Raw genomic sequence first — 72,089 nt, 5'->3', positions numbered from 1 at the left:
AATATGGCCTACAATGTTGTTCCGTCTCCTTATCAAGGTTTTCGTGAGGCTTCTCTTCTCTGTTACTCTTCTTAGGACTTATTACTAACTTGGGTCATGCCAATTAAAATATTTTAATTGAACCTAAAAGAGTTTCATTCTTTTATTTTCCATAATGGAAAGGTTTCTCAAAGTCATGCCGGAAATTATCACTTTTCTTCATGTTTCTGTTTTTTTTTCTACTTCGATTCTTCGAAAGAAGTGGATGTAGCGTTACTGAGGAAATAGTGTAGTTTTTGTTACAATTTTAAATCGTGGGTTTTGTTTCTTCCTGGGGTTGAAAGTGTATGAAATAGAATGTCTGGGGGGTCTTCCCGTTTGCATGTGGGGTTACCCCTGAAGTTCAGTACACCGCCCACTCAATCGCCCGTCGTGCTCTGCTATCTCGGTACCCGTATCTCGTCATGAATCTCCCCTTCCAACCATCGGAGGACTTCTCTCCCCCCACTATCGCTACTTCTTTGGTAATCCGATAGAAAACGACCCCTTGACTTCCTTTTCCTCCACTATCCATCCATATTGAGGAATTTCATCGCCTACCAAGATAATGGTTCGAAGGGGTTAGTGAATATATTTTGTGTCTATAAAGCTTGTTTTAACTTTATTTTTTTCATATTCGGTTTCTTACATCGTAGTACTAAAATCAGGGCCGGAACTATGAGTTTTGGCTCTTGCGGTAAAGATCAGTTTTAAAATTCCCTTGAGATTTCAATAACACACGATGCTAAATTAACCTCCTAAATGCGATTATTATTATTATCATCCTAACAATCTCAATAACACGATTTTTTTTCCGATTCACAACGTTACTAATAACCTCTATAAAAACTCGTTTTCAGAGGTCATCCTTGAGAAAGCAAATCACGAATATATTGCGAAAGAGGATCCTCAAGTCGCCCTCTAAATCCCACCACCGCGCATTCAAATAGGTTTACAAAAGTCGTAACTCGCTTCGCTGACGGACAAATTGATCCGAGTTTCACGGAGAAATAAGGTAATATAGGGGTTAGAACGTAGGGGTTAGAACGAAATTGTTGTCTACAAACAAGCTGACGCGGAAGGAAACCCGGAAGAAATGCAGAGATCAATATAGGGGTATTAACCGAAATATACATGATGATGTGATCTATCAAAGTCGTACATTTTTAATGCTATTCCTCGCATTTTCTAACATCATGCCAGAAAATATTGGAAAAAAGTGGATCGCATTGTACTCAACACCACGCCGCGGACATTTTTGAAGACCGATTAAATTTCGACCGAAGTGGCAACAGAAAGCAACCTTCTACGGGACGGAATTGGTCCTCATCTATGCAGTTCCCTTGACATGAAACCTGGGTTTACTACCCCCCCCCCCCTTTTCCCTGATGCCCTCAACATTCCCTTTAACCGAAATACAAGACCTCTAAGACCTCTCTAAGTTATTTTTTGAAGTGCGGAAGTTGTAATTAAACACCGCATGTATGCTATTCATAAGTTTTATTCATGAAAAACACTTGTTAATTAGTCTGATATGAATACAATTATCCATATGTATACATAAATTATGTTTATAACGAAATAAACGTATATTAATACACTAAAATTATTAAAATTTAGTTTTTATTTAATATTTTTTTAATTTTAACAGTTAAAATTAAAAAATATTCTCTTCATTATGAGACACAATAAAAGAATTAACGTTACTCACTGATCTGAAGTAAGTGTTTTACTGTCATTTCCATAACTGTTATGAATTAGTTGCCTTAGCGTTCGGTAGCGGGGTTGGGAGAACGAAAACAGAGGTATACAGCGTTAGTGTGTTAAAGTTGATGAAATGTGCAACAAAATCAAATAAAATCTAACAATTTTTGAAAATAATTTGTAAAAATTGATAATTTTAGAATGAAATTTACAGAAATATTAAATATATATTAACTTTGGCCCCACTAAGTCTCTTGGTCTTGTCATTAAAAGGTTTTCATGACATGATAAATAAAAATGTTTTCATAGGCAATCGCTTGAGCTATTCTTAAGTACTGTGAATTATTATCATATTGATTATGGCATTATAATTTTGAAAAATTAAATAACTTTTAAAAATAAACTTTTAAAATTTTGCCGCCCCCTGATATCTGCCGCCGAGGGCACGTGCCCCTCTGCTCCGCTCTAGTTTCGGGCCTGACTTAAATCCTAAGGTTGATTTGATGCAGCCCTTGAATTCTCCCTTTTTCATGAGAGTTACTGTAGTTCCATCACATTATTCTTCCCTATAAATTTCTCTACCTTCCCCATGCATAGTCACTTTCAAAAGTTTTAGGACAAAGTTTGTGACGCTTTAATTGGAAATTAAGTTTCCCTTACTCTTGTTTGTTGTCCTTGGTTACGCAACGGTGACCAGTCCCCATAAACTTTTTATACATAGTACTTGTGGTATGAGTTATCCTCTAGGCCACCATGACTGCTTGCGATAATGAGAGTCTTATAATATCTATATAATATAAACCAACAGTGAAAACTGGGGCAGGTACGCAGTAAATTCAGAGGAAATAATCGTTAAATTCAGCATAAATCGACATTGAATGATAAATTTGCGATATTCAACTAACTTATCCCTTTGAGTGCATATATATTCACTCAAAAACGAAGTATTTGCGGTGCGCGACCAAGCACAACATAGAGAGTAAGGGAAACTAAATTTCCTTGATAAGCAGAAGTGGCCTCACGAACTTTGTCCTAAAGCTCTTGAAAGTGTCTCTACTTGTCTTGATCTTCATCGGGAGATATTTTCTAAAATTCTCTCCTCCATTAAGTTTATTCTGTTATTGATTTGTTTTCTGATATGTCACCTCTACTGAGTTCTTCTCTGGGGTAAAGTGCTCCACAGTACCCTTACTTATCCTTACCTTGTTAAACCTCCTATTTTATCAGCCTGATTTTTCATTTTCTCTTCAGCACCACGTCTCGAAGACCTCTATTATTTTCTGATCTGCCTTGGGGATTTCATAAGAGAAATTCAAGGAGTGCGCGATGGTCCATGAAGAGTAATAGTCCCGCATCCCCACACTAATGCGTGGATTACACATACACAAGCTTGTGACTTTGTCCGGGGTTAGTTTCCCATCTATTTGAATAGGGGTCAGATTGAATCTTTGAGTGAAAAAGATATTTTATATAAGAAGAAGAGAGTTTGTAATTTTTACTCCTACAAAATTGTATGCAATAAAGCGCGTGGTTAAAACGATTCTATACTATACCTGTGCGCGCCGATTCTGCAGTTCTGCAAACGGAACCAGTATCTCGGAATACGCTAGAATAGTTTAAGGATTTGTATTCTGTGGTTGAGGTAATCGAAATGAAATTTCACTTAATTAAAAAAACTATATTCGTGGTATTACGGTACAAGTTCACAAAGCAACACAACGAAAGTGTCTTGAACATGTGACCAGATCGACGCCTTCTCCTTCGGAGTAGTCGAGGCCACATGTCTCTCGCTCCGGACAACCTTATACACGGAGCGAACGTAAGCGAGTGAGAGCTGGTCAGTCAGTCTGCCCTCGAGCAGCATGTGACGTTGCCCGAGGACAGTTACGCAGCGATATTCGAACAAAACCTCTGTTGTCTTGTTATGTGGATTTCATGTTGGAAATAAGTTGGTGAATATAATAATGCAAAACTAAAATTAATAGCAATTGTGATGCACATGGAATTTATAGCGCTAGTTACGCAAGCCATAGGCTCTTCAAAATCCATATCTTATAAAACAAAAATAAGAAAATTCAAAACAATAGTCTGCCCAACAGAGATATATGGGTCAGAGGCGTGGATATTGAACAAGAAAGAGGAGGAATCATCGATAGTTTTCGAAAATAACGTTTTTCGCAAGATTTATGGACCCACTTACGAAAAAGGGAGGTGGAGAAGAAAATTCAATGACGAGATCAGAGAACTATACAAGGGTAAAGATTTTATTGGAGGAATTAGGGGCGGAAGAAGAAGTTGGTTTGGCCTTGTGCTGAGAGAATAAGACGGAAGTAAGATGAAGGAGGTTCTAAAAGCAAATCCAGATGGACGAATGCCGAGAAAGAGATGGCGAAAACAACTAAAATCTGATTTGGAGAAGGTTGGAGCTTCAGAACAGGAGCAAAGAAAAGAAAGATATGGAGGGAAATAGTTGGTGCGGCTAAATGTCAACTAGGAAATAAGTGTCCCTGGGAGTGTGTGAGTGTGATACATAAAAATGGTGTTGCGACCGTCTCCGGCTCTGTGATTATTATCTTCACGTATCAAATTATTCTATCCGATAAGTGCTTTACTTCTAAGAATTGGTTCCTTCTTAAACTCTCAAATTCTTTTTTACTATTTCTAAAAATTCCATTCTCTCTATTCTAAAAATTCCATTTCCATTCTCTCCTCTTGATTCCTTCCAAACTCCCAGGTTACTGCGTTATTTCTATCAAACTCATGGATATTTTTTGTACCTCAAGCGATGCAGACCGTTGCAAATTCAGAGTCTCATAAAGGCTTCGCACTCTTTCGCACTCTCATATCTGCGTCTCTTCGCACTGCATTTGATCCTTAATCCTCGCAGTATGAGATTCCTCAAAAATGAGTCGCGTGAATTATACATTCCTCGTCCTTTTTCAGAAAAAAAACAGAAGACATCCGCTCCACGTGGAATTGCGCACTCTCATGCGTGCATTTTCGCTCTATTATTGCGTCAGCACTTCGTTTGAATATGCGTTTTCTGTCCTCTCTCATTGTCTGTACGCCTCCTCACTCCTCTTAGTTTTCCTCTGCTTATGAGTACGAGATGAGTACTGGAAATTCTCGTGTATGATGAACTGAAAAACTCATGGCTATGAAAGTGCGTGATGATGAACTGAAAAATATTTGAGCTTCAGTTCTTTGCCTAACTGAACTGCGTGAATATCAGCGTCTATTTACGTGAATACATTTGGGTTTACAATAACTGCAGAAAACCTTTATTTCAATAAAATTGTCCTGAATTAGTGCCATATGTATGAAATATTTTGAATCCTTGTCATATCCGCATTATTGTATGATTTATGGAGCAAAAAGTACTCATAAGGAAGGCTCCACGAACGTAAAATGGCCATTTTTATTTTCGGAAGCTGAACATTGCTATGAAACAAGCACCACGTAGAAGTCAACGACATTCATTTTTTCCGGTGCTTATTCACTACCGTACCATTTCGCACCAAGTATCCACTCTGTAATGGCACTCTAATGAAGAGGAAATCCGTTAACCATCAAAATAAGTTTTTATATTCTTATCATTAACGTAGAGGATCCCTTGAACATAGATAGTTTCGAGGGGTCCAACCGTATATATCTTGGATTTTCGTTCCAAGTTGACTGTTGACTTCGTAACTGCTCGTATGTGTAGACAGTAACTGCGAAGCACTACAAAGGGAGCGCTAATAGATTGAGGTCTTGATTCGATCTATTAGCGACGTTGAAGCAGTTGTTTTTATTATTAATTTGCCCCGAAAACAGCAAAGATGTGGCCTTTTATTATTGTGGCTATTCAACAATTAACAACGAACGATCCGAATACCCATGTCCTGGATAGGAACTACCTACCTAGGCGGGACATGAACCCACGACCTTTGGTCTGGCAGGCGAAAACTCTAACCCGCCACCACTGGGGCCAACAACAACGTTTTTCTTTGATTGCAATCTGAATCGATGGCAATGGATGCATCGCGAGAGGTAATTGTTCATTAATTACGCAGACAAAGAACATTTTGATAGATTGCTTATATTCAATTATTTATTTGTTATTAGGATCCAAGTGTACACCGATCATCGATTTAATTATCTCATAATGAAGAGGAGATGAAACTATATTTTTTTCCCTGAGGCCACTTCTATTGATTTTCTAAATTTGCTATCACGAAGCTCATTGGATTACTCACTTCTGTGTAGATAATACTTGCAACATGTCATTCTTGAGCCACTGATGAGGCAGTCTGTTAAGAATTATAAAACTGGAGATATCATCAACGTACCGGATCTCTTAAATCAAGGCTTTAGTTTCGAGAAGTCGAACCGTCTGTGAGGAAGTGGACAGTCTTGATATTGGCACTGTCAGTTGATTGTAGATAATAGTTGCGACGTGTCGTTTTTGACCAATAATATAGCAGTCTGCTTCGGCGCGTATACCTGGCGCTATCATCAGCGTAGAGGATCTCTTGATCATCGATGATAGTTCGGAGAATTCGAGTTGGCTTTATCACCATCGTAGAGGATCTCTTGATCATCGGCGATAGTTCGGAGAATTGGAATCGTCCGTGGAGGAGTGTACTTTGAGGACCACCGCGTCAAATTCCTAGTATTACGAGCTCATTCATTAAAAGCTATCGACAATGCGGCGGAAACTCGAAAGTGGAGCAGCAACCCTCGAGAGAGTCGAGAGCTATTCAGGGGAACACACAACTCAACCCGCACACACACTCACAGTTATATGCTTCGATCAGCTATTTCCTTGATTGCGTTTCGATCTGTTGGAGGCAGCGAGCCAAAAAAGAAAAGATGTAACGAAGAGCGAGAGCGATTAAGAAAAAAGTGGAATATTGGTGCCTTTACTTTCTTTCTACGAAATGAACAGTTTCATTCAACCTTTCGGCATCTATAGTCTACGCGAGAGAGTGAATATGAGTGTGTAAGGCTACAGTTCCTTTTTTATATCACTCTCTCATTTTTCTCATGCAGAGTCGGCTTCGCATCCCTTTTGATAACGCCGTGAATAGATGGGAAATGAGGAATCGCTGGAAGTGTGGTGATAGGATGTTTGTCTGATGTGTGGGGCGGCGGGCTTGGATGGATGGCGTTCCTAGCAATTCATAGGGAGATAGTAGGAATAGGGTGGCAGAGATTTTTCAGAGGTTACCCGATACCTGCTTGAGTGCCTTGAGGAGGCCACTTCAAATTCAGCACTCCGTGCGTCGGATAGGAAAATAAGCCGTGGTCCCCTTGGCTCCTTACGTAAGGAGCAGGCTATTGTTGATGCCGAGTTTCTCACTCGTCGAGCGACCAAAGAAACATACAGTGACATGTATGAGTTTAAAACATTTTTTACTATTTAAATATTAGTTTTATGACAAAAAAATGGAGTGGAAAAATACAAAAAATAATGAAACTGTAAGTAATTCTTTTTTCATTTAAACCATGCTCAAAACGGCTCCATTTTTTATGATAATCCTTTTTATGATCATAGTATTGGAATTTGTGACATAGAGATATATCAACGTTTTATTGCCCACGTTTTATTAATGCCTGGGTAAAATTTAGTCATATTAACGAAGAGCATAGAACTTATTTTGGCGAACCAATCGATCATGATCGAGAGCATGCATATTACAATGGTAATTAATTTATTAATTAGGCATGTAAAAAAAAATTTCAAACGACAAATTCGGGAAAGAAAAAAATTTCAAACTCTAAGTAATTCTGTTTTCATTTGAATCATGTTCAAAATTGTTCTATTCTTTTATGATAACCATGTATTACATTCTTTCAATCGATTTTAAGCATTTTCCCATTTGCAATACATGGGTGTCGTCCTCATTCACCAAGCGCGGACGGGCTCTATCCTAGACTTCAACTGATCCCGCGCGGTGCTAAGGGACCAGTATTCCATTTTTTAATTCCGTGATTTCGTTCATGCAACGAATTTTTAACTTGCGACAATCTATTGCAAAAATCGAGATTCGAGGGCTGTCGACGGTCGAAAACATTTAATTATCGAAGACTTCATTTTTTTAATAGCAAGGGTCTCCAAATATTTTAGCTCGAGGGCCTCATTAACTATGAAATAGTAGTTAAGGGGGTTCTACATTCCCCGGGTCCAATTAAAAATCAAAACATGAGTATGTACCTATTGTTTTTAGCTATTCATTTTATAATTTTTATTTAAATAGCAATTGAGGACGTGTGCGTTGGGTGGATCTGCAGGATAGACGTATATTTCTGAAATTTTGTTTTGGACGGAAAAATGGGGAGTCGCGCATGTAAAGTAATACACGCATACGGAATTTGATGGAAAAAATGCGTGTTTGACCAATTTATTTTATTTTTCATGTGCAACACGAATATGTACCACATACTTCTTCATGCTTTGCCTCGGTACTGTAGCAATTTCAACAACGATTTCTTTCTCCGAGTTATTCGATGCATTCCGTTACCCAGATGAGCATTTCGAACACCCCCAGGCAATGCAAGGCTTCCGATGTTCCCAAATATCGGTGTTGGTGTCGAATAATCGAACCATGGAACAAGCACACCTCAATCAAGACAAAGGGGTTGTGGAAGAGGGGGAGATTCTGCGGTCTATGGAGCCACCGCCTCCCCTCCCCCTCCACCGCCCCCGCGACCTCCCCTCCGCCCCCAACCACCCCTCCCTCCCTCCTTTCCCCGGACGAAGAGGGGCGTGTGTGTTGTAGTGTTGGATTTTGCCGCAGTGGTCGGGGTGGAGGAGGAATTCGGGGGGTTGGAGATCTGAAAGGGGTGTGGTTGGAGTCCCCGGGAAGAGGGAGGGGGAGAAAGAGAGGGGCAAATAGGGGTGGGAGATTAAGGGGGGGCTAGAGTCAGATGAGGACGTGTTAGCATGCTTAGCGGCAGGAAGAGGCAGGGGATATGTTTTGAGGGGGGCCGAATCGCAGGATACTGTGTTATGGCAGATGGCAGAATGGTGTCGATGAGGGATGGATAGATAGGTATCTTTTTTTACACAAGTTACTCTGATTTAAGAGATATTCTTGTAGAACAGCATGTGTTTGAAATAAAAAAATACACTTCGTAATTACTAAAGTAAGTGATTGCACTTTTTGGCATAAGTAACTGTCCCTGAAAGACGACGCTATCGTTTTAATATGTAACTTTCAAACTCAAGCCTGTTTGACATCAGCTAGCCAACCTGACCTTGGTAAGTTTTTTAAAATAATGTCTGCAATCCATCATATAAATAGGGAGACTACAACGATACAAAGAAATGCCATGAGCATTTTAACTTATTCTCTATACATTCAAAAATATATTTATTGAGCAAAGTTTTATTTGAATGCTTGAGAATAGTAGAACATTGGAACAACGGAAGAGTAACAAATTTTAATTTGTACAGGAGGAATCTGCAATACTTAAGAGGTGGCGGGGGAGAAAATTTTTGGCATTTTTTCCATACAATTGGGATTACAACCGCTTAGTTAGCGCAAATATTTTTTGATGCACTTTGCAGTGGCCATGGAAACGTACCGCCTAGTTGTGTGCTTATCGTATTTCATTGAGGAGTTGATTTTTTAATGGTTTAAAGTAAACTAAACCGTTTTCTTTTAAAGAAAATTAGGATTGAGTTTAGAGTTGGCGTATTTTATTTCCTTATTTATTTATTTCTAATCAAATTCTACTCAAATAGGAGATTCACTATTACAGAATAACTTATTATCTCATACTTATTAGCTAATCTTAATTTATTATTTACTAGCTTTGTCTTTAAACTTCATTTTACTGGTGCAAATAGCAAATAAGCAAATTTTTATTAGCAAATAGTCCAATGTTTTCTATTCATATCTCAATCACATATTGGGAGACTTTTTCGATCCAGTTTCCTGGTGCTCGTTGTCATATTTTTTTTTGTATTCGGTGGTTTCTAGTTTGCCATTGTTGAATTATTGTTTGCAATAAACGTTGACTCTTAAATTTAACGTATGTGCGTGCCTTTTGAATCGTTTTTTTGTCATGAAGTTGGTATATTTCTACAACGAATTAATAAACTCGCTTTGTTGTTTGTAGTCTTGTCTGGGTAAAATCTTGCAATTCAATTTTAACCCAATATCCGTTTAGATATCAATCTGAAATTTAGAGGAGAACTCAGAACAAGATAGCAATTCAATATTCAAGCACTTTCACTATTTTTGACACTGTATCTCGAATTTCAGTCAGACATTCTTAATAACCTGTTCTGTGCAAGCCCGTGCTGAGCCGCCGGGACACCGGGACGTATCCCCGTGCGCTCTTCAGCCTGGAAATCTTTGGCGCCCTCCTGTTCCGAAACTGACAAATTTTACAGTTAGAATACCAACATTGAGCAGTTAGCTTCATTTCAATGATGTCTCATTAAACAGCATAATTAACACCGTTTTGAGTAAACAAAATGATATTCAATTCAAAAAGTCAATTCAATCTCAAGAGGGTAAGGATTAAAATTTCAAAATTTATTTATTGTATTCCACATTTCCAGACCCTTCGGTAGTCGTCCCCCTGCATACTGCTGGCGCCCTCTGGCCATGGCCGTCCACCGTAGTAAGAAATAGGTCCAGTACGTGCCTCGTTCTATGTAACTTATTCTTGGCCTTACATTACCTTTCTTCCCATCCACTGTTCCTTCAGCGATTGTCTTTTCAAAATTTCTAATTTGCACATTCGTATCGGGCTATCATGCCGCATGATATGGCCAATCCAAAGGTCTCTTCTTCTTCCTAAGGTATTTAGAAGGCTTCTTTTTCTCACATTCTTCGAAGGACTTTCGCATTGCTCACTTGGTCGGTCCATGTTATCGTCATCATTCTTCCAACGTGCCACATTTCAAATTCTTCCACTCTCGACATTTCTGTTGCTCTCAACTTTCATGCCTCGCTTAAATAAAAAAATTCACCTGCTCCATGCGTGGTATCTGATGAATTGTGTCCTTCCTCAACGACGTCAAACAAATCTACCAAAACCAAAGGACATGAATCTGTCAACATTTGCATGGCCGACAACAAATCGAGCCGAAACTAATCCCTTCCGAATAAAATTGCTAAATTGAAATGAGTTTTATTTCACTTTTGTATTCAAGTTTGTATTCAGAAGAACGATGAGGTCCATTTTGAAAGACTTTTCCATGTTAGCCTAGTAAGTCGTTGTCAAGTTTATCATTTTTGCTGTCGTAATTGTACGTATAGTCATATCATTCAATGTGCCCCGCTGCTGTTGCTTTAATTGCTCGGCGATTTTAGTTTAGGGGAAATTTCTCCCCTTCAGTGTCACGGTATTATTTGAGTTAAACGTTTTAGTCGATACCTTGTGGAAATCGAAAATCGAAAATCGATATCGTGAGAAAGATAAATCAGTTATTTTTTAATCCCAGATTTGGACACCAACAAATCTGTGCGAATAAAACAACTGTTTTATCTTTATGATTTTATGATATTATTTCACAATTGTTCTTAGTGTTTAAAACGTGGTATACTGCATGATTAATTCGTGCTTATAAGTAGATTCTTCGCTTAGTAGAATAAACGCGTCGCCTATGCTACTCTACTGACTATTTTTTTCTTATGGAAAATGAAAAAATAAACTTCATAAGATTCACTAATGCATTTGAAGCACGACCCCGGTTTCATAACATGGTTACATCGACAGGTGACCGTGTTATGACACCCCGGTCGTGCTTTTTCAAATGTATTAATGAACCTAACGAAGTTTGTTATTTCATATTTCCATAACGGAAAGGTTTCACAAGTTAAGCCTGAAATCATCAGTTATATCTTTCTTTTTTACTTTGTCCATCTCTGGTAACTTAAATAAATAACCAAGGAAAGGGGTAGCTATTCCAAAGATAGTTCCAAAATACTAAACAAAGCCCACCCTCTTCTTCCTCCCCTTCAGTTATATTTCATTTTTGATACTTCCATTGCCGATAACTCAAAGAAATAACCAAGGAAAGGGGTAATTATTCCAAAGATAGCTCCAAAATACTAAACAAATCCCACCCTCTTCTTCCTCATCTTTTAGTTACATTTAGTTTTTGATTCGTCCATCGCTGATAACTCAAATAAATTACCAAAGAAAAGGGTAAATACTGTATAAATGGGGGTCCAAAAATACTAAACAAATCCCACCCACCTCGCACTCCCCTCTTTATCTTCCCCTCCATTTACACCCTCCCCTACCTCTCTCGTTCGAGATATCGATCGACGGAGGAGGCGCCAGGCGCTTCCCACACACCCCTCCCACTATTTCATCCCCCCCCACCCCCCCCTTTCCACCCTCCCGAAAAAAAAGGAAAACCACCCCCCCAACGAAGTCAACCCATCGTCCAATGACGCAACTTGGTGGTGCTGCCGCTTGCCTCGCGGCCGGGGATGGTGAGCGGCTCGCTTTTATGGCGCGGGGGTGGGTAGGGGAAAGGGGGTGGTTTTGCCTGGGCGCCGGCGGTTCCCTCTATTGGGCGAAACGGGCGCCACCTCTTAACCCTCCCCCTTCCGGTCGCTCCGCGGCACTCATTGGAGGGGTTCTTCACCCCCACCTTCCTCCACCTCCCCTAACTCCCCCACCCCTCCATGCCTCCCCTACGACCATATTCCCGGTTGTTATACCCTTTCCATATCTTCTCTCTCTGCCAGCATCCCTTGCTGTACCGAGCGTACTCGAGTCTGTACGTTTGTAGTCAATTTATTTCCGACATGCCAGCACAAGAAAGGTATCTAAAGAATCAGTTATGAAGGCATTCTTTAATCATCCGAAGTCATTTTGCGCCCCACTTAAGAAATGCATCTTAATTCCGAATATCAAATTACTATTACGTGTAAGTTAATTTTTTTCCTATTATTTTGACATGTCAGTTTTCAATCAATTAATTCAAAAGTTATTTTTAAAGAATCGTTTTCCTCTGTGCTGGCCATTATAAAATAAATAAATATGTATAAAGGGTAATGAATCTCGCTGGATGGCCACCTTTGACTCAAGTTATTCTCTTGTGGAAAAAGGTGTAACTAGCGCTGTAATTATGATTATCATCACTTTTGAAAGTTGGCCAAATTACGTATGTAAAGTTTAATATTTGAAACATCATATCAGAAAAAAACATAACTGTGAGTAATTAATTTAAACCATTTTCAAAACCGCACCATTATTTTATAGCCCTTTAGTTTGGGCTCGATATTATTTCTTCCGAAAATGAGATATAAAGTGCAACACTTTGCACTTTCCACATAAAAATTTATTAAAATACAGCCGAAATGTTTCGCTGCACTGCAGCATTATCAAGACTGAACCAGTCGTACATGTCAACTGTAGGTTAATAAATTTTTATGTGCGAAGTGTACAGTGTTTCACTTCATATCTCATAATGGATCTCCACAAAGTATCTGCCTCATCCATTCAATTTATCTTCCGAAAATGTTGACGGATTCATGTCGTTTAATTTCCAAAACTCTGTTTTAGGTTATTCGTATCGATTCGGCATAGTGAAAATCGCGGGTTCATGTAGCTTGAGAAAAATACTCAGCAGTGTGCTTCTATGAATATATTTTCTTCCCTTAGGATTTACACGAAGCTCGTATCCTTTCCAAACGCTCCTCTTCATCTCTCTCTCCGTCCGTCTCGAAAGCAAAAGAGCAGAGATTTGCGAATCCGTCGTCGAGAAAGTTCTAGTGCAATCGTTAATTTACTTCTCCGACTTCATTCCCCTCCCCTTTCTCGTTTAAATGGTCGGAACGTTGAGGTCTATCACTCAATTGCCCTCTAGAGTGTGCACATATGAGGAAAAAAAGGATGCGCTCCGCGTTTTTCAGTTGTTCCCGATTTGCGGGTGAGGATTGGGGAATGATCTATCGGTGCTCGATTTGCTCGTACAAATGTTGCTGAAATGAGACGGAATTTATATTTTTTTCCTACCGGGCCTTCTATTTTCCAAATATTTGAATATAATGACCGGGTGATCATCCATCTGTGCATGGGTAATAAGAAATATTGAAGTATGTAAACCTGATTAATAAATTGAGCGTCGTGATTTTTTAAAATAAGCATAGAAAAAACCGAGTTCTTTTTTTGATGCTATACGGTCGATCATGATTTATATCTACTGATAGCAGAGGTCAAATTAATCAATTATAGGTAATCTATGATAAATTTTTTCTTCACCGGAAAAGTCTGAAACTATATTTGACTTCATTATTTGATGCCATTTTTATAGTATATGCTTCACTAAGTGTGTGCACTGCTGCTCTACTTGTGGGGGTAGCAAAATAAGGTAATGTACAATTCTTTTCCATTTTCTATTGATTATGAGAATTAATGGTTGAATTCTGCAATCCTATGGCAATAAATGAAATTGATGCTGCTTTGCTGTGAATAATGAATTTTTTTTGCCAATCCCTTATCATAGTGTCCAGCATTTTTTCAAAGGGCATTTAAAGTTATTGTTGAATATTTTATGTAATTTTTTTAATCTAAAGTATTCCAATCATGCTTAATATAATCACGTTATTTGCATATTCTTTCTTATTTAATACAGAATCTTATGAATTTGCATTCAGGGTAAGTTCTTCTATTCCGTTCTTATAGTTACTGGTAGACTTTACCTTCCAAATGAACTGCCGAATACCTTTTTGCTTAATGGGTACCAAGTTAAAGTATGTTTTCTTTTGGTGTAGGAAGTAATTATAAGTGATAGTACTCCTTTTAATATTTATATGTAAAGGTGTGCAAATGTTTATTTTTAAACGCACTTCTGTATTGGCACTCCCGTTTTAATGCTTTTCACCCTCTCTTTATACCGAAGTAATTAAATTACTCATATTTCTGGTAACTAAGGTTATAAGTTAATTAATTAATTATGGTCATGGTTTATATACTCCGTGTCTGAATAAGAAAGCCTAACCTCAGAAATTTTTAGCCATTCTGCAATTTTGCGTCGCGTAATATCCATATCAAACCACGAATTAGAATATAGTTCCCATAAAACACGCTAAAATAGGGGGGGAAATTTAAACTACACCAACATATTCCAGGAAAGCTTTATTTCAACTGGAAAAATGGAGAGATAAAGGGTGAGAGAGTCGCTAGTTATTTTCCGACATGACACGGCTCTCAATGGGGATGTTATGTATTTCGGTTGACGAATCGTTGGATGTATTCCTAGCGGTTTTCGTATTATAGAATTATTTGAAATCACTAGATAAGAGCGTGTATAGTGTATACCCCACTGGATTTTGTTTCTTGTATTTGTTCTGTTGTAGCATCTCTCTATCTAGTCTCTATTTAGCCTCTATATATCATAATTTGAAACTATTACCATTGGAACGTATCTAATCTCGTTACTTATTTGATCTCGATATTCGAATCCATAGTTGATTTCGATGCTCGAATCCTTTTTAATTCCTTTAATCAATAGCTATATCGCGTTAAAAATGTAAAGTCATATGTTATTCACTGTATTAAATATAAATTGGAAGGTATAACGTGGTAAAGGGCTGCATATTCAATATAAATAGCTCCAAATAGTAATAAAAAGACTACATACACAATTGTATTTGAAGATGGCTTGACAGCCAAAACCGGTCGTTCTGTGTTAAATTAACTGAAGTCACGAAGTTTCTTCTTTGCCATTCCACAATATTTTGATTTATCTCGATCGCTGTATGCGTTATTTCGAGTAAAGTGTGTAAATTGTAATTTGGGCATGGGTGTTTTTATGGCTCTAAAATAATACTTACCGAGCAAAAGATTTTTCGTGCCCGAGCAACGACACTCTCAAATATCATTATTTTCTCCGCTAGTGGATTGATGAAGGGTTATAGAATGTCAAGTTACTTCTCGCGTTAGGTATTAGCACGTCATGGCCGTGCCTATGTCTTATCCTGGCAGCCTATTACCTAAACCTGGTACCTAATCCTGGCAGCTCTCCGTTAGGTGTGTGACGCGCTGCTGTAACTTGCGGAAAAGTATTTTATTCCTGGAAAACTGATGAGTGGACGTAAAAATGGAGCGAGTTTCGTCTCTGAAGACCTGCAAAAATGTGCGTCACCCCTTAAATTGATGTTGTTATACTCTAATCGGGGAAAATGGAATTTTAATTCATTCACGCTCTTTGCGCGACCTCTTAATGTTAAACAATCGGGCTGAATTTTTCAGGATATCCATTCTGAAACCCATATCATATTTTAAAAGTTAGAAATAAAAACGTAGAGAAAAGTTATATTTGAACAACACACTACACGGCCTATGACTTTGTTTTTGTGTTTTTTCCCGGTCGTAAGATGGATTTTTCCTACGGAAAGGGAGTTGGAGGGGGTTAGTGCCGCAAGAGGAACCAGATGGGGAATCTCCCGGATTTACCAAAACGCTTCGCTGAACTTGACCAATTTTGCGGGATAGACAGGGAGCGTGGAACGGATAGGAAAAAAGAGAGATGCTCCTGGACGAAGGAAAAGGGAAGAAGATCATCGGAAGACTTCTCGGAAGATTGGATATCCCAGCAACATCGGAGGGAGGTATGGGGGAGTTATTATTTCAGTGGATTAAGGGTAGATTGGAATAAAACAAGCAAGGAGAAGAGGATTTAAGGGACTGGTTGGGAGGAATCATCCATCTAAGTGAGGAAGGAATTTATCTTGTCCCGCAAGGAAGCAAACCGCGAGAGGTCGCCGTTAAGGATGCGGAAGGAAATTTAATTGGCTTCGGCAGCGGGATGCCGTACGGTCGATTATCTCCGTATTCCGTGAGGAACTTCTTTTTATCCCCGAGACGTCAGAAGCATAAAAAATGTATATCCGTGCATTGATGATATTCTATCCGTGGATGATGTTACCGCATGAATGGATGTTTTGACTCCGTCAGGAATCATCTCCAATAATATTGCCTTTCCTAATCCCTATGTATCCACTCAGCAAGGTCCGTACTTAAGTTTTTGTATTTAAATTACCCCCATATCCGCCCACCATATGGCTACATCCTACCATTCTGAGCGTATGTGGCTCTTAAAGAAAATCCGCACTCCTTTTCGATGACGAATTGTCACAAATATGTTGTTGGACCTTGCAAAAGCTCAATCCACTCATTGCTTGATGTTCGATTATGTTGATGAAAAGGGAATGTTCGAAATTGAAATTCATTATGAACGCCAACGGTCTGTAAATCACTTGCAAGTAACATAAAAGTAAAGTCGAAATGGCATTGTATAGATTATTTTAACTTTCCGTCATCCAAAAATATGCTTGCGCTGAGGATTCATCCTTTCTATTTAGGCCACTCGTAGAATTTGAACAAAATTAGATTCTGACCTCGTTACCTCCCAGTGTAGCAAAATGGCTATGAGACATTCTGAAGAAACGAGTTGATATATCATCAGAATATTTCACTGGATTATTAAAGGAGACAGTGGGAGAAACGTGTCTAAATATCTTAACAATCGAAATGAGAAAGTTTACTGGGTGGAAATAGGTTAATCCCCCGTCATGCTATGACATTCTGATGGCTTTAATCAATGCATCTAAAGCCCAAACCAATGGTGAATTTTTAAATACGTTACCGTATGGATGGATGGAAATATTTGGACTCCGTCAGGAATCATCTCCAATAATATTGACTTACTTAATGTATGTCTGTACCCTAAGTATCCACTCATCATGGTGTGTGCTGCCTTAAATGTTTCAGTATAAATTATTGTGTCACCCTGCTATGGCATACGGATAGAAATTATCAATGTTCCTCAGGCCAAAACCAAAGGTAAATTTGTGAATGAATTAATTTTGTCGACAACGTCTTTTCATTATTTTCAAATGAGGAATATATTCATCAAAAATTGATAATTTTTTCGGGCCAAATTTCCAGTTAATTTGTCCCCTATCAACTGAAAATAGGATCTCTAGTCGTTACAATAAATATTAGAAACCTTTTTAAAAATTTTACTATGCGCTCCCTGTTATTATCATTAATTTTAATAAAACACTTGGCGCTATTCGAAAGGTGACATACGTTATTCTTCTCTCCAAGCCAATGGCCCTCAAGAATTTAAGTATCGGTTTTAATTATTCAAAATATTTATATGTAAAAATCCATTAAGTACTTCCATACTGATTGTTATGATTTTTAACAACCAATTTTAATATCTATATCCACCCGTATTCTGAAGAAAATAATCAGGCGAAATGCAAGGCAACAGTAACACTCATTAAATATGTTTTTCGATTGACCAGGTCAACCATATTCCGGGAGGAGAAATTGATCCCGAGGTCAACCGAAAATCCGGTTTTTAATGATTTATTCCCTTTTAAAGATGGCTCTACGTCCGGGAATATTCATTCGAAGCCAATTTGCAGCTGTCCTCGCTTCATTTAATTGTATTTGGAGAATATCCTCTAGTTAGCTCGCAACATCGCATCTTTACTTGCTTGAGCCGAATGTTATTGTTTCTTCCTCTTCTGTATAATATTATAGTATATCCCAGTGATATATCGCCGAGAAATTCGTCCGTTTATGGTGAATCAAATCGATTCTATTTTATGTGCTCGGGGAAAGTGGTTTGACTGAGGGAAAATGTAGTGGATGTCGAAGGGTAGGTTGGGTTGGGGGGTAGAAAATGGGTAAGATGGTCATTTAAGAAAATAGGGTACGAAAGGCGAGGGATAGGTGGGGGCGATGAATGGGCAGAGACTGAGGGGTTCTCAGTAGGGGTAAGGGTAAAGTAGGAGCCATGAAATGGGGAATGCAGGAAAGTGGACATGAAATATTATTGTAATGGAAATCCTAGTCGGGAACGACCAGTTACTCGAAGGTTAAAAGCAACGCAAATTAGCAGTCTCATATCTCACTCTCTCTCTCTCTCTTAGCAATCCAATCCGAAGGCTGGTTTGGATTGGTGAGGGTAGAGCTCGCCCTGGTCTTTTAAATATCGTTACTTAAGTTCTAACAATACGTATCTCAAAATTTGGCTGGTTTGAGACTGGTATCTTAAACAAAGTGTGATGAAATTAAAAAAATTAAATTCAAGCAAAAATCAACTCTTTGTTTGCTGATATATACTTATTTTTCAGTTTTATGAATTTTTGGTTTTAAATTGCAGTGTACAATTAAAAATACAAATAGTTTCTTTTGCTCTCCTGAAAACTTGCTATTTTTGAGATAAATGTTGTTAGAACTTAGCCATCGATGCGTGCGTTCGTTGCGCAATTCAGGATTCGATTAACCTACTGTCGCTACCAAAAGTGTAGACTCGAGTTTGAACGTTTAATAAAAACCATGCACTATGAGCTATTTTCATTATATTGATAGCATTACTTTTCTTGTTATATTGCAGTAGACATCCATCTTCAGAAGGAGAACTTGATTCTCAGGTCAGCCTAAAAACCTGTTTGGGAAAATGTGTTCCCTGTCAACATTTTGGCATCATTTTACCTCTTTTCAAATCCGGAAAGAAATCTTCTGTAGAATCTTACCATCCTATTTCAATTTGTCAATATTACCAACTATGGGAGAGCACATCATTCATCATGCTATCTTTCTCTCCTCCTTTCATATCTGACGGACATCATCGTTTCTTTCCCGGATCATTTACACTAACCAATCCGTACGTTTTTTGTACTCAGTGATGTAACCCGAGGGTATGTGAATAGGCGACGGTAGCGCTCACCCCCATCAAACCCTTGAGCGTGTGATTCCACCAATTAAGGATAGAGGGACCAGAGAGACCAGCTCTCCAAGAATTCGTATGTGGCGGGAATCCGAAGGTTTCACCCGTTACCCTCGTAACAGGAGCACAACGTTCAACCCATTGCGCCAGCATATTTTTTTATTTATTAATTCCCACACCACCGAAGAGAGCACATATTGACCTTTTAAATCTGGGTTTTTAACGTATTTAATAATTACAAGTGAACGTACAAGCATCACTGGATCGGAGTAATCTACTCAGGCGGTACTCGAACCCGCGGCCTCTTCCTTCAGATTTTTATTCAGAGGTCTCATAAGGTTTCTTCTTGGGTTTGAACGGTGAACACTCCAGTCAGTTGGTAGATAAACTCGATTGTTTCTGGCTTTACTTTGTGAAAATCCATTCTGAACAATAAAAGTTATGGTACTTTTTCACAGGATTTATTCAATACGACTGGTTTCGTAGCAGAGGCGACATCATCAGGTATTATAACGATTTCTGTACCTGATGATGTCGCCTCTGCGATGAAGCCGGTCGTATTGAATAAATCCTGTTGAAAAGTACCATAACTTTTATTGTTCAGTGGGTAGATACATACTCTACCCGCTAGGCTAACTTGCTCCCGCAGTTCTGCCCCAAGAAATCGCGCATGGGTGCCACAGCAGCCGGTATATGTAGACAAGCCTTCGATTATGGTAGAGCGAGGTCAAAAGGGAAACAGTAGGATATTTAAGGATATATGGCGTCCAGTCCATTCCGATTTTCTCTATGAACTGTAAAGCCAATATTATCGAGGTTTTTTTTCTCTCTTGACCTCGATATCTAATATTGATTCAGAATCTTGGAGTATAGGTCTTGACGAATTTCAAATTTAATTTTATGTCAACATTTCGGTATGCAACTTCATTAGGGCCTGGAATGAAAGTGGGTTCATAATTTTGGTGAATAAACGGCATAAAAGGTTAGGCAATGTTTTTTTACAATAAAAAATTAAAAAGAAAAATAAATAAGTTGTTGCAATAAAAAACCAAGCATCGACAATTTAATTATAAATTATTAACGTTTATTTAATAAAAATTGATAGGTAACTATAAACTGTATTCTTTCAGTTACCATTAATAAACACATTCAAAACATCGTGAAAAGGTCAGTCAAAATTCTATTATCTTCTCTATAATTAATTTAAAAATTAATTTTTTTCTTTATTGTAGTAAGAAATATTTTTATAACCTTTTACGCTGTTTATGTAACAAATTAATGTACTTCTTTTCATTCCAAGCGCTGATGAAGGTGTATAAATCTACCGAAACTTTGGAAATAAATTGCATTTCAAAAATGCTCACGACCTATATACCTACCTTTCTTTTAGATTTTTATTTAGGGGTCTCATAAGGTTTCTCCTCGGGTTTGAACAGTGAAGCTGCTCATGTCAGTATGCTACGAGAAACTGAACCAATATGATAATATTATCGTAAATTTTACATTAAATTTATTGCTATTTTCTATAAACCGTCCGTAACTCTACTCGGCGACTCTTATCAGTTGCCAAAAAGGACCCTTTATAGGGAAACGCAACCGTTTTAAGGCAAATTACCTTTAAACTGGTCAATAATGATAATCAAATTTAAAAAATTACGCTCTGCTTTAGAAATAAGATAAAACTACGGCTTTAACGACTTGCGGCTTGTTTCTGTACCAGTAGTGTTAACGACGCAACAACTTTTTGCAGCGTGGTAGCCTAGTGGGCAGAGCGCTTGGCTGCTGATCGAGGGCTCCCGGGCTCAAAACATTGAATTCCTGCTCGCAGCAGCCACAAATTAGATTTTTTCATTTTTTTAGAGTGGAACTTTACTTGTTTTATGTACTCTCTTCATCCATAGAATTGATTTATCTTTCAAAGCTTTCGGCTACGGCAATTCGTGATTAGTAGTCGGCGCTGAGCCGGACTCATCCCGAGCGTAATATTTACTTGCCTATTTTTTCCTTTGTGGAGGAGAGCCATGGCACTTTTTCTATATTCCCTCCGTAGTTTCAGGATATGGCAGGATCTAAATTGAATTTTTTCATTTGGATCCCGAAAATCATTCTCCCTGATTGTCAATATTTTTTCAGAGGTTAAAAATTATAAAAGATACAGTGTCCGGCGTGATGCGGTGGAAATCTTTGATATTCAGCTTATTAAAACAAATTGGCTTTTTCCACACTCTTTTATTTTCACCGACCTTTTCGCCTTGACAAAGGCACAAGTTGCCGAAACCATGGTCGGTGAAAATAAAAGAGTATGGAAAAAGACAAGTTGTTTTAATAAGCAGAATTAAAACTTATAGATTGAGATGGAGGGAAATGTTGAAAAGGGTCAACTCTATTTACCCTGACAATGCCAACATGATAGCTTTAGATCTAAACGAGTGACTCTTGATTTAAAAGATAAAAAAGCGCGTGGTTGAGCGGGATTGATGCAAACACTATTGTAATCCATTTTCGGGTGTCCCGCCGCGTGGAATGAAGTTAGCGTCTCAATTTTATTGGTCTTACTCTATGATGCTGGAACCTTATAATCGATGGACCAAACGACACATCGATGAAGAATGTACAAGGTCTATCTGTTTGCGCATGTTGTCGAAGCACCGGACGATAGCCAGCCACTCCAATGGACCTTGGGTATTCCAGATGCGGGAGGACCAGGAGTTGAACACATGTGTGTTTCCAGCAAACCTTCCCCCTATATGTAAATTGGCGCATCGCGTTATGCACCATAAATAGTAGGCAAAATCCCATATCGTATTCGCATCAAATATCATATTTTTAGACCATAAAACTGTATACAGCAATAAATTGAATTTCGTCATTGAATGGTGGTACTTCGTGAAAAATATCAGAAATCGAATTCATGGCTAACCCCACGTCAGATATCTTTCATGGCTCCTACTGCGATACCAGCGTCGTTCTAGGACCATTTGTTTCAAATTGTATTTGTTTCCCTCCCCTATCAATGAGAAGGGGTCAACCTCCCTTGGGGCACACTACAACTGGCTTAAAGCTCCTTACTACCAAAATTCTCGTGGTTATATTGCTTACTTTCTTGGATTTAACGGGCGTCAAGTAACCATTTTTAACATCTCTGTAATATCTGCTCACTGATTTGTTTGGCCCTCCCGCTTGATTTTACTATCCGTTATCTATGCTAAGTATGGTATTTTATCTTAAATTAATACACATACACACTGCGCCAAACGACATGATTATAAAGCAAAAAATACGCACAATGTAGGGTCCAAAATTTCAACGTTCAACTTTGCAGGTAAAAATGATGGAATGAGTTCTGACTCAGAGGCAATATTTGAAATGCAAAATCTCTACAAAACCAATATTCAAAATCCGTCCCTAAAAATGTAAATTGGTTAAATTTTCATTATATTAATATATTTTTTGCTCTGTGACTTTGCATTGGTATTTGCTTGTAACTTGTAGTTTCTGTTGATGGCATCTCCAAAACTGAAGCCCTGCGGAAGCTTTAGCGGACACAGCTACCCCGTATTTTGTCATATAGCGTTGTCTAAACGCGATTAGCGATAGAAAAATCGATTTCGATTAAAATAGAGTGTTTAGAGTAAAAAATCGAGGAAATCAAGATCGACCCATGATCTTCGAGCTTCGGTTTGAACTCGATTTTTCAATTTCGATCTTGACCGGTTCGTTTTCATTTCAGCAACACGAAGTACATAGCCACGCGACTAACGCGCACTGGGCGCAGGCGAAAACACCTAAATCAGTTGAACTTTCTTAAATATTTTAGTGTATCCGAAATTTTCCAACTGGTATTCCCCAAACTTTAATTTGCGTCCATTTGTAAACTTTATTATTATTTCAAGCATTTTTTCGAGTACATATATTTGTTTTTTTCTAACCCTCAAAGGTGTAATAAGAGGGATTATCGAATGATAAAATAAACCTTTTTTTGTACCAACTGTATTTTATTTAATTAAGAACCTTCGAGTGTATAGATTAATTGATCTTTTCGTTCAAATTTCGATTTTTGTTGATAATTTGTGTTTTCAATTTCGATTGAAAATAGATTGCTCTTAAAATCAATTTCGACAACATATTTCCTCCACTAAACGCAATATAGCGGTGATACTGGGATATATTCTCTTTCAGGTGTATTTCCATAGTCAATCGTCATAGTAAACATGTTTTTTGTGCGAACTGTATTTCATTCGATTAAGAACCTTCGATATTTTCTATTAATCGATGTTTTGGTTAAAATTTCGATTTTTGTTGAAAATTCGAGCTTTTCATTCCGATTAAAAATATATTGCTATGAAAATCAATTTTGACGGACGATTTTCCATCACTAAACCCGATCTGGTGGTACCCTGGAGTACCTTCCCTCGTCGGCGTATTTCCGTATCCAATTTATGTAATAAATATCTTTTTGTACTAATTGTATTGAATTCGTTGTAGAATCGTCGACTTTATCGATTAATCATTATTTAGGCTCAAATTTCGATTTTTGTCGAAGAGAGGAGTTTTTATCCTCTTCAATGGACTTCTACATTTTTTTGCCTTATACAGAATTCATTTATTTACTGTAGATATTATTTATCTTAGTTCCCAAATTGTTTCCAATCCATAAAAAAGTCTCATAAGCAATTTTACGTCAAAAGTATCGGATTTTTTAAAGACTAAATTTAAGGTTAATTCAATGCACATTTAGGCAGCATACTACGTACCTTTACCTTTCATAATGAATTTCATTTGATGGAAAAGTCGAGATGAACCTTAAGGATGAAATTGAAGTTTTCCGCCAGAAAAGTAATATAATTGTAAAAAATAGTAAGTAGTAAAGCTCATACAAATTTTTCTTACGTTAAATAATGCCTATTAATCATGGAGAAACTAGCGATAATTACACTTGCTCCTTAGTCTTTCATTCCATTTAGAAAAAAAATTAAAAAATCGATTTTGACAAACATTTTTCCATCACCAAACACAATCTGGTGGTGACATTGGTGTTCATACCTTTCCTCGACCGTGTATTTCCATAACCAATGGTCAAACAACGCTGTAGGTTAATTCGATGGATTCGGAGACGATCGGAAAGATTCATTCCTTTTCCTTGCGGGAAACACCCCCGCCTCGAAGTTTGTCCGTTCTCTTGGCAAGAGGACCCTCCCCGGAAGCTCCAGGGGGTGGACAGCGGAAGCTCAAGGGGTGCCGTGGCGAGTGGGGAGGAAAAAAACTCTTCGGATTCAACGCTGCCGAACCCTCCGGAATTAATCGCATCCCCGTAAATCTTTTAACTTCCCCGATTTCCTCCCACCTGCCAAATGGTGAGCATACTGGGGACGCGACCCTTCCTCAAGCCGCTTCCTGGTCCGAGAGCCCGGAAGCTCCGAATGCTCCCCGAAGAACCCCTTGTTCTTTCTCATGCCCCACCACACCAGTGACATGTTCGATTTCGATTTTGTCCTTCTCGTTTGGATTTCTTAAGCTCGGTTTGCGTGTAGAAGTCGCTGAACTCACAGCAATGGAATTTTGGTCGCTACGTAACGCGCGCGGGAGTAATAGAAGCCGGGATGAAGCTCGTCTGGGCCCTCCGAATATTAACCACTCCCATGTCGATACCTCCACTGCATAAGCGCTCAACAATCTCCCACTGAATTAAAACCGCTCATCTAGTATTATAGAGCTATAAGGAATTTGATTCGGTGGGCGATTGTTGAGCGTTTATGCGGTGGATGTATCGATGTATTTCAAATGGGAAAATGCGTAAATTTCGATTACATTAATAGTACATTTTGGAGTGGAAAAATTTTATTATGAGATATTTGTAACTTAAATTCTAGGTCGCAATCTCCTCCGAAGTAGAAAGCGGTGGACTAAGAAAAAACTTCAAGTATGCGCGATTTTCCAAATATTTCGATGTATCGAGATTCTAGTGGTCCTTCTCAGGATGGCTACTTGCGCAATTTCTTTGCTTTATTGGGGGAGGTATTAGAATTCCATCTTTTAGCGTCCAGTGATATCCGTGACATGTTCGATTTAGGTTTGGATTACTTCAGCTCCTTTTACGTGTCGAAATTGACTGCTGTATCAGTCGACTATTTATTATTATATATGTTGTCAGACGTTAAAACAGCGATGCCGTGGGACAATTCCCTATTCCGGAAGGTGTACTCTCTTTCTGATCATTATACCTGAGAGCTTGTTAGTGATCGGGAAAAAGTAATAAAAAAATAACTTACTTCTTACGTAAGAGCTTTCAGTTTCCTGTGCTGGTGGGGTAAAGGCGTAACCCCGAGTAGCCTGCGTCTCGCATATTGCTCTTCAGCTGTTTATCAGTCTCCTATTGTCGAGAGAGGCCGAGATATGAGAAGTTAAGGGTGGTCTTGGGGATGATCTGGGTGACAATATGACGAGGGGTTCCCAGGGAGTGGGAATGTGTTGGAGAGCTGAATGGAGACGATCGCTACCCACCCTCCCCCATTTTTTTTATGATTTCCACCGTTCCCCCTCCGAATCGCGCTAATCAAACAGAATAAGTCTCTCTGTGGCTCAAATATCCCTTATATCCCTCCCCCTCATTTTTCTCTTTCTCGATCACATCGCGTGGTGAGATCCCCGTGACGCAAATGATTTCGCTTCGTTTCGAGTCTTGGAATGACTGACTTCTTTTGGAGTGGTCGTATTCGACATATGCCGTGTTGGTCATATGTTGTATAGAGTGAAAAGTGCACTATTGTTTTAGTATTCTTCCGATTAAGGTAGGTTTCCATTGAGTACTAAAGAAGCATTCTGGGAGCCTTTCCTTCCAGCACTGCCCTCTTCAATTACTCTGCGAGGCCTACTCCCTTTCAATCTATCTAAAAATCCTATTCTTTCCCCTCCCTCGTTTAGCCATTAACATTCTACCCTCTAACACTGTTTTCAACATTAAGTACCCCGCTAAGTACTCCCTCCGTCCATACCTTCTCTGTCCTCCGTATCCCATATAAAATCTGCCTCTCCTCACCACAGCAATTCTTCGTTCCTCCTCATCTCCGTCCATTTCACCTTCTCCATTCTTCTCTCGACCCGGAGGGAAACGAAAATACGAGGCCTAGGTTTAGTTTCGTCCCTGCACGAAATTAAAATCACCTAGGAGTTTAGTTTCGACCCGGGACGAAACTTTACTCCCGGAAAAGAAAATGAATTAATCGGAATCCCAGAGTTGAGTGGAGGGGAATAAGAGGGAATAGTTTCGACCCATTTCATGACCGAATGTAGAGAGGTTAAAACGTCGAGCTTAAAAATTGAATGGCCTGTTTGCGTTCACCGTTCCCCTGCTAGTTGTAAAAATATTAGTGGTAAAAATATAATGCATCTAATGGCGGCAGGTCGAACCTCTACTTCATTCAACCATCCTTCGTGCTCGTTGTATGTTCGAAACTAAGCTGTTCGAAGGTGAAGCGCGTGGTCACTCCTTTGCGAAACATTGTATAAGTTTCGTTTCGTCCCAAAGATTTTCTTTTAGTTTCGACCCGAAGTAGTTTTGACTCCGATTTCGTTTCGACCCTGCGTTTTGCTCCGCGGGTTTAAATCCATTTCGTTTCGTTTTTACATTTCGCTTCTGGGAACGAAACTATTGAAATTTTACTGGTTTTGACTTTCGTTTAGCTCCTATTGCCATCCCTGCTTAAAAGGTGAGTACCGATCCTCTGAAATACTCTCATTATTTTCGCTTAACATTCCCACCCATGCCTTTCGTGATAACCACTAACTATACTAACCTAAAATCCGTCTTTCTTCCTCCTAGAGATCACTTTTTACAGATTTCCTACCTTGTTCAACACCATTTCATCTACCTACCCTTCCCTGGTTCTCTAAGCGCTCTTTCAAGTGGCGGCTTCGAAAAGCCATTTTCTCCTGAATCTTTATGTTCCTTTTTTTTAGTTTTTAAAAAATAGTTTATGTTTGGTAAAGCTGTAGATTATAAATCTTTATATTTTATTCTTTTTTATAGTCTATAATTGCTAAAGATGCTCATTGTAAGTTTTATATTCAATTTAAATGCCATATCGCTTTTTTTTGGCAACACAGTTCCCTTGAAATTGCTTGGGCTATTTGTCCCTTCAGTGCGTTTTACCGCGCAGTCATTCGCGCTGAAAAGTTGGTATTTCACACACCAGCAGCAGAAATATTCTACTCACCGGCACAAGTCCAGCTTCCGGATTAAGAATACTACCTCTTCAGCGCGAATGATTGTGCGGTTAAATGGACTGAGGGGACAAATAGCATACGCAAGTGCAAGGACCAGTGTTACCGAAAAAAGGAAAAATGTCATTTACATTGAATATAAAATTTACAATCAGTATCTTTCGAAATTATAAACTATAAAAAAGAATAAAATATAGAGATTCAGAAGAATATGGCATTTCGAAGCTTCCTCTCGTATGATCCATAAGACGATGAGAGTTCCAGCGAAGTGTAGGTAGACGAAATGGTGTTGCATAAGGTAGAAGATCTGTAAAAAAAGTGATCACTGGGAGAGGAAGGAGTGAATTAAAACGCACTAAGGGGACAACTGATACAATAAAAGGTGTGAGAGACCACTGTGCAAATACCGGGCCAAATATTGTGGATCGTCAACGTCGACCTGCGGTAGAGGGTCTGGTGCAAAGATGGGAGCTTGTTGGTAATGTGGAGGCATGACCTTTAGGGCTTGGGAGGCACTGTAAGCTAGCGGTGAACGCATCAACTTCTTTGCCTGATTCTTTAGTAAGCCTGCAGGAGCGGTGACAGTCAACTCATCGTTTATTGTCTGTGAAATACATGTTCCAATTTTCTCTTCACTCGTAAAACTTTTGCGGTAAGTTTTTAGGTTTAATTTAATCGAATAGTCCACCAAGCTATTTCTTAGTGCTATATAAGTTTTTGTTAAGCATAAAACATGCAACAATCTGGTGTAATTAAGTAATGTAGTAGCTGGAAAATGTAGCATAGTTTTAGCTTCATAGTTCAATATTCCGATGCTGGTAATATAGAAGCACAACACTGGGGTAAATGTTGAAACGTTTGCACATTTTCGTCACCAAATTATGTTCTGTCTTTTACATCACGTTTTCGCCAGTTTCAGAAGCCGATGAAGATTATTGGCCGAAAGCCCAAGAGTAAATGGGAAAATTGGGATGTCCAATCTATGATAAAAGCGATTGTTTTCGTGAGAGAAAAGAAGAACATACTTTGTGCTCCAGTTGTGAAAATGAGAACTAAATTTGTGACCCTTGCAAGTGAACATTTTATTGAAAATTGCTATTTTTAAGCCTTCGCGTTGATTTTTCAATGAATAATAAGTAGATGATCTGATATTTTACTTTTTTACAGTATTATAGCCAGAATACAAACGTTTCCACATTACCAGCGCATTTTGGAAATCTAATCAAAGTGTCTATTTATAATTTACTATAATTTTTACCAAGTAAACGATAAATTTAGCATAAAACCAAAAGCGGTTATAAAGGGTAGTATCTTTGTGAGTTTTATTTTCATGAACTTAGTAAATTTCCATTGGAAATCAAGATAGGTATAACATAATTTAAAACAGGGTTTCCACTTTTGCACCACTTCCTCTACTATTTATGGTTATTTATGGAAGGAGTGCAGGAAGGGGTGAGGGGCGTGGTGTAAGAGCAAAGCAAAGAGGCTGGAGGTAGAAAGAGATAGAGAGAGAGAGAATGAAGGATGTCATATCGAGCGGAGAGAAGACTGGAGGCGAGGATTATGGAGGGATGAGAGCAGCTTTTTGAGTGGCTGCGGAGGTTCCTCCCGTAGGCGGACCATCCAGGGTTACCGGGGGGGAGAAGAGAAAGGCTTCCTCCCGCGAAGGGGGTTTAAGGGAGTATAAGGGTTCTCGGGGCGTGGTGGGGGAAAGGATATGATGGATATAAAAAAAATTATATCCACCCCGCAGGCACTGCGGTCTGTTGGGAGAATGGGGTTGAGAAAAAAAAAGTCCCCTGGAGAGGATGTAGTAGACCCTTGAAGGATTGTTACCGCTAGGGATGGGGGTAAAATGAAATTAAATGGGTAGAAATATGTGCTTCCTCGCGGTAAAGGAGGAGGGGTTGGTATGAGAAAAAGGCTTGTAGAGAGAGAGTGTGGATGTGTTCCCGTGGACTTGGGCCAAAAAGTGGGAAGCGGTTATCTCATTAGGAGATAATAATCGACCGTCCTTGGTCGGGAAAGAACAATCCAGGGTACGGAGGAGGATGAGAAAAGGAAGGTGGCTTGCGCTTTTTTTCTCCTCTCTCTCTCTCTCTCTCTCTCGCTGCGAATCGAAGGGGGGACTTTATAAAAGGGCCATCGTTCTATCGTTTTGCGCCGGATCTTTTGAGCGTTTATAATGGACTGCGTTCTGTTTTTATCGTCGGATGCTCCGAAGGACCCGTTACCTTCCTTTGATTTGATTTCGTGGGTTTTTTTTCTCCGGTTGATCAAGGGCGACCTTAAATCTTTGCACGTGCCGTAAAAAAATGGTTGGGAGAACTATGTGAAGGTTTTCCATGATGGAAGATGAAATTACTTTGCAAAATTTACTTTCGAAATCACATTGACCAGCCAAATTCAATATTTAATGGTATTTTCAGGTCATGAAATGTATTGAGTTGAGAATGGTAAATTTTTTTCCCTTTCATCATATCACGTTGCGTTCTGTCTTTATTTTAAACGTGGTTAAAAAGATGATGTTTAAAATTTTACTTTACCTAACCAAACAATACGATACGTCCATCCATAATAAGTGTTGAGCGACAAATGAAAATGTAAAAGTTCAGGCAAAAATAGCATCTATTTCACTGGTGTGGGTGAGTTAGTTTAGCACTAATGAAACTATGCTGCTTATTATGCATACGTCTTTACACGCTGAGTTCCGAGATGTTTAAAAATAGAAGAACGACTTACCTGGGTAGAGATGTTGATATTGAAAATATGTGCCAATTTGGGCGATCTGCCTTTGGTTAAAACATTATTAAAAAGATGATTTTTAAAATACTACTTTACCTAATTAAATAATACGACTGGTCGATTCATAATAAATAATGAACAACAACTGTAAAAGCACTTCCAAGTACCGATAACATGCTTTAAACTTGTTTAAGTTGGTGCGCCAAAATGACGAGATATTTCGCCATTCCTTACGCAACGTTTTAAGTCTCATTTAATATTGAATGTGATTTGATTATCTGAAAAGTTGACTAAACCTTTACTGTTGCGCTTAAGATTAACAGACAAGCCAAGGAGAAAGGCAGTGAAGCCCTTTTCGAGCTCCATTTCGACAAAAAATACATAATTTTTCACCTTTGATACTTTTATTTTTTGGCCAGCATTTTTTGGCTTTGGTTAATTTTAGGTTGCAGATTGTTGTCTCAGTATTTTTTTAGTTTCATTGCTATTATTACCTTCGGGCCGTCATGTTTATTTCGCACTTATAATTTTTTAATCAAAATGGGGTAATGTTTCTGCTTTTTTTTCTAAAATGCCCTCTTCAAAAATTAAATGCTACTATTTTTTGTGCCAATAATGTTGCGTGTTCCTTTATAGTCATTAGAGCGTAGAAATCTTAGGGGTGCCTGATTATTAATTTAAGAGTAACGCATAATAATTATCTCACATTAAATTATTTTGAGTACACCATATTGCCATCAATGATTTACAATGAAATGCAAAATGAATTTGGAACTACACCACTGTACCCAAATACAAGAAATTGCATTAGATGCGAATGTGCTGTTGTTGTTCTTGTTTTATTGCGTTATTCACCATTGTGTATTTTCAACTTCCAATGGTAAAGCAGAATCGTTCGTTAAAAAAGTTCTTTCGAGGATTTTATTTGCGTATTGTACCACCTGAATGAAAAAAATTATGTCATTAATAGTAATGATATGAATACCTTATTTCATTAATTTTCCCCCTCATGGTGGGGATTGCGATTCCTCTGTCCATTTCCAGCGAATCCTAACGAGGTGTTAAAAATCCTGGGCCTCATGTGATATTCTAAGCCTCTCAGGAGTCTTTAGTACAACGATACATACTGAAGGTATAGATATGTCACCAAGTTTTTACGTTGCGCCATACGCTTGAAAATATTATGATTTTTCCAAAGATATCAATGAATGTATTATAAAGTTGTTTGCATACATTTCATCAGAAAACAATATTGGGTTCTTTTACCAGCTTCGAACAACGATTTTCTTCTCCTTAATAATGTACAATATTTACCACTTGAAGAACGCGTGGATTGCCTTAACCGTGGTCGTTTTGTATTAAATATGAGGGAAAGAAGCATTATCAATCTTGCCCGAGTCACATCTTTTATTTCCTCTGGGAGAAACCGAAAAATTGCCCATCATATTTAAATAGCTTTTTATCCGTCATTAAGTATTTAATTTTCTGCTACCACTAAAAACACACTACCCATACAACACAAAATTATGCGCAGAATAATTATTTTATTGCTAACTGGCTGGTTGTGGTAAACGTGATTCACCGGTACAGCGGTAATGCGCCCGCGGAGCGATAAAAAATTAGAGTCTGATATAAAAACGTACCTACCTAAAGCCAAGGGTGGATTTAGGAGGGGGTCGCAGGGATAATGACCCTCCAAAATTAAAAAAAAAACTTTTAATTTATATAATTTAAATAGTTTTTATCCTTAAATTCCTTAAATTGTTCAATGTAATCTGTTGTTAGGAACAAATATGAAATTGTAGGCTCCAAAATGCGTACAAAATAGGTATTTTAAGTACATTTTACACGGGAGAACGCCCTTGTCTCCCGAGGGGGTATACCATTTCTCCCCGGACCCAGATCATTACCCTCCTCCCCCCCCCCCAAAAGTTGATGCTGAATACACCCCTGCCTGCAGGATCAAAAAATTCAGGAGTTGATACTATCACATCAATTAAAAGGGATCGTGGTTTTTTCATCGTTTGGATGCGTTAGACGAGCGGTGCGAGGAGTATGGGATGAGGATTAATCACAAGAAGACTAAGGTATTGCAGTTTTGTAAAGTATCGCGAGCGAGGAATGTGAGACTCAAGATAAAAGTAGGTGGGGAAAAACTTGAACAGGTAGAGCAGTTTAACTATTTGGGCAGCACATTAGAGGAAAACGGACACAGTAGCAAGGACATCAGGAAGCGAATTGCACTAGCAAAGGAGGCGTTCATGAACAGGAAGGAACTTCTGAGAGGATTGTTATGTAAGAGTTTAAAGAGGAGGTTAGTGAAGAGTTTGATTTGGAGTGTGGCTCTCAGCGTGGACATTGAGGAAAGAAGACGAGAGAAGATTGGAGGCATTCGAGATGTGGATATGGAGAAGAATGGAGAGGGTGAAATGGACGGAGAGGAAAAGGAACGACGAAGTGCTGGACATGGTGGGTGAGGAGAGGCAGCTTTTAGATGAGATACTGAGGAGACAGAAGGTACGGATGGAGTTTGTGCTTAGCGGGGAGGGGATGTTGAAAAAGGTGTTAGAGGGTAGAATGTTAGGGAAACGAGGGAGGGGAAGGAAAAGAATAGGATTTTTAGATAGATTGGAAGGGATTAGGCCTTACAGTGAATTAAAGAAGTCAGTGCTGGAAGGAAAGGGAGGCTTCCAGATCACTTCTTGAACTCCCCATGGAAACCTACCTTAATCGGTAGAATACTATAATAATACCACCCGTTAGAAAGAAGGTACGAAACGATCACCTAAGCGCGCAGACAAAGGTTTTACGTCGATGCCCTGGCTTGAACTTGGTAACGGCATTTAACCTAGTTATGGCGAAGGCTCTCGCTTTCTCTCTTCTTACATTTTTGCTATATTTATTTTTATTCTGGAAAGGATCCACGGGGGTGAAATTGAATTCGCTTTCAGCCCCTCCTCACTTCTTTGGTTTTGCGGCGAGAGTCCCGTGTTGATGTTTTTTTTTTGTCCTGTTCCGCAGTTCCTTCGCCATAATCAATCTCCTTGGGGGAAGATAGAAACCAATCTCTTGGAAACCACCCTTTATTTCCTCCCAGTAATATTTAGGTATGATTAAATTCATATTATTGTTTTAAATCATTAGATCAATTACAAAGAAGTTTTTCGTTTCCGATTACTCACGCGTCAGCTGCTGTGGCGATAACAAAAGTTCCACTGTTAAACGCACGCTTTCTTGCTTTAATTTAAATTTAATTGACTTTTTATTCTCGGCTGGTGTACCGTTTTTATAAAGTAATTTCCATAACCGTTTTTATAAAGTAATTTCCTATTAATATTTCGCGTCTATTGAGGCAACATGTCGGGCAGTGGGTACCTAGCATGTACGTGTGGATGAAGATGTTCTCATCATGGCGGTATTCAAAATGTTTATTCGGAAATTAGAAAGATTCTCCATTATTTTGCCATCATCAACAAAGGTCGGCAGTTCCAGAACTTTATCGAATATTCTCGTCATTTAGGCGAGTCAAATTTAACAATTTTTTTGCATGCTTTAAGTATTTGGTAATTCGTTTTCAGGTGTTGTTCTTTGCTTATTATGAATGGAGCTGTCGTATCATTTCATTAGGCAAAGTTTTATTTTAAACGTTAGCTTTTTAACCATGTTTAATCCAAAGGCAGTTCGCCCAAATTGGCAAATATTTTCAACATCAACACCTCTATATAGGTGCGTCTTTCTATATTTAAATACCTCGGCATGCAACGTGTTAAGACTTATGCATATAATGAGCATTAAAGTTTCAATAATACTAAACTGACTCACCCACGCATGTGAAACAATGATGTCCTATCTGCTAATCTTTTCACTTATGCCCATGCCTTCTCTTTTACATCAATGATAGCTGGTCCTTAATATGTAACTCATTAGAAGCATTCCTTTCTGTTGTTCACGTCCTTATATCCTTCGACGCACGTCTTCATCAGCCGGCCATGCTGATCACTTCTTTATCTACATCTACATAGATGCATCATTAGTGGTAACATGATGTTGAATGATTATTTATATCTATTGTTCTTTATTCTCCTGGAATCATTAAAATCTGGTATTCCGCTCGGATAACATTCCTTGCAGCTTTCCTTATTTTATCTAATTCAACAGAAGAGCGGGCTAGTGTGTATGCACGTCTAACAATAAGCGCTGGTCATCCGTATTCAATCAGTACTTGTCAAATATCGTTAATTATCCAATTATACTATGCCTTTTTTGCATTATTTTGCCAATTAGACAGTTTTATGTTTGTATGTTGGGCAGTTTTATGTAAGTATTCCTGCATGGAGAGAAATAACCCATTAACATTCCGTCATATTTGTTTTCTGTGGCAAAATATATGAGTCAACATTGGCCACTAATTATATTTACTCAATCTCGTCAGTAATTGAGTAGTCTCTCTCGTCTATCGAGTCAACAACTTGTATGCAGTAAAAACTCGAAACTCACTTTCATAATTTAGTTGTTACAGTTTTTTTCGTTTCTTTAAGCTGAAGGGCTAAAAACCTTAAAAAGTCATCGTTATTTCAATTCGTTATGTCTAATGTTTTTATCGTAATATGAATTAAATCTACTTTGGCTAACCCGAGTTGAAACTATCTATATCAAAGGACCTGGTAATATGTGGTATATTTGAAACCTGCCGCCTGAATGGCAATGACATTCACATAAGTTGCCATGCGGAAAAAATCCCTCTGGACCAGGAATCGAACCACGGACCTATCGCTTCCCGGGCCACTGCACAGACCTGTGCGCCCTCCAAGTTCTTCAATTCCCAAGGAAATTTTATCAACGCTCACGATGCCGGAAGCTCGGCCCTCTTGGTCTATTTATACGTAGTATTTTTTTATAATTTCTCATTCCTCTTCTGCATTATTTAGTTGAAACTCAACTTTCTGTCACTAAAAATATTCGGAATTTACCTTGGCGCTCGTTATCTATCTTTAATATTGATTTTAAATTGGCTGGTTCATATATTTAACAATTATAATGTCTCCTCTTGAAAAAGTGACTCATATATTTTACGTTGTTTTCCTGCATTGTTATCAAAATGAATAGATTAATCAGCGAGAGGTTTTATTTCAACTAATTATTCTCAGAATCCCTTGCGTAGGGGCTTTCAGGTTAGCAGCCTTAGGGTCGAATCCTTTAGCCCTAATTAATTGGACCCTGTCTCCCCAATTAATTATCCCATCGTGTATCGCCTGTCTGTATGGCCTTAAATACCTCCTTTTCGCGCGCCTAACCGTTCCCTCAACTCTCACCCTCTCCTGCTCTCTATTTAGGGGAGTTTCTCGGTTATCTCAACCCCGTACTTTTCCCCCTGTCTTCCCTCTTCGAAAATCTCGGGCATCGGACGAGAATATCCACGGCCTCAACAGTATCGAAACATACACTGGGTGTTTCAAGAGGGAATCAGCAATTCTTTAGGAGGTGGCAGGGTAGACAATTTTTAAACATTTTTATGTTCATAAACATGGGGTCGCAACTCCTTAGTTACTGCCTCATGACAACGTAAACATTTTTTTGGATGCACTTTTCAGTTACCATGAAAACGGTTTTTCTTGGGTATCCAGCCTTTTCGACATTATATTTTAATGTTCTGGATTTTTCAAAAGATTTAATTATTAACTTTTGGATGAAAATGTGGGATTATAATTGCCTGAAACAATTAATCTTCGAGTAATTACGGGAGAGCTTTGAGCGAGTATAAAAAAATGCGATTGCTCAATCTCACCCATTTTAAGATTAACTATTTCAGATAGTTTTAATCACTCATTTTCGTAAATACCTATCTATCCATGAATTCATAGTTTGAAATCTTCATGAAGAAATTAGCAATGCAATCGTTTTTACTGTATAAAATGTTGAATTTGTCGAAAATATGGCGTCAAAATTAGTAGGTGTCTAAATAGGTAGGGCAAATATTTGCTGTAAAAATTTATTTTGAAAATCCTTTCCACATGCAGTGATCAAAAAACAAAATTATCTGAAGGATCGCTTGATTAAAGTGACATTAATAAGGTCTTCTAGCAGTTATTAACGTTGATACTTGAGTCTACGAAATTTTTTACCCCTATGATTTTCAATTATTTTTGTGCCGACTTGAATCCAATGCACTCTGGAATCTTCCCTTTTATGCTGTTTTTTTGCTCACCATTCAAATGTAGCTGAATTGATCTGGGTTAACTTTGCAAAACGACGTGGGTGTATTGTATGGTGTATGTAATTTTAAAATATATCTTAGTGAGGTTTGGGAGTTTGATGCTTCAGAGAATCGCTGGACCAATGTTCGTTGCATATTGGTGTTGAGCAGAGGGAAACAAGGGTGAGGGTTTGGAGTTGTTGAGAAGGGTTACCTTACGTAGCGAAATCTCTCGACCGTGACGGGAACTAATAATTTCTCAATAACCGACTATGACCCGGATCAAGGGTATACATCTTCATCAGCATAATGCCCTGCGAATCACCTCAAGGGTGTGAGTGGCTGCCAAAATGTAATACACTTGGTACCTACTTACAGTCTTTATGGTCCTGAAAAATGCATTCTATACCACGTGTGCAAGTAAATACATGCAGGTGATGTGAGATCCCAGCAATCTCATAATGAACCTTGCTGCAGTAAAATTTAAAAAATTGTGGAATTCCTAAATGCCATTACAAGGTTAATAATAATTATTAAGTTATCCACGTAAGTAAGAAATTAATGACAACCTATAGAAGAGTAGTAAATACTGAGAATACAAAAATGTGAGATATTTTTGATGAGTTGAAAACATAACATCAATCGTTTTAGAGAGGAAAATCATTTGTCATTGATTAACGCTACTGTTACTGTCCTACATGGTTCTACGAAATTACCTACTTTTAAAAACACCTACACTCTGCAGTCTAGGTATTTCTTTAACTTTCACTGAGCTCTTAAAACCAATTAATCCTCTGTCGCGACAACTAATCCCTTACAGGATTTTGTCACGTCATATTGGCTTCCCCGTATTCATTCATATTTTGCCTTCGCAACTCTATGCATAGCAGTATGTTTATGGATTTATGCAATATATGTTCCCATTGCCCGCTTTAACGCGAAGGATTGACCTAAAATGGCCTAGACTTCACTGAAGAGAGAGCTGAACGATTAAAATAGAAATGGAATGGTTTTTCTGTAGGGTCTGAAACCGCTGCGTACGTTGGTTAGTGAGCAAAATGATCACTTGAATGCGGGAGACTAACCTTATTACAAATTTCATATTTGTATTTTCCCAAAATTTTGCCCGAAAAGGAAACGAAATTTTGAAAGTTTGCATAATTTCTTCACTTAATCTACTTTTCCTAAAAAATTATCCGTATTTTGATAATGTAGCCCAACGTAAAGATGGAATAGAGTCGAGTGGATTGACACAGTTCTAAACCAAATTAAGTCGTATTGCATGTTGTCTTAAATTTACCGGAAAAGGTAATAAAATTGATAATTATTTATCATCTTAAAACAACACTACCTGCTCCTATGACAAAATATATACCGTTCGTTAATTTCAAATAGATTCATGTCTCCATATTCGTTCTTGTAGGGCCTGCCGTGAAATTTCAATACCATTCGTCAACCGTTGGCACCATGACAGTGGGTTTGGGTGAATTGCTATTAGTCAGCTTCTCTGACTCGTTGTTATGTCTATGGCTTAAACATATTTGTGGAATACCTCAAAGATCTTGCATACCTGCAATCGTAAGCAAAAAACTAGTCTCGAACTTTTCGAAAGCAAAGATAATGATGTGTTTTTCATCTCATGATTCCTTATCGTTGACGATAAGCAGATGTTTCAATGAGTCATGGTGAGGATATTCTGACCCGCTTGCTTCTTATGAGGAAGTAACTTCACATGCAAAATTGTTCTAGGATTGTTTACGATCATTTTACTCTCTTGGAATGCTGAAAAATTAGATTAAACATTTCTAGGATAAATAGTGTGTCTTTGTTGTTGAGGAATGATTCTGTTCCGAATTCTTATATGATTGAATGCTCCAGACACTTCAATCTGATAAACATTAGATGAGAAGAGTATTGCTGCTCAGAGGATCCATAAATAAATACATTTGATCACCAACCAACAAACATCTGAAAATTACAAATAGCATAGGCCAACTAACTATACTCTTCCTATTAACTCTATACCTCCACACCTCTAACTTAGTCCTTGATGTATCTAAATTTTTCACTTCTTGGGCCAGAATGTAAAATACTATCTTCCTTTCCTAGCTAAAATTCTATCAATCTCTTAAAATTATTCATGCACTCCTCCTCACCTCCGTTTTCCTACCTCTTCTTATTAGGAAACTAACTTCACTCCCTATTTACTGCTCTTAAAACTGAATTAGAAGCTGCGTTACATTTTTTTAGAATCAATGACTGTTGATGATTATGGTGAAGGAAAGGTAGAATTTTAGTGAACTCGGGAAGGTAGAATTTCACATTCAGATCGACAAAATGAGAAGCTAAAAATAGATGGACACTGCGTAGGTAGAGGTGGGGAGGAATGAAAAAATAGGACGTGGAGTTAGGTGGCGCTGGAGAAAGAGGAGGAGGAGCAGAGGAAACGGGAGATAGGAAGGCAAGAGTATAAGAGCGAGACACCGCCGCGTCGTAATATGATTCGCTGACTACGTGCAAGTGGGAAGGTCGGCCCCCCGCGCATGTACGGGGGTGGGGTGGAGTAGGGTGGTTCTGGGGGTAGAGGTCGCGGCTCCCGACGCGAAAGACAATGCGTCTTCCACCCACCTCACGCATGCCTCTACACGAGCGCAATCGGTTACGCAGATGCAGCGAAATTACGCATCCTGTGCCGCTATACCCTCCCTCCCACATTCTCCCCACCTTCCTCCACACTGATCCAACCTTGTTGCTATAGGGGCCTGATGGCAGGGTGCAAATCTGGCGAAACCTTGTATCCGTAGGGCTGGTTAGTTTTCTAACGGTTCGGTTCATCTAAATGGCGGGTTAGTCGATGAAATAGGGAGAAATTTTAATTGAATGAATAATAAACATTTATTGTTGTAGACTCATTGGTCCTTTAGACTTGATAAACGGCGGTGGCGGCGGGGATAAGTCCTCGCCTACCATACCGAAGGTCGCGGGTTCAAGTCCCGCCTGGATAGGTTGCCCCTTCCAGGACATGGGTGTGTGTGATCGTCTGTTGTTGATTGTTCAAACTCCCGATGTAAAGGCTTATGGTGATATTTTCGGGGAAAATTGAAATAAATGCAATTAAAAGATCCTGAATTAACGTGTAAATGAATTATATAGACTGAATTAGAATGTGCACCTAATTTTAAACGATAGATAGTAAACCGAAAGTGACAACAATAAATTTCACTTTTCATTTTAACGTGCTGGAATTTATGAAATCGAAAATTTTCTTTTAAATCTTGCGATGTATTTACATTCTTTAAATCGTCGGTAAGTGAATTCCATCCACGTCAAATAGACGTAATAACGTAAACGACCTACGATGAAACAGCTCTGTCTCATCTCATCTGGTGTGGGATCAATGGATTGAATAAATGAGTTCTTGTAGAACGCTGTTGTACATTTTTGAAGACAAATTTGTTGAGTAAAGGATAAGGAATAAAGGGTAGAAAGTTACAATTGTGGTTTTGCAATGTTCGGCAATGGGGGCGGCCACGTAAGGGGGGAGGGACGCGTGCCCCTCGCGACCTCCATATGTATTCGCCACAGCAGGAAGCTGTGGCGGATCCAGGATAGGACTGATTGTGGTTTAATATTCCAGCAGTAGAGGGGGTCGGAAAAAAATTGATATTCTATGTAGTGTAAATTGGATGCCCAAGGAGGACGTAAAAAAATACTATCTATCTATCATGTAAAATTAGGTACACATTCTAATTCAGTCTATGTAATTTATTTACACGTTAATTCAGTATCTTTGAATTGTATTTATTTATTTTAATTGGATAGCCCCCATAGATCCGCCCATGGCCTGAAGTATTGCCAATTCCTCCTGAAACACTCTTTAACCGTTTTATTTCCATCAAACGTCTATGGCACAACATCTCGCCTGTTTTTTTTACCTTTTTAAATTTTTCTAATCTAATAATAACTGATGTCTCCATGCTTCTGGGTTTCACCGCGTGGATTTTCTTTGCGACGACAGTTTCTCCGGTATTCCAACCGGCGTCTTCAGGTCGATCTGAAGACCTTCATCGACCTGAAGACGCCGGTTGGAATACCGGAGAAACTGTCGTCGCAAAGAAAATCCACGCGGTGAAACCCAGAAGCATGGAGACATTATCTAGACAACGCCGCGGAAAACTACGCATCAACTTATAATAACTGATTAATTCAGAAATGACGTTGAGAATCCTGTGCACCAACTGCCCTACACCCGTGAGTTATCGTACTCTGTAGGCGTAGGTCTACTCCTTGCACGCTTTTGAACCCGGTTGCCACCCTCAACGTGTAACGTGCCTGCTTTATCTCCTGCCTCCTCGACCTTCGGCCTTTGGGCACGCGAAGACCTGCCGCGCATCTCTTGATACATATATTTCTCCCTCCCTCCGTCTTATTTATATTATTATTATTATAATATCATTTTCTCTAAACGCATCGCTCGGCACTTTTTGTCACCCGGCGAGGGTCTGAACGTGATTACTGTGCGCGAAACAAAACTTTTTTTTTTAACGATAAGACTTTACGAGTCGAGCGAGCGTGCCATGTCCATCACAGACCGGCTGGTGACGGTAAAATATGCCGAGCCAAAAGGCCAGCCGACCCAGGCCAGTTAGTCAAATCATTCCCTTCTATCTTCGGAATAGAACTGTTAATTTTTTCACGTCTACTGATACTGTTTTGTTGTTTCAGAGCTACTCGTACGGGCCCATTTAACCCATTTTATGCTTGTATTTGTGAAGATATTTAGATCCGTTCCTCCTATGGTCGTATTTAGTACTCCAGTGAAATATTTTGGTGATACATCAACTTGTTCCTTCCGAACGACCCGTACCGATATAGCTACACCTGGTGGTACCGAGGTCATAATCTAATTTTGTTCATTTTCTGCGAGTGACCTGATAGAATGAATCATATTAAGTGGATTAAGGCTTTGGGAACATGTTTGAAAACGCATTTAAAAAAATTTGATCTTGTTTTCTTTCATTATATCTCTTAATTAGGTGTGAAATAAATTGTATATGCAAAAAAATAAAAATCAATCGGTAAGTTAGTTCGGTCTTTAAAGGGTTAAAGCTCTGAGCACCCCATTAGTATAAAACTTACAAATAGTACTCAAAAATTCAGACGAATGAGACGCCAGCTATCGGCCGAATTCGGAAGTAGTGCGATAAAGATACCCATCAACTACCTTAGGAAACCAGGTTGACACAGAATAGGCTTTTTTGGGAATTTTCTGATTTCTCTTGTTTTGCTGACATTAAGCTATCGTAACGCAGAATTAATAAATGGTATGTATCCATATTTGTGCATTATGCCTTTTAGTTGCCATTAATTGTTATAATCCATCATTTACTGTTACGGTGGTTTGTGAGTTTTTAAGTGTTCAAGGTAACTGACGCATTAAACTTTTTCTTTTCTACTCTGCGAAGAATAGTGTTTTATTATCGGAGTTGCGTATTTATAATCATTAGAAACCCTTTGGATTATCGCCGTGAACTTGTAGCGGGTTTTATTTTATCTACGAACATATAAAAATCATTGTTAACAAGGCTATGGCGGTGGTTGGGACCCTATATCGTCTGAATGAGATATCCGAACCGAGTGCCTCAAAATCCGTCTTCATTGGATGTGTGCAACCCATCCTTGAATATTACTCTCCCATTTGGTCAACTGCTTCTCCCACCTCACTAAAACTACTCAACCGTCCTCTCAATTTCTTCTTAGCAATAGTTCGACATCGCACACCTCACTTCAGATTCTCTTCACGAGCCGAAATACTTCATTCACTTGGATTATTTCACCCCACCCACCGCCGATTGACATCAGACATCAAATTTCTTTACTGCATTATGAATGGGTCCTTCAGATGCATTGATCTCCTAGCATTCTTTTCACTCCGCATTCCAGCTCGCAAAACCCGCAATACTGTAACTCTACGCCAGCCCAATTTCCGTCTGTCAATATCCCATAGATCCCTTTTTTACCGCTTACACTCTATTTTCAATTCAATCTCAAATACTTATTCTTCTCTTGACCTCTTTGCCTCCCGCACCAATTTTAATAACCAATTGAAAAGACTATCTTTTTGGCACCCACCTTTTTGTATGTATTGTATATCTTGAAAATGGTTGTTATTTATGAGATTATTTTTATACATGTTTTTAATCATATTTACATTATTTTTTGTTTATAAACCCAATGTAAAGGCCTTAGTGCTGTTTTTTGCCTTATATGCATAAATAAATAGATAAATTTCAGCTATCACGTATTAATAATTCCTCAATATTAATTGGTATTTTTCGTAGCCCCTAGGGATCGAAATATCTCCTTAAAACAAAGAAAAATCTTCCTTGACATTTTCTAAGTTATCTTTCGACAATTCATCAAATTACACCGATGTTATCATCACAACTAGGCTTAAATTTCGTGAACAATTGAGAATGGGTATCTTTCAGAGCGACACGGAGAACATAATATTATAGCCACACTATATTTCCAGGTCCGATAGAAGCGATACATTGAGAGAAATTTTTTGCCGAACGGATAGACTTGGGAATACGTTTTTCCCCCGAACCATAAAAAAGACTTTAATAAACGCTAGTCCCAACTTCGTTAGAGCACTTCGTTGTTATGTGTAAACGGCTGGTGCCCTAACACCCCCTGCCACACGCCTTTTAGGCGGCTTGCGGGGTATTATGTAGATGTAGATGAACTCTATCCTTGATGCGTCGGCCATATTGGCAAATTACGTCAGCAACGCCATCTGTGATATGAGACTTGAATTTGAACTTATGATTAAGCGACTTAATCCCTAGGTTGTTTTTGGATTGGTTAGGATAGAGCTCTCCTCGGACTTGGCCGCGGACGTATATATTCACTCAGTCAACGTATGGTGGCCATTTCCTTTACCTGAACCATCTTGCGCTTCGAGAAATTTGGCTTTCGTAAGACTTCACCCGAGATTCGAACTTTGAACGCGACCCTTTGGTCATCAGCCAAGCGCACTACCTATTGACTACCACGCTCTTACCCTCATAAATGTTTATCTTAGGAGTACAAGAAACAGTTACTTTGATTTGGATGATTATGCCGTTTCTCTCTATGCTAAGCCCTAAATGTTTTGTATGTCATCCACGCCTTTCTATTTTCGTGTCTTGAGCTCATTCCCTTGTCCTTTGATTCGTTCATAGCCTATGTTTTTTTCATAGAAAGTCGCCTACGTGAAGAATTAGCATGCTCGTCTTGTACTGAGATGGCACATTTGGATTTGCCTAGGTTAAGAAATATCCGATATCTAAGGAAAACAACTACTGGCATATTTGCAAATATTAATTCATGATTCATGCCTATTTGTTTAGATCAGCTGTATTTGTTGTGCGTCGAAATAAAAGCATGCTATGCATTGGAACATAACTTTTTGCCTGAAATTTTCGTGTTTTGGTTTATCTTTTTCACCTAGTTGACGACTGATTATTTTGTAAGAAAAAATCGCTTTTAGAACAAATTGTTTTTGTGCATGGTAGTTTCGGTGAGTTGGAATATTATAAAATAAATTCCTTTGTGGACAAAATAATTTTTTTTTAATATTTAGTGCTTGCTGTACAAGCAAACTACTTACTTGGTTGGCCAGCTAACTGTTGTTATTCGTTTTCTCCATAAGTATTTCTAAGCACTTCTATTATCTTCCCATATACTCATAACTTTATTAATAACCACTCACTCAGTGATAAGTTAATATAGTCTGTACTGAAAGCTAAGGTTACATGAAACCACCCAAATCCTTACGAATGGCATTAATGGGACTTGAGAAATAAATCACTAGAATTTACTTAGAAACACACTTTTTTCTAAATTCTCCGTGCATTCCAATGCTAATGTTTATATAATACTTCCAATTTACACGGGAAATGTAAAAAATGTATTTTAAAAGTGTGAGATACTAATATTATGAAGGAAAAAAGGAATTTTTATGTAAAATATTAAAGGATTCGATGATTGGAACCAGGATCATAGCATATTTTTATCTGCACACCGAAAACTATCTCTACGCCAATGCTCTGAGTGGAGAAAGGTGGCTCATTCTTGTATTTCATTATCTACATCATGGAATGAAACCCGTGAAAATTTTATGTCTATGGCTGAAATGAGAGCATATTTTATTGGTTGTTACTGATATCTAGCGATTCGATAGATGGATTTTTCTTCCTCATAGGAAAATCCACTAGGATCGCTAGAACATTAATTTATTATGCTTGGTTTCGGTAATAGTAGGGTCCCCTTCGCTTCTATAGCGTTGGGGTGTTTTTCCCTCATCCCGTCCCTTCCGAACCTATCCTACCCCAGAGGCGTCGACGGGCTCCTATCGCGGCGGCTCCTCTATCCTTTTTCCTTCCCTTCCTTCCCCACCCCGGGTGTCTGGGCGTATAAGCCACTGGCTTGGTTCCCGGCCCCGGTGTGTTGTATCCTCGAAGGGCTCCCCTGAGCCCTCACACGTTGGTTGTTACTGATGCAGAATTTCAGTACACGACGATTAATTTTTGTCTTTATTAATTTCGTTATGTACCATTAAAGGTATGAATCTTTAGTAGCTTCATAGTGCGAATCGGTGATTAAAAGTATTTGAGCATTATTTAATTTTGGTATTTGTTTTATATGAAACGCTACCTAAATCGATGTAAATGTTAACTTTATTCATATACATGAACTAATTTCCTTCAATTGCTCGGTAATTGCACTACTGCGGGAGATTTGGATATTGTTTGACAACCCTTTGACATAATAGAATGTGCATTCTCGTTTCTTAAAAGCTTTGGAAATGCCATACGATGGGCATTCAGGAACCCGAATAGCGTAGTGGTCTTCTCAGTGGCAGGGTCAGTCAAAGGTCCGTGCCTTTTGTTCCGCTCTATGGGAGAATTTATTACCATAGCAATTAATGTGGGTTATTTTTATTGCAGTAAGGCTTATTTCCTAGCGCACGAGATCAAAGTCAACATTACATTGCACCTCGATTACCTCTCGATCTTACGAAATCGTCGACGTTCGCCAATTTACTTTCGATGTGGGTAAACACACGCGTGGCTGATTGTCTTTGCGGCGTGAGAAAATGGCGATCGCAGAGCGTTTTGTGCGTGGCAGCATATTACGTTAAAACTTGCACCGTTTACAAATTACATCGCTTCCGCGCTCGAATAGCATATTTTCGTGGTCTTTTTTTATGTATAACGGAGGGACGCGTCGGACGCAGCGAAATTCTTCGTTCTGCTGACAAAGATAGATCTATAGATCTTGAATACAACATTGACAATGTTCTATCGTTGAATGGAATTGATATAAGAGATGATCATGAAAGCAGTGTAAGTAAAAAAATTAGCTCTACATTGTAGCATCGCACCTTATTTATGCCCTGTCACGTATAATGTTAATGTTCAATTTGAAAATGTGTTTTCCCATATATTCGTGGCCTTTTTCCAATGCATAATGTCGGACGCAACGAAATTCTTCGTCCTGCTGACAAAGATAGACGTATAGATCTTGAATACAACATTGACGATATTCTATCGTGCATATAAATTGATATTAGAAACGATGATCAAAGCATCCTTAGGTAAAAATTAACTTTCTATTGTAACATGGCGCCTTGTGTATAAAATTAATGCTCAATTGTATATTATGTTTTTGCATTATGTTTTTGTCCTTTTTATGTATAGCGCATGGACACGTCGGATGCAGCGAAATTCTTCGTCTAGCTGGCAGCATATATACACATACATCTTGGCCATAACATGACCATATACCACTGTGGAATGAAACTGTTATCAGATACGGTCATCTAATGCACTGCAAGGAAAAAATTGAATTTTTAATGTTAAATCGTGCCTTCTTAATTCAATAACTCGTTGAAAATTAATTTTTATTTGTACAAAATGTTTTTTTAATTATTTACAACCTTCGGATTTAGAAAAACTATTAAATTGAGATTTGTGTACGTGATTGTTTGTTAAACGGTCGTTTTTAGAATTAATTATGTGAATGATCGATAGAAAGTTTGTAAGTGGAGGGTAGAGAAGGAATTGAGAACAGAGTGAAATGTGGCAATTATCGCCGTCGGAGATAGCTTATATTTTATAGGAATAAACTCCGGCATCTCGGCATTCGGCCATGAAGAGAAATTGAAGGATGGAGGACAGAATAGGGGATAGAATAGAAATGGATTGATTGAAAACTGAATGGTGTAATATATTGCAGCAAAAATCGGAGGATAATATGAGAAATGTGAAATGAATGCCACCAAAAATCATTTTATTTTATCCAGGTTCTAATTCTAATCTATAATCTGCTTTTAGGGTATACTACCAGCTACACGACTGAGAAAGATGATTAGATGGTGTAGCTAATTTTATATTTGACCCGTTGACTGGCTTTTGGGGGATCCTGGTTTGAATCGTGGTTAAATCGAATGTTTTTCATAAATTTTTTACTTCCATCTTTTTTGGTAGCGCTGCCTTAGTGTAAGAAGACAACTAATTACTAATAATAACTAATAAATAATTACTGTTAATTAAATATAATCTGATCGTGCAGTCCATTCAAGTTTTCTTCTGCTTGATTCCTCTTTTCAAACCCAGCTTTGATACAAGCATGGCCGGCTTATCATAAAAGTAATTTTTGCATCGCCTGCGGGCCTGGGTTTTTTAATAGTAATACCAGACCAAGTAGACCAAGATTGTAGTGTATGATTTTACACTTTCCCGGCGAATAACTTTAGAAAAATCTTCTCGGGATTGCGCGCGGGTTAGATTATTTAAGAGCGCCGACGTTTCGGGTACCGACTCGCTACCCATTCTCACGGCTACTGAGAAACGTCGGCGCTCTTAAATAATCTAACCCGCGCGGAATCCCGAGAAGATTTTTCAAGATTGTAGTGTTTCGCAACTACAGCTATGTTACATTATGAAATATATATTTTTACTCAATCAAATCATCCTTTAAATTAAAATAACATGGTGCATGCAGTCACCTGAAAACCCGTTGAAACGTCATAAAAATTCCACCACAGTATGGAAAAATTACATAAAGCTATCCCAGATCATTTGAGGAAAATATTGTGAACTATTAATAATGCCTATCTTTTCGCGTCCAAAAGTTTGTATCACTGTGTAAGTATATGGTACTCGATAATTCAATTCATCTTTCGTCTTTGGGAATTGGCGAAGGGAGCAATAATATTATGAAAGAGTCAGCACGCGCGCGCTACGATCTGACCTTCAATTGCTTATCTAACCTCCTCACCCATCATATCTCAATGTGATGATGTGACTTCACTCGCACGGAATGAAATACAGGCAAACTCATCTTGACCTATAGTTGCTAACAAAGTTTCAGCTTGCATGCATAGAAAATGAGTTCACTCATTGTCGAAGCTAGGGGTGACTTCAAAAATTAAACTCACCCATAGCCAAAAACTGCTCTCGAGTTTTTACATCACTATTAATCCAGTTTTTACATCAGTATTGAATCCTAATATCTTCATCTGATGGCCTATGACGCATTGAGAAAAACATGAGCTATTTTACTTGCTCAAAATCAGAGTTGGTTATCGTAGATGCTCAAAATAATGGTTCCTTTTTAAATCCTAACCCATCCAATTTATGTGGAAATGGCAAATTACATTTACGCACTATCCTGCAATCCGCCTCAATTTGCATGTGGTGGGAAATGTTACAGAATCAACAGCTTTTCTGTAAATGTGCTAAATAATGTTTGGGTTCGTATGGCGAATATTTGAATTTATTTTAATAGCGATTACTGAATTAACCGTTGTTTAAGGTGTCGGTGTCAACTTTGCGGAACTATTATGTATGCCACTGTATAATTGTATACCTTGGTAGTAATTAAAACAACAATATAACGAACCATGCTCGATGTTAAGACATATTCAGTTCAGAACTTGCGAGGTGAAATTAATTTCCTGTTTTGTTCATCACCCCAATCTCTTTCCCTTCCTACGATAAATTATCTTTTCGATTCGGCAAAAGACGTGTTCAGCGGAGGCATTTTCGGGATATGCACCGCGTCCGTCATCCATCGGAGCCAGGCGTCTTCCCATGCGTATTGAAAATGGTCGAAACCACCTATCTGTATTTCATCGACCTGAAGAAGCCTGCTGGAATGCCGGCGGAACTGCCTTCTACGAAGATCCAACGATATGATCGATGGATTTTTCTCTTTAATAGGAAAATCCACCAAAATCGTTGGCATATTCATGGCTGATGCCTGGTTTCGCTATTTGGTGGACCCTTTCCGCTTCTATAGCGGTGAGGTGTTTACCCCGTCCCTCGCTTCCAACCACGGTGCATATCCCGAAAACTTCTCCGCTGAACACGTCTTTTACCGAAGCGAAGAAGATAATTTAATGTAGGAAGGGGAAGAGATTGAGGTGATGAAAAAAACAGGAAATTAATTTCACATCGCACGTTCTGAACTGAATATTTCTTAACATCTACCATGGTTTGTTATACTGTTATATTCATACCAAGGTGTACACTATCCCTATCCCAGAGGCGTCGACGGGATCCTATCGCGGCTCCTATTTCCTTTTTCCTTCCCATCCAAACCCCTCCCTGGGAGCGTGGGCGTATAAGTCTCTGACTTGGTTCCCGACCCCGGTGCGTTGTAACCCTCAGAGGTCGTGATTCTGTCTTCTACGAAGATGGACGCACGCGGTGCATACCCCGAAAATCTCTCCGCTGAATCTTCACCACACCGCGAAAGCCTACACAAGGATAAATCGTGTTCTTCATGAACTCCAATAACCATATTCTTTTCCTCTCTCTATATCCCTCACCCCTTATTTTTAACTTCAATCTAAACCACTGCCTCTTCTTAATCCACAGTTCCAGTTTCCTCTCCTTGCCCACTATTTCTAGCACGTCGTGGATCCTCTTCATCTTCGTCCACTTCAACGTGTCTATTATCTATTCCACCCACAGATTCAACGCCTAAAGCCAATTTTTAGCCTCCTTCCTCAGAGTTGTTTCTATTCTCTGATCGCCCAATTATGCCCTGCTTTAATGAATAAGGTGTTTACACGCTCTTGACCTAAAAATGAGGTGCTAAGTAATGTCGTCTTTTTTGTTCAATTCCCTTTTTAAACAAAATTATCCCCTGCATTTAGTAGATATTTTCCGATCTAAGCTAAATCATTGAATGCTGTGACCAGGGTCAATCGAATGGACCACATATATATACCACAAATCCGATCCTATTAGTATCAAAAATTAATGAAATTGTTAGGGTCAAACATATGGAGCAATGTGTCCAAAAATATTAAAAACTCTTGGTGCTAAAAAAATGCTAGGTAGGTAGGATGAATTTCCCCATTCTCTTGAAAACGCTCCCAGTAAGAGGAGTGAAACGTCGAGCAGATATTGTTACATACGCAGCCTTTCCGGAAAGCAGCCACCAACATTCATCAAAGAAGCTGTGAAAATCTACTTTATTTATCTTCTCAAAAATTTACTTTATCACCACTTTTCTTATGCATTCCTCTAAATTCTATTTTGAATGAAGAAAATCAAATTCATCGAGTAAAAGGGTGATGAGAAAGCCCAGAGAAGAGAGGCGGAACAAAGTAGTCATATGAAAACCTGAAGAGAAAGACTGAACAACTAATATAGGGAATAATGGACTGATGGAGACAATTATAAAAGGAAAAGTGGACGAAGTAAACGGGAAACGAAGGATGCCTTAGAATACATGGAGCAGGTGATAAAGGTTTAGAAAGAAAAATGTATAATGTGCATGCTAATTTTATTAGTATACTTAGGAAATTCACAGTGAACATGTAAAATAAATACAGAGAGAGCTCTCAACTTACAATTATATGGCATATTTAAACAACTCATTATCGAAAATTATGAGCACAAAAAAAGAGAAAAAGCGGAAATTGTTAGAGTAAGCACATGAAAATAGCTTAACAATAGAAACAACGTAAGGTCCATAGACAGATTGGTCTATATTTAATGAGTTTGAAGAACATTCTTTTGAATATTTTTAATTGCGAAGAGTTTTTAATATATTTGGACACAATGCTCCATATGTTTGACCCCAACACTGTCATTAATTTTTGATACTAATAGGATCGGATTTGTGGTATATATGTGGTCCATTCGATTGACCCTGGTCATAGCATTCAATGATTTAGCTTAGATCGGAAAATATCGACTGAATATTCCCGAAAGCAACCACCAAAATTGATGATTAAGTAGTTATGTAAGTTTAATGCAATTTATTCTTTAGATTTTTATTAAACAGCTGGAATTTTTGGCGTGGTACATGGCAGAAATCTCTTTCATCCACCCGCCCTATGCATTTTTTTTCTTCGATATTTAATTCCCGTGATCGTTATCTGCGAATTAGTCTGCATAGATCACCTAACTCGAAATGAGGTGCTCTCGAAGAGCGGTGAGGATGAAAGAGATCAACTGAGTTAGTAATAAGGAAGTCCTCAGACGAAAAGGAGAGAAAAGAAGCCTCATGAAAACCTTGATAAGTACTCGGAAAAACCTTATAGACCGAATCATGAGGCATGAAAACTTGATGAAGACAACAGTCGAGGGGAAAGTGGGTGGTAAGAACGGAAAAGAAAGACCTCGTATAAATATGTAGAATTGGTAAAGAAGGATGTGAAAGAGAAGAAATATGTAGATGTGAAAAGATAAGCTGGTAATTGAATTGAATGGAGAGCTGCACAAAACTGCTCTTAGAATTGTTGATCAGTGATGATAATGATACTACTTATTATTATAACTCTCGTTCTTTGAAATACTGGCGAAGCTACTAAGATATACGATATTCATAAAAATTCTCATTTCCTCAGTTAAAGTAGTCGTAGATGATTTATCTCTGGATATTTTCATAATTATATTTATATTTTACATTACTTTTTAAACGCATTGATTGTTAAATGTTATCAACCCCGATGTAAAGGCCGAACAGTGCTGTTTTCGGTGGTGTGTGAAATAAATAAATAAATTTTCTCAACAGGTCAGGATTAAGGTGATGTAACTCCATTCAATAAATAATTTTGGAACGAAAAAGTAAAGGCGTAAAATATAGTTTTTGCAAGTGAAAAAGATATATTATAGGTGTAACTGATAACTTCAGGCTCAACCGTGAGAATCCTTTAAATTATGGAAAATAAAAGAATAAAATTTGTAAGGTTCACTAATATATTTAAAAATACACGACCCGGGTTTCATAACATATTTACATCATCAAATAACCTAGGATTGTTAATGATTTTATTGCATGAAGGAGGCGTTAACATTCTTGTGACTTAAAAATAGTCACATCTTCTGGTGACCCTGGACACGAATTAATTAAATTTTATTAAGGCGGAAAAAATGTGGAAATTCCAACTATTGAAAATGGTAAATGAAACTAAGGTCATGCTTTTTTTAAATACATTAGGGAACCTTACAAAGTTAATTCTTTTCTTTTCCAAAATGTGTAAGTAATACAAAATGAATTTCGAACCGAATTAAATTAATTAAATTGGGTGAAGGCTATTCTTCGTTAAAATTTCGTACTTAGAAAATTTGAAATGAAATAATTTTGTTATAAAAAATTGTGCTCGAAGTACAAAGTCGTTTTATGTGTACTTTCCACCCAGCATTTCATAACAAATTTCTTTCATTTACCACGTTCAGTCCAAAGTCAAGTATTTCTCCATCCCGCTGTGGAAAGATTTGGGAGGAAGGGGTTGAAAGTCCATATAGGAATAGCATTGCCCTCAGTTCACACTTCAGGTCTTCGTCCTTTTCGGAGAACGGAATTCCTTCCTGGGCTTCGCTCTCGGACACTCGCGGTGACTTCCCCTCTCAATACTCTTCTCCCTCCCTTTCTCTTCCGCCCCCAACCATCCCCCTCCCCCCGATTCTCTCGTCTGCGCGTGGCGGGGCAAGGGGGTGGGGTAAGTGCGATACTCGCCAACAACCGCGTTGCGTTACACCGACGTCAATGTCCACTCGGCGTCCATGCGAACACCACCACGAAGACGGGGAAGGATCCGTGGCAATCAAGGCGCGAGGGGAATTACTTTTTAAGCGAAAACTGTGCGTTACTCTGTCTGGACTACCTATTGTTGTAACCCATATTCCACGTATTTTTTATTTCCTCTTATACGAGGCATATTCATGAAGCCGTTTGGTCACAAGAAAAAATATACTCATTTGAAACACATTATATTGGCACTTTTAGTTGCCTACAAACCTAATTCACTTCTCTACATAATTGCCGTTCACCTCTAAGCATTTTTCGTACCGCTGCACCAGCTTCTTTAGCCCCTCTGCATCGAATCTCGCCACCTGAGAGTTGAATCAATGGGGTGGTTTCCTATTATTTTTTATTGCCTAAATAGAAAGATTATTATTACTCCTGGAGTACGAATTTCACACTTTTAGATTTTTAAATGACGATATCTATTTTTTGCGACCAAACGAAAAGTGAAAATTTTCAAGCGCGCGAAAACGCGACGGCTAAGTAGGAATGATGCGAAAAAGTCCGTGTGACGTATTTCTGGTTCCCCCTGCCTCCTTGTGAGGTGACCTTGGGGCGCGGCTTGAGCGCTGATACGACGCAGGCTGCTAGCAGGTAGCTGAGTACCCTGCTAGCTGGTAGCGCTTGGCTTAAATAAGGATTATTATTCCCCTATCAAACGAAGAATACTTTCCGACCGTAGCCAGTTTTAATAGGTGATTATTAAGAGATGTTTCCATGAGCTATGTGCCTCATGCATGCATTAGTAATCTCAGACGATGTAAAACTCCTCTCTACTCGTATAGAAACTAGGTTCCTGTGACGTCACGTGGAGCGTAATCGCATTGGCGCCAATCTGGCCTTTTTCAAATGAGGATAAAAATTGACCGTTGCCATTCGTCAAAAGTGGGATTTCTAAAACCAAATACTTTATATATTATGAATACACTAATGGTGGGTAACGAATCGTAACCATTGCATTTCGTTTTCTTTGATGAAGGAAACTACCCTATTGAAAACGCCGTTCATCTTCGGTTTGGAAACGTTGTCCACCGAGCCACTGTTTCAAGTGCAAGAAGAGGATGTTGTCGCTAGGTGCAAGTTCTAGTGTGTGGAATACAATAAATTTAATTCTTGAATCTATCAAACTATCTCATCTTGACATAACCTTGGTCGCAAAACAAAAAAGCGTGGAATCTACTTCGAGTTTAATTTTTCGAAAGAAAGTCACGCATATATTTTTAGAATATGGTATAAAAGCGATATCAAGAGATTTGCATTAAAACTGTGACGTGAATCGTAAAAAAACGTAATGTTCGTTGATTGTGTCGGTACTTCGAAGTAAATTCGTACCTGGATAGGAATTTTAGTGCATATAAATAGCTTTTGACGTTTTAAGTAATATTTTTTTTCTTTTTTTCAAATAATTGAAAAATTTCGTTTACATAAATAATAATAAAAATCAGGAAAACTGCATATGGGGTTGCCATCATATACATGGCAGTATTTCTGAGATCATGACTTTAAAAAAAAGTGAAAATGAAAGAAGTGAAATTCACGCCATATTGGATAAGGAGAAGCTGCTCTCAGTGTTCTTCTAGCATCCTAAAATTGTTAATTGAAAATAATCATTTATCTACGTCTCGAAGGAACAATCTATTTAGCTTTCAGGAAGGAATTTTTTTGTCTCAGGCGAATGTAAAATATTAAAGAATGGTGTTCATATGATCTGTTGCATGCTTCATTATTACAATTTAGAACAAGTACTCCTGGTTTTCGCCCCGTTAATAGTAAATTTGCTGGAAATATCAATGATCTCCGTTGAAATGTTTCTGCTCAAAAAGTTACAAGTCACGAGAAAATTGTAAAAAGCGAGCGAGACTGATAGTCTTCTTTAAATCTCATTCCGTTATTCCAAATTCCAGCCTAGGTAACCGTGTATTCTTCCAAACATTTTACGAAAAGGAATTATGGAGTGTGTAACAATATGTGGTTAATTACATTCGTATTTATTTAAATTTGCGTGTTTAATTCGTATCAAGCCTACGTTGTAATTTATATTATAATCTATTTAAATTGCTTCCTAACTCATGTACACGTTCTTGAGTATCACACTGGTAGCTGATATTTTTATTATTTCAATAATTTAAGTTTTTTCCAGATTTTTTTTTAAATTTCTGTTTTTAGTACCTACATATTTCTGTAATTTACCTTATCTTTAGCCTCTAAATGCTAATATTACGGTATGGCAAACTATATTAGATGCACTATCAAATCTTATTTCAGTTATAAATTAATATCTCAACTATTGTTTATGACAAAACAGCCTGTCATGATATATTTCATTGTAATACTGTTTTGAAGTATCGTTTTCTAACCAATAAAGTTGGTATTAACATGACAAGGATATGAGAGAGAAAAAATATGCAGAGGTGATAAGATTAGCTGATAGGAGAATTGTTTGGAGAGCTGCGTCATACCAATCCTAGGATCGTTGATTAGTGATGATGATTACCAATGACATAATTATTAAAGATGCAAGATATCTCCATACACTTTAAGACATTTGGAATGACACGCTTCTTTCATTTCAGCCGTCTGCAATTTCCTGCCGAGTTATTACGATCATAAGATCGTTCCGTAAGAATTTTTGAAGGTGTTCAAAGCTCTTACTCGTACAAAAACAGTTACACGGGTAACTCAGCGTCCTGCCAATTTAGTCATCACCGCGCCCCAGAATTCCACATTGTTCATTAATGTTCTCGTAAAATATTATTCAGCATAGCGGCATCTCTTTGTGCCATTCATTTCACTCTGGGGCTACCGTATCTAATTATTTTTCAAATATGCATACAAAATTATTCTATTAATATTCTCATTTACCTATTCATACGCGACCATTCTTGCGACTATGCACAAGCGTCTACGCATACTATTGCCCCTCCAGGCCAGGATATGGCGCTCAAAACGTGGGAAAATAGACCATTTACATCTACGTATTGCTTGGGTGGTCCAGAAAAAACTTTTGTCAAAGTTTCGAGTGCGGAAGAATTTTTTGATGTAGTTTTATTAGGATGCAAACTATACGATCAGTTTCATCGCACAACATTAGACCCTGCCGAATCACGTTTGAAAATTTTAGGCATATTTTGTCGAAATTTGTCTATTTTGCTGATGCAACCCTAGGGGTTTTCAGATTTTTATGCCGGACATTGCGGTTATCTGCTATAAAATCAACTGTTGGTGATACTTGCTTCTTTGCCTAATGATAGTCTAAATTTCTGTAGGTTAAATTGCAGTGAAGAACTAAATTATGTTCAGCCGGTCTCGCTCTATATTTTTGGAAAGGTTATGACGTATCGGAGGAAGCTCAAGCCAACATATCTGGCCCCTAGCTTCGTGCCCGATCCAGCGTTATATCTCATGTCATTCCTCAAGTATTGAGCATTGACGCAGCCCCGGAAATAGCCCATAATATAAAATTTACTGTGAAAATAGCGAGCGAAAATATACGAATATCAGAAAGATATGTTGAACTATAACCGGCGATAATTTGCAATTGAAAAACAGTAAACAATTGACTAGCCTTAATTCAAAATGAAGATCTGAAGCCATAAAAAGTCGACTCACATCGTCAGCAATCTTTTTTCTCTTCGTTGAAGTTTTTGCGGGTCATTACAGCTGTTAAAGATGTTTTGAGGGTGTTCTCTATTTACTTATCGGGTTTGTTGCCAAACGTTTCTTGGCTAATGCTGGTGACTTTTTCCGAAGGAATTAGGATAGTTTGAAGAGGGGGTGAAGGAGTTATGTAAAAATAAAGTGACATCCTCTTCGCCTGCTACCCTTTAAACCTTCTTCCTCCCATGAGCTCATATTAATATCCTCCAAGGAAAAGCTATCCTTATTCCCTAAGAAGTGACCAGCTACAGCCACGAAACGTCGTGCTACAAACCCAATAAATACGCGGGGATCACCCGAAAAACATCAGCAATGGTAGCAGTACGTATAGCTTAACCATTAATCGCTAATTATCAAAAAAATCATGGGTGGATTAATCATGTATGAAAAATTTATGAAAATCAATGGATTGTTTTTGAAAGTGAATTGGATTCGTCCGAGGACCAGCGTGCTCGGATATAGTTCACGTTGTACAATTTACCCTGAAAATAGCTAGCGAATACCTTTCACCAAATACTGATATCAGCTAATGATGTCCATCGTTAACTGGTGAAAATTGGAAATATTTCGTAGATTTTTTTTCTTATCCTCCTTCTAGATATACCTGGAATTTTCAAACGTAATTCGCCAGGGTAAAATATCGTGCGATGAATGTGATTTTTTTCGTGGTTTACTTTCTCATGAAACAAGACCAAAATATTCTTCCGCACTTGAAGAACAACAAAAATTGATAATCCTTTTTTTCAAAATGACGATGTAAAGCCGTTTAACATCGGTAGCAAGCTTTCAACATGGTACATTTCCATTCTCAGTGAGAATATTGTAGTTTGAAGATTCATTTTAGCAGTCAAAATTCACTGGTCAAAATCAATTACCAGAGAAAAATTGCCATGGCAATTTGATTTACGAAAAGATCTTGGATTGAGAAGGAAAACGTGCGGTCGGCACTTATAGGGAAGACGGGGCTTTTTTTTATTGTGATGCTTGCGGGGAAAGTTGGAGGATGCAAAGGTTGCAAATTGTAAGAGACGGGAAGGAGGGGGAAAGGTGTCGTCTCCCGTCGACGGTGACCTTGACGAGACATCTGAAGTGCGAATGTGTCGAGTTCGCCGCATGCTGAAGAAGTTGATGACTCGTCAACTGTTGATACAGGCCTTGCTCATTTTTCACTCGCCTCCTGTCTCCCCTTCACTTCCTCATGCCCTGAACGGTAAACCCTCTTCGTGTCGAATGATCAATCTTTGAGGAATGATCCGAGGCATAACGCTGGGTCAGTCATGAAGTGAGGGAGGGAAATTTTTTAACGTTTCCCAAAAATATTATGCGTGACCTGCTAAACACAAAGTTTTCGAGTGAATAATCATAATTATCATCCTTAGTTAACATTCTTAAGCGTAATCCTCACCTCTCGGAGACTATTAACCATCTCAGATGAAAATAATTCCAGATTTTTTTTTGTTTTAATATATCTGCTACAAGATCGCAAACAATGCTTATATTATAACAAATTTTGACATGCCCTATGAGGAAATATTTTCCTATCATTGCGACCTTACTGTAGGGGAGGATGGTGTACATAGGGTATAGTGAATCTAGGAACACTAGGAGCTATCGGCAAGTGCTTTGACCTAGGGGCTTTAAAGTATGCTATTACGTGGAAGATGCGCTAGAGCAGGGGTTCCCAAACTGGGGGGCGCGCCCCCCAAGGGGGGGCATGGAGAAAGTCCAGGGGGGGCGTGACACCCAAATGAAATAAATAAAAAAATTACAAAAATAATTTCCTCAGATCTTTGAAATAAAGTCTTTCTAAGTTTTCATAATTGTTTTTGTAAAGTTTCAATAAAGTTGTAAACTTTATCAAAGAAGGTTACAGTTTTTAAAACTACAAAACACACAAGAGTTCAAGGTTCTCAAAACCGTCCCCCTCCATAGCAGTTACTGTCAGACGCAACGGTCAGTCAGTTTTTCATGTAATACTTGTTTTAATTTTCATCATACGTACAATTATTGAATCTTTCCATTCTGCGTTACCGCATTCAACTGTGAACAAAAAAATCTACCTACTCACCGTATCAAGTAGGAACATACTTGTACGAGTACAAGTACTTGTACAAGTAGAGGTTGGTATGTACGGCACCGTGGAAATAGGGTATTGCAAAATGGAAAGCTGATATGTGTAGCGGGGGGGGGGGGGGGGGGGGGGCGTGGTACAAACAAGTTTGGGAACCCATGCGCTAGAGAGTAGCATAGGTCAATTTGAGTTCATTTGGGTTATATTTACAAAGAAGGCGCTATTTTGAAGTTTTTAACGCTGAAAAGTAAATATTTTTAGTTGCATATCGAAGTGTTTTACCAAAAATCTATTACACCAGCAGTAGTTATCGTAGCACAGGTGAAATTGACATATAATCGTGAGTAGTATCATAGAGTAAGTATATACTAGAATATATTTACTCTACTTATTTGGTATTTTAGATTTAATATCAACCTGAAAAATCAGCCGGAATTCAAAATGGCTACCTCTTATACTATAAGGGACACTAACACCTGATGTACCTTGGAACATATTTTCAAAGGAGATATCTGTTAAATATACAATCAAATACATTATCAGTGGATTTAAGACTCCTGGAATTTTCCCTCTGGAACGTGGTGTATTCATGGACGACGACTTTATGCCACCATATGTTAGTAATCGGCCCATTCAACGGAAGATATCTGTTCTTGTTCTTGCAAGGAGTCATATTTTAAAACTGAGTTTTAACCAACTAAATTAATTTTCTTTATGCAACATTTTAATTTACTTTCAAGATTAATAAACATATTACAAATTGATTTCATTTTTTTACGAGTTTCGTTGCTGTTCCCTATAATCTAACTTGTGTTCCTTGGTACAATAGGTAGTGTTCCGAGTTACATGAACATGATTTACCTAGGAAAAATTGCAAACGCTTTTAGAAGTTCTAATTAGATCCATCATTAGTAAAGGTACAAGTAAAAAACTGAAAACTTATGTAAAGTAATCCTGATGGATTGAATTGCTACGATTATAGACTGAATCTTCAGTAAATACATTGTGATTTCTATAAAAAAGTTGAAAAAGTGTTCCGTGGTACAAAACTCTCCCCTATATATCTATAAATCTTGCCTCACTATGTAAATATACATGTAAAACTGCAGAATGGAAATACACCTATTAATTCTCAACATTCTGAAAAAAGCATATTTCTGCAATCTGTAAATCTCGATATAGTGGTTGTTATTTTAATGGAATTCGCCCACTTACGGCATTCAAAGGTTGTATTAGACTCAGCCCAACCCTCACAACTCCAGAATTAATTTCGGATTACGAGCATTGACTGGGCCATGCATAAAATCGTTAAGAGAAATCGGAAATATAACGAATAAAACCCGTTCTAACGGTCTGTTATTCTATTGTACTTGTTTATAACTTATGCAATATATATAACTTCACAATGAGTTTGAAATTTTCATGCTATGTAGAATAGATACCAGTCAACATTTTCTTAATGCAGAAAATTTGAAAATATTACCTCAGGAATATGGGAGATTGGGAAAATTTCAACTTTGGTACGTGTGAATTTATTGTTACCGACAATTTTTTCGATCATTTAGTATCATCAAAAATCAGGAAAAAAGTTCATGACGACACACCTTGCACCATTTCAGTATATTGAATCTTTAATTTTTTATTTCAACTTTAAACTGTCAATGTATAAATTGGCAATTTTATATGGAAATATTCATGACCACTTGTATTTTGCACTGTATTTTTCCATTTTCGTACTTAAAAGTAAAAGCTAATCGAAGAACTGACGGTTATTTTATTTTTCGTGGTTTTTAGATATATTCTGTTTCTGCCTTCAGCTGATCAGGCATGTAAGATGTACCATATATACTCGTAGATTTTAAAGTAAAATGTGATAAACTGTGAAGACACCTTGAGTAATGAATAGTGTGATGTCTAGAAAAGCTGATTGCTTTATCACTTTGAATTTGCTATTTACTATCAAGAGTAGTGTAGATATAAAAATAAACATGAGCAAAGGTATGAAAATAAACATTAATTTTTGCATTGACTGCATAGGGTTATACAATCAAAGCATATCTGTTTCTGCGTAAGAATATTATCTGAACTGCTTACTTGTGGCGTAGGTAACAGCATTTCCCACGATCATCATTGTTTGCTTTTGCTCAGCTACTTAACACCGATGTCGATCATTGCGTAAGAATTTTCTGCCCACCTTGTTTTAACACAAGAGGTCGCAAAACAACAACAACATTTGAAATGCGCAAAACCGACGTTATCTGCACCATCGTATGAATTCTTTGTCATAATGCTTTCAGTGCCAAAACCTCCAGAATGCTGGTGTGAATGTCTCCTTTGCTCTATGGCCGGACAGTTGAGAACCTGCTCTCGCCAATGAACTATTTCACAAGCGCTTTCTGCGTCGCACCTCAATTACGACGCATTTTAAACCGCGTGAAAATTCTCGACGAATCCCAAGCATAATAAATACTGGCATATTGAAGGTCATAACCTCAAATCTTTCGTAATATGGAAGGAATTTCTAACTGTACGCCAAATACTCTGCATAATCTGAAATCCTAAGCCGAAATCAAAAGAAAAGTTAAACAATCGTTATTTAGCGAAATTGTGTACATGTAATGCCTTAAAATAATCTAACATATATAAGTTATAATAAATACTTCTATTTTGGCTTCATTATTCATTAAAATGTTTATGTCAAATTATTTTATGGAATTTATTTATTAAATTAAAATTATCAATGTTGTGTAAATGAAATGAAAACAATATACTAGTTAGGTAATATTTATTCAGAATATTTCATTATATACTTTCAATGTACCACCATGTCATAAATGGAAATTTCTGACAATACTTATGACTTAGTAGGACCAAGTTGTATATGCAAATGAAGGCAGTTATTTACTTTCAATTTTCTTCTTGGTCAATTGACTTGTTATATAAGTGATCACAATTTTACACTTTTCAGTAAATCTTCTGTTGAAAACCTCTTCATGAAAACATTATATTAGCATCTAATTGGAATTTTAATATTATATTTTCCACCTTTTAAGGCTAAATAGTATCCTTCAACCATACTTACGACACAGTCACTGCAAGGACTAGATGGACTAGTGAGGGTATTAGAATCTGGTACGACACTATTCACGTTGTCGCAGATGTTTTATAGGTGTTTTCAATAGCTGTTTTTTCGTAAATGTCGATCTGTTTGTTCATAAATGGCATGCTGCTTTATGGAATGGGGAGCTCAGAAACAAATGGACTCGGCACTTTTTAGTCATCTGAAAAAATAATGTCTGAATTGGGTGGTACTCGCCTCCTTTATCTTTCTTAAGCACGTCGTCTTTCACTGTAGGTAGCATTTTATCTTATTTAGACCATGGCTATAACGCACCATTAAGAAATTCATATGGTTTTTTCCGGGATTTCAATCTGCAAATCTCCTTTGCCTGTCAAGTATGCTATCAGTTTCACCAACAAGCCGTCTTCCTCCAAAAAGACTTCTAGACTTGGCTAATTGAAAAAGCTGGCAGTGTATCCTGAGGCAAAGTCCCCATTGTTGCTCAGGAGACGGAAATCTTGTTTAATAAGCCACGGTCGGAATGAAAGAAAACCCTACGTTGTCGTTATTCAACGATGAACGTTTATCTAAGCGTCCACTACATGTAACGAGTGGTTTTACTCGCATATATCTCTCGAGAGACAAGTAATTTACACCAATGATAAAATGCACTATGAAAGGAGCCTCTTGGCTTTCGCTGGTGTTCGAAAAATCTAATCCGGAATTCACTTGAAAGATTGCTTGTTAGTGTAGCTGGCCTTATTAATACCTTATCAAACGAAGAAAACTTTCCGACCTTAGCCAGTTTTAATAGGTGATTATTAAGACATGTTTTATTGAGCTCTGTGCCTCATGCATGCACTGGTAACCTCAGACGATGTTAAACTCCTATCCTCTCGTGTAGAAACTAGGTCCCTGTGACGTCACGTGGAGTGGCATCGCATGGGCGCCAATCTGGCCTTTTTCAAATGAGGATCAAATTGACCCTTGCCATTCGACTAAACCGGTATTTCTAAAACCAAATAATTTGTATATTATGAAGGCACTAATGATGGGTAACGAATCGCAATCAATGCCTTTCGTTTTCTTTGATGAAGGAAACTACCCTATTGATAAAACATGAAGAGATGTTTTGCCCTGTTGATGGCTCTGTCAATTGAAACTCGTTGTGTGTTCAATACATTTTGTGAAAAAATGTACCAATTTATCTAACATGGATGCCTTTCACTACATCAATCTCGAAACCGTCGATATTATTTTTCCTTTTCATCAAATCATCACGGCCTTTTTGCGAAGACAGTGGTAGTGTTGACTGTCTCTTTGTATACGTATAGACCTGCCTGCCGCGTGCTCCAGTTCCTAGTATTGGGAGCGCGGCAAAGGGCGGCAGGTGACACGTAGGCGTTTGTGGAAGCGTAGAAATTGGAGGGACGCTATGAAGAGAGAGAGAATGGAGTTGTGAAAGAAAGAGGGTAATTGGAGGCGAAAGGTAAGGTGGAGGGGGGTGTGAGAAGGAAGAGGGAGGGGGAAGTGTAGTGTTGACTTGCATCCGGTGTCTCCTGGGTTGATCAGCAGTCTCTCGGGTGTCGCTATCTTCGCTGCACGCTTCGGACTACGCTCCTTCACCCCCAACCCCCTCCTAGCCTCATATAACCCGCCCCATCTCCCCATTTCTGCTCGCTGGTTCCCTTCCTGCACTTCGTTCACAGATTCGCACAATCTATTTATTCACACCAAGGGTAAAGATAGGCTAATCGATTATTTTCCGTTATCGATTATGACTGATACTGGTACGTTTTAGTATCAACTAGCATAGGCGGATTTAAGGGGGTTGTTCCCCTCAAGACGTTTAAAAAATAGACAAAAATCCGAGAGTATCATGCCGATGCCTTAAATCGTTTTTGAGTTTACTTTATGTTACTCGAATTTGTGGTTAAATAAATATGAAAAAGGTGCTAAACTGATTATTTTATTGAGAATGTTTCTAATTATGACTTATGGTAAACTGTTCGATAGGCATGTGATATATGTATACCGTTTGAACATTATCCTCTCAAACTGGTCCGCGTCCCTCCAGTAAATATTCGGTCACTTCAATCCCTATCCAAAGACAAACCTCCATACCTTAGTCATTGCCTTCGTCTATTATCCTCTTTCATCTTCTTCCCCTCCTATAAACAAAGTTTTTAACATACTAACCTTTTATATCTCCTCTTGATAGTGGAATTTTAGTGTTGAAATCGAACGAAGTTTATCAAATACGATATTACAACCTAAAATTATTTTGCGAAAGAAGGAAAATTCTTTAAAAAAATAAGCGTCCTGAGAGAAGAGGAGGCGATTCAGGCACATCTAAAAACTCGCCTTCAATCTGTGTAGCGATTTCTCGCAAAAATAGATGCGCCTATTACCTCAGTTGATACGGCGCTATTTTCTGCTGAATTTTTTTTTTCTGGAATTAACGTGACCTTAAAATAGCTGCGAATGTGAAACTACTAAAATATTTGTGGGAATTTTTTTGCCGACTTACCATTAATATATATTGAAGTTACTTACGTACCTACTCTGTGGCAACACAAAACCGAATAAATGTTTGGTCTCGCCAGCAATTTGTATCCAGACTAATCGGTCCATATCAACCAATCCTCCAAGCCTTCTCATTTCTTCAACCACTTGGTCATTCCATGTTATTTATTTATTTATTAAATTATTCAAACACAGCCAAAATGGCCTTTACATTGAATACAAAACATAAAATCTGCAGCTTTAACAAATGTAAACTATAAAAAAACTATAAAAAGGATATAAAAAAGAAAAAAAGGGATTCAGTAGATGGCTTTTCGAAGCTGCCTCTTTAATAATCTTATGGGCATTGAAAGATCCAGGGAAGGGTGAGTACTCGAAATGGCATTGAAGGAGGTAGGGAGTTTGTAAAAAAGTGATCTCTGAGAGAGAGAAAGACGGAATTTAGGTTGGTGTAGTAGGTGGTTATTACGGAAGGAGCGGGAGGGAATGTGGAGTGAAAAGAAAGGCATCATATCTGAGGATCGGAACTTGCCATTTAAGGCATTGTAAATGAAGGAAATATCATGGAAATTCCTACGGGAGGATAGTGGGACCAATGATAGGGCAGACATTACTTCAGAGCGAGAAGAATTACGGAGGTGAGGAACACGGTGTCGGACTACTGAAATAAAGAAATTAACTGGGTGTTCAAGAATTTTAAGGTTGGAGGGGCTGGCAGTGGAGTAAATGACGGAGCAGTACTCGAGGATTGGGAGAACGCAACCAGTGAAAATAGCTCTCATGGCGATTGGATCGGTAACAGAAGTGAGTCGATAAAGAACTCCTACAATTGACATGGCCTTGGATTTCATTAGGTTGAGGTGCGGAAGAAAAGTTAGTTTGGGGTCGAAAGTAACACCCAGGTCATTGATGGAGGAAGCAATCGGAACAATTTCATTAAAAATAGTATATTTATGAGGAGTGAGGGTGCGTTTTAAAGAAAAAGGTATGTATTTTGATTTGGTTGTATTAATTTTGAGTTGCCACTGAAGGCACCAGGCCTCGAGGGAATGAAGGGAAGACTGCAAAGACTGAGAGTCAGAAGTATTCTAAACTCTTTTGAATATTTTGCAGTCGTCTGCAAAGAGGAGAATTCCGCATGCAGTCTTGGTCTTCCCCGTGGGTGCCTTGTTTCTGGTTGACCACTCCACAATCTTCTTATTATTGCATCCTCATCACTTCTTCTTGCATGACCAAGCCACTTAATTCTACTACTTCTTATCACAGCCCCAATATGTTGTGTTCTGTACAGATTTCTTGAACTCTCTGTTTTTTATCAGTATTCTCCTTACCCCTTCAGCAAATGTTACCCATGTGTCATTCTCAATATTTTATTTTCAAATGTTATTAACTTCTTCTGGGTCTATGTTGTTAGTTTTTTAACACAGTTGCTTTTTGTATTTCCTCTTGATGATGACATGTTAGTGCTGAAATAGTTCGAAGTTTATCAATGGCAGCAATTACAGCCTACAACTATTTATGAAAGGAGGGAAAAGTTTACAAAAATTTTAGATTCTAAGAGGAGAGGAGGCGATTAAGGAGAATTTAAAAAAACGCGCCCTCAATTGTCGCTGCGGTTTCTATAAAAAAAGGCCTATTATTCGAGTTAATGCAGCATTATTATCTACTTCTCCAAGGAAATGGTTTTCTGAAATGCGCGTGATCTTTTAATGGCCGCGAATACGAAACTACTAAAATATTAGTGGGGGATTTCGATCACATGTAACGAAATCCCGCCTATAACAAGGTGATTTTCCGGTCCCTTGGACTTTCTTATGATCCCCAATGTTAATTTCCTCGCATGTAACGAGCTCGGGTGATACTTAATCCCTACTAATAAGTACTATTCTTTGGTATCTCGGGGAAGATGAAATGCCGGCCGCAAAGGACTAACGTAAATAAATTCTCGTACCTCAACAGGACGATTACGCAATGGAATACACTCCCTGCAGAACTGTTTAAGCCCTACCCTAACAACGTAAGGATTTTCAAGAAGAGGTGTAGAGGATTAATATTGGAAAATAATATCACTGAATTTTAAATATTCACTTTCTAGTTTCATTTTGGTAATGTATTTCTCATTTGCAATATTTTTGTTTTTCTTTTTATTAAGCTAATATATAATGTTTTGTATAAACTGTTACCACCTGGCAAATAGCCAACTTGTAACTTGTACAATATAATAATAATAATAATTATTATTATTATTTCCTCTTTAATTAAGAAATTACAGCCATCTGTGCTACTTAACCGTTCCTTACCTTATCACTAGTTGTTCTCACGTGTGGCCACCACATACCGTTTATAACAAAATAGAGCGATGGTCTCCTAAAATTCGTCATAAGCGAGTTTTGCTGTATTTCAATAATGACCTAGTTAACCAGCCAGGAACATATAGATGGAATTGGATGAAAAGCACGAAGGAATAAGGTCATTTTTCAGATTGATTGCCGACGAGGCCACTTGTTGGAAATTCAAGGATAGTAATATCTAATTCAAACTGGTGTAGTAATTTTCCTTACTTTTTAATTTGCTCATCTGGTTTCACTTTTTTCACTTCATTATCAAGAGCTGTCTAACATAAGAGCATCAAGCCTGGTATATATATATATTGAAGGTAGGTGTAGGTGGGGTAAAATATAGAATTAGGAATGGGGGGTGGAGATTTGGTGATCATTTGCGGGGTACGTATCCATGGTCTTCGGACAGGGTTTTCAATCGCGGGAGGAGGGACTCTCACCTTAAGGATAGGTGAGTTCATCGTCGGTACTACCTCAATGACCAGACTTTCTCCAAACAACTTGCAATATTAAAGTTGTTTGGACAAGGCTATTTCAAAGTTTTCTAAAAAATCCAGTTTTCTATCTTTATCAAATACGCATAAAAGTTTGGTTAAACTAGTAAGGTAAAAGGTTAAAGTAATAAGGTAATTTTTTCTTTTTCCCCTTTTCGAATATGCCAAGGAGTGGTGAAAAAATTAATCCTGCCATGACTTGCTTGCGACAAAACAGCGCCGACAAGTCTAGAGTCAAGCCTCTTCTTTTCATCTGGTAGTTGATAGCACGCGGCTCCGAAAACCCTACCTCATCACTTCCAATGACCCGAGTACTCTGTAATTACAGGCGTTATCTTCTCCGGCTCCCGGTGTTGTCACCTCTACATCCCTTTCGTGGTTGATAACGCCCCTTGTTTGTCACGGTTACTGTGTCCATCTAACTGAAGACGCTCCTGAAGGTGTTTGACCTCTTGATCCTTTCTAACCCAGAGCTGCTTCTGGAAGAAATTAAATTCTCATGTTAAAAGTATGAACATTTTCCACTCATTCATTATTATTGTGGTAGCTACATATTTCAATATTAAACTTTACAGCGCATAAAAACACGTGGTTTAGATCTTTCCTGAAGGGGGGTTGAAAATGTACTTAGAAGCTGTTACTTAGAAGCAACATTGGGTTAAATACTGACAAATGCAATTTATATATTTTGTGAGTTCAGATGAAAGGCCATTTCATGGAAAATATCAGCGATAATTAAACCGCAGGGGGCTCTTATCGTGAGATTTTCAACCCTAAAAGCAGTGACGAATTTCGTAGAGAGTAAGTTACGGCGAGAAATGGGAAATAACTGGAGAATTTAACGTAAAGTATAGCTAAAATCTCATGGTGCGATAATCTAGTATTCAAGGCCAACTTAGATGAAATAGAACTTGCACTAGTAAGCATACACTCTCGGCATACTTTTTTCCTGACGAAACGAAGCTCACACGGACGCAGAAGCCAAGTGAAAAATATTTCAAGGAAATTTCAAAAAATCAGATTTTAACAAATTTAAACAAATTCAATCCATGAGATTTAAACAAATTCGGACGGGAAAGGGAAGGGAATAGGAAATTGGAAAGTTTGTATGAGCCTAGGTGTCTGGGGGCAGTTTCTTTCGATTATTTTAGCACTAATTTTATATTAAATTAAACTGTAATTCTCGTGGGATGAATGGTGATGAGTGATTCGCTTGTTTTCCTTTTCCACGACAATATTGTGTACCCCACAAACCATTTTCTGTATTTATCTTCTAAATTATTATTTTGTACAATAGGATGAGTGCACCTGTACCCCTTAGATTCTAGGGTCCTCCTTCCACAATAATAGTCCCGAAATATGATTGATTTTGCCATAGATATAAAGGCAAGGAAATGTAATCAAATTCGCACGGAAAAATCCAGAAAATGTCAGTGAAATTGAAATTGAAAAATTTATATGAACCCTGTTAACCCCTTATAACTCAAAGCTGTTTCTGGAATAAATCTAATTTCAAGATTTCTCATATTGAAAACTTGAAAATTTTGCCGTCAATCCTAACTATTGTGGCTGCAAAATATTTCGTCATTAAACTTTACATCACAAAATAAAACGTAGTTTAGGTATTTCCTAAAAAGAGCTGAAAATATGTACATACGTTAGCACTAATCTCATAAAATTATACAATAATTCTCATGGGGTGAATGGTGATCACTCGTTTCCTTTTCCACAACAATATCTTATACACCACCGACCGTTATCTGCACTTATCTCCGAAATTATGGAAATTACATTTATACATTTTGGCTTATAAGGTCCTCATTTCACAGTATACCTACCTGACTGAATTTTCTCTGATGTCCCCAAAATACGACTGATTTAGTCATTGATATGAAGTCAAGGAAAATTTAAACAAATTCGGATGGGAAAATTCAGGGAAAAATTAGTGAAATTGAAATGGGAAAGCCCTATTAAAGAGACAACTAAGTACTATTTCCTTTGATTATATTAACACTAATGCCATAAAATTAAAAAAATGCTTCTCGTGGGGTGAATGTTGATAAGTGATTCATTTATTTTCTTAAGCAACGACAGTATTGTGTACTCCACCAACCACCTATTTCCGAAATTATAAGAATTGCACTGGTAGGTACCCCTTAGCTCCTCGGGTCCTCATTTCACGATATACCTGGCTGCAGTTTCCCCTAAAGTCCCAAAATACGGCTGATTTACGTCGGTTTTTGCAACTTAACAATAAGAAACTCGTGAATATCCATTCCCTAGATAGGGGCAACCTACACAGACGGGTCTCGAACCTGCGACAACTTGTGTGGCAGGCCAAGGCTTTACCCTGCCGCACCGAGGCCGGCTGTAACTGATTATTGACTAAAATGTGACTTATAACAAGTCCAGAAAGGTAAACAAATTCAGATGGAGTTCGGAGAAATTTCAAAAAAATTAAAAGAAAAATGAGAACCCTGTTCACGAGGCATCTTGGGACAATTTTATCAATTATTTGAGCACTAATATTATAAAATTTGGCAGTTGTTCTTATGAGATGAATGGTGGAACTCATTTAGAGTCAGAAAAAAATCTTGGCCACCCTCGATTGGGTCAAAGTTTGTTTTCCACCCTTGTTCCACCTGACTAGCCCTCCAGAAGAAATCACTCGGTTTTTTCCCTTCCTTTTTCTTTCTATCTCTCTCTCTCTCTCCACTCTTATTTTTTTCTATCACTCCCTCGCTCTCCCATAACTCTTTCCATCCCTTCTCAACAAATCCTCCTTATCCCCTTACATTTTTTTCCTTTAAATCCATTCCTCTTCTCCCTCCTTCCTCTACAAAAACCCCGTGGCATATCCTCCAGCTCACCCTAGGCTTCACATCCGTCTTCTCCACGCTCCTTCTGATTCTTATTTTTCTCCTTTTTTCTTCTTTTCCTTTGGTACAGTTCTCGAAAAGGCTTATGGCATTACGCACTTGATAATGGGCTCCTATTATTGTTGATTCTGATAGTTTTAAAATAAAGATACCCAGGTAGTCTTACATTTCCTTATTTCAATCAAACGCTTACTTCTCGAGCCATGCGTGGCGAAAAATCGACATTCCATTTTTCAAAAAGGATATTTAATATATTGAATAAAATTGAAAAACTTGTATACCTTTCGTTTTCCTTGATTTTTACGTGCTTTTTCTTTACTTGTTTAACTCTTATTGTTTGTCTGATTGTTTAACTCTGTTTGATGGAAGGCTTTATATTCCCCTTGGCTGTTATTTTCCTTCCATTTGTCGAATGTTTTACTTGATAGCTATTTCGGGTGTAAGTGTACCACCCCATTTTCGGATTGGAAATCTCTACTTTCTAAAATCCGGATATAGTGGGTAAATAAGTGGCATCGGTGAGCTTATATGTTTGCGTTTTTCGTCGCCAACTTTTAAAGTCGTCATTTGTCATAAGTGAATTTGCATATCCCGACAACGAAGTTCACGTAAAAAAAATATAGCCATTGACCGTTTTGGGTAACAAAATTTTTTTTAGTAATTCGCATTTTAATTTTTTACTGAATTTTTCCAAAAGCATTGCCTTGATGAATATTTTATTCTTATGTCATGATTCTCAATTATCTTAAAGATATGAATTTGTCTCATTCTGAATCAATAAACTTTCTTTTACCAGCAGGGAATTTTCTGAAATTAAGTATGAAGCATTCGATGAGGGGTGAGTGTTGTTTATTTATATACCGTTCTGCCTTATTAGTTTTTCATGACGGGGATGATCTTAACAGCCCCCAATCGTGAAGAATATGTTCCAAATTGACTGTATTTTAATAGTGTTTATGGGTTATTTTATGCTTCTACAGGTGACAGATGAATGGCGTATTCCAGAGCGGACCGCTATTCCTTAATGACTCTCACGCAGTGGCGCCGACTCCATGGGGCTTGAGGAGGCCCGAGCCCCCTCAAAATTCGTTATGGATGCGAGGAAAAAATGTGTCAAGCTTGTCGATTTTCCCCGGACTGTCCAGATATCGAGATTCGAGTTATCAGTGTTCCAACGTTGATCATATGACTCTTCAAAAATGCTTAAAAAACTTAAAACTCACTACTTATAAAATTTTCCGGGCCAAGATCCCCGGTTTGGGCCCCCCAATATTTTTCGTAAGTCGGCGTCCCTGCTCTCACGTGAAGACTCCTCAGCTACTATCAACTATTAACTCCTGGACTGTGAGTACATTGATTTTTTTTTATCTGACAGAATTATTCATTTTAAATATTTTCCATTCCGATCCATGTTTGACTGATTTGTATTATTTTGTTCCTCCTTGATGAGTTCATTCTTTGAAACGCAACGAAATATGAATTATTGTAAACAATGGTTTCTTCTTAAAATTGCTTAGACTAGGCCGTTTGGCCATTTTTAAAATCGATATCTCTCTCTTTTGGTGATATTTCAGGACTTTTAATAATTTCTAGTGTGAGATATCAATATTTTTTGGGAAGTAGTGAACAAAGATTTGTAAGAAATTTTACGGAAGGGGAAAGTAAAATTGAAAATAGACAGTGCACCTAACACTTTCTTCGATTAATGACAATATTTTCCGTATAAAAATACCTGTTTTTTTAATCTCCGATACCATGCATATAATGTGGTCTGTCAAATGATATTTTGTGACTCTGGCGCCCCTTTATCCCAATTATAATTTATTGACGGCTGATACCGAAGTCACACAATCATTGACCTAGCTAAAAATTGCGATACTTTGCCTCAACTCTTCTGTAGTATTCAATCATAATGTCACAGAGGTTCTTCCGACTGGCATATTGTCTAAGCCGTGAAAACTGTCTCGTGAGAAAACCTTTTTAAGTCGGCGTATGGGAAGAATTCAGGGACTAGGAGAAGGCTAATGCATGGTATCGTAAGCTTCTCACCCTTTGTGAAAAATTCCATTGGTTGGACAATAAATGAATCAAACATAATAGCCTCTTGTAGCTGGTATGATAAGGAAATATCCGCGGTCTCGCCGGCGGCATAGCTTTGTTCAGTCATCCGAAAGTGCTCATTGGTTTGAAAATTCCCTAGGCGAGTAAGCATTTGCGTTGACCGCGGTAGGGTATCGGTACCCCTGATTTCGCTACAAGTAATTCACCGCCAAGGCTATCAAGCCTAAACTATTTATGCGGAAGAGCTCCTGGACACAGTTCTTGGAATCCGGGTCCGAAACTCGATCACGGCAAATGCTTTTCCTCTGTGGAC

Source organism: Ischnura elegans, chromosome 9 (assembly GCF_921293095.1).
Source record: "Ischnura elegans chromosome 9, ioIscEleg1.1, whole genome shotgun sequence".
In the NCBI taxonomy this organism is placed as follows: Eukaryota; Metazoa; Arthropoda; class Insecta; order Odonata; family Coenagrionidae; genus Ischnura; species Ischnura elegans.
Note: the sequence above shows the minus strand (reverse complement) of the source record.